The following is a 72,089-nucleotide window of genomic DNA, read 5'->3' on the forward strand; positions in this document are numbered from 1 at the left end:
TTTCTTGTCCTTCTGGGATTATTTGAAATTGCCTCTATTGTTCATGATGAATACAGCTTGGGAACAGCAAGAACTGCCCTCCTCTTGGAAAGAAGTTTTGCTCAAGCTGATACCTAAGCATGCATTGTGCGAAGAATTCTCTCATTGGCGCCCTATAAAACTTATGCCTGTGGTATATAAATTAATGGCAAAAATGCTAGCTAACCGACTCATGTGCTTTCTGCACGAAGGCTTGCATCAATCTCAAAATGGCTTCATTCAGAGGTCAATTACTATAACCTTGCGAATGTATCATTGGTATGGAATACAATATACATCGACAGGACTTGGTCATGCATTGCGAAAGATGACGAATATGCAAAGATAAATGACAGGAGGTCTTGGGATGAGGTTGACATTGAAAAGGCCTTTGATACTGTTCTTTGGGTTATATTGCGGATACTGTGTTGGGATTTGGGTCTAGGATATCCGTGTCGTGCTTTTCTTGTATGCACACAGCACTTCTGCGGGCTTGCTGGATGGATCTCTTACAGAATCTTGGCCTTTGGGACGGTCGGTGAGGCAGGGCTACCCTTTGAGTGCTCTGCTTTATGCGATCGCTACTCACCCCTTGCTTATGTATTTGGATTCCTTGACTTCCAGTGGCACACTGCATGGCCTGACTTTACCTTCAAGACGACAATTTGCTGGCCAGGCCTCTGCGGATGACTCTTTGTTTATGCCTCGTAATCACTATGATGATGTACAACAAATTATGCATACTCTTCACTTGTTTGGAATGGCAACAGGTCTCAAAGTTAACTTTTGTAAATCCAAGCTATTGCCTCTGAAGGAGTGTGATTGTCATAAGATATTGTGGCCTGAGGAGATTGTTCTTCCACATGTTCTGGTTCGCCATTTGGGTTATGCGTTTTGTTGGAATGTATCGGCTATGTAGAAACTCGATTGGGTGCTCCAACGTCTACATTCCAAGTTGAATTATTGAAAACTGTCCACGTGGCCACTTCATGTACGTCTCAGGATTGTCCAATGCATCCTTGTGGCTTATGTGGAGTTTTACTTGCCTTTGTTATCCTGGCCTCGGTTACCCTTGCAGTCCCTCATGTCCCATATTTTAGAGCATTTTTGGTGGACCTCGTCTACCAAGAAGGGTCTTCCGCTTCTCTCTATGGACAAGCTGTATTCTCCCAAGCAGCTTGGAGGGTTAAATATTTTGGACTTGCGACGTCATCTTTTGGCTCGGAAAGCTATGATGTTGCCAGTTTTGGTGGAGTAACAACAACCTTGGGCTCTCATGGTCACACATTTGTGTACGCACATTGTCACCCTAGCTTTTGGTCATTGGCAACCGGCTTATTATTGGTATGTTGTTTTTGGGAAACTTGAAGGACACATTCCTGGATGTCCCTTTACTTCTTCTCTGATTGTTGATTGGAAAGTTGTCACTTCGCATTTGGCTTGGAATGGTCGACCATCCGCTGTGGGTAACTCTCTTCGTTTGGAGAGTCTGCATAGGAGCAGAGCCTTCGCTTCGACTTTGGTTCAACGGTCTCCTCGCCAAGCATATTTTCTTGCCCAAAAAGGAATTTGTCAGGTGCATCAGGTGCTTGATGACTCGGGTTATGTTCTTTCGTTCGCTGATGGAGTGTCCCGCTTTCGGTTGGGTCCTCACTATTCTTCTCTCCGACGGGAAATTCAAAGGATGCTTGCTGATCACTCACCCATTCCTCCTTTGGATGTGGAATCTTGCTTCTGTAATTGGAATCTGGCTACTGCTAGATTGGACTGCATCTCAGCTGGCAGTGTATATGCTATCCTTCAGTCTGATATATGGATTGTGCATCATGGTAATCAGCTGTGGTTGCTCTCCGAGTCATCCTTGTGGTGGCGACACACAATGTCTCGTATTTGGCAGAGTCATCTACCTTTGAAGGAACAGGTTTTCTTGTGGTGCTGCTTCGTGGGAGCTTGTAGCGCAGATAGTGTGTCGTGCTCTCTACAATGGGTGCTTCTCAATGCAATGTGCGTTACAATCTCACTCAAAACAGACTGAAAACAAGAAACAATAGACAACAACTGAGCTCACAGAGACACAACAGCAACGGTAGACCACAACAAATGACTCGACTATCTCAAAGAACTGATACAGACTCTGGCGTGGCAGCACACTCAGCTCCAGCCCAGGACTCTCACGTATAATGGGGTGTCGAGGCTCAGATGTGCAGGGATGGTGAAGACGTGCAGTGTATAAAAACTCGCTCCTAGACGACGACACTGGACCATATATCTAGCAGATGATCCACCAACGGCTCATAAATGCCAGCCACCTAAGCCAATCTCCAAACTCAATGGTGGTGGTGACCTGGCCACGATCCACTAGACCACCGTCCGTATCCTGCCACGTGTCACTGCCAAGCCCAGAGACTATCTCAAAGAACTGATACAGACTCTGGCATGGCAGCACACTCAGCTCTAGCCCAAGACTCTCAGGTACAATGGGGTGTCGAGGCTCAGATGTGCAAGGATGGTGAAGACGTGCTCTGTGTATAGACTCACTCTAGACGACTACATAAAGATCATATATCTAGCAGATGATCCACCAACGGCTCATAAATGCCAGCCACCTAAACCAATATACCTAGATGAATCCAGGATAAGCCCAGATTCACCCTTGAAGGAAAGTGCAAGGTATAGACCCATGGTAGTCACCCACAAGACAATATAACCATCAGCTCCATCATGCATAGTATTGACTAAATACCACAACATCCCCACTAACGTCGTCAGTGCCCAATTGTGGGTGTAGAACTACGTACTAATATACTGGTGGTGGTGACCTGGCCACGATCCACTAGACCACCGTCTGTATCTTGCCACTTGTCACTGCCCAGCCCAGAGAATCCATCCAGTGTGGACCAGACCAAACCAACTGTACTAACAGTGTGTGTCCTGTGAAAGTGACACTGTAGCCTGCTACAGCGCTCTACCTGTTGGCAATGTGTCACATGCTCGGCATATTGTGCCTTCCCATTGCCCCAGATGCCTTGAAGCTGAGGAGACCATGCCACACTTCATTTGGCAAGTGTCGACTGCTCTTCGGTTGCGTTTTCCTTCCGGATCTTTTCCGGACGCTTTTGGCTTTTTGGGGTGCTTCAGTCATCGCATTCTCAGTTTGCGGTGTTCTTCACCTGCGTCAGATTTTGGACTATGTGGGCCATCTGGCACCATAGGAACTCCTTCCGGCTCTTTTCACAGACACTTTTGGCTTTTTGGGGTGCTTCAGTCATCGCATTCTCAGTTTGCGGTGTTCTTCACCTGGGTCAGATTTTGGACTATGTGGGCCATCTGTCACCATAGGAACTCCTTAATGTTCCAAGGCACTTATGTTGACCCCTTCCCCTATTTCAAATCATCTCTTGGTCAAGCACTACATTTTGCTCCTGACATTGGAGACATCACTCTTGACGCCTATAGGATTTACTTTGATTGTTTCTAGCTTTCGGAGCCTCATAGTGCTCCGCTCTTTGTATCCCTTTCTTTTCGTGGGTTTTCCTCGCTTTGAGGTTTCCCACTTGTAAAGTAATCAAAGCAGATTTACAAAAAAAAAAGATTGTGTGTGTGTGTGTGAGGTGTGATACATGAATTGCCTCTGCATGTGATTTGCCTTTGCGCGCCCTCAGCCCTGCACGATTTCCAGCCCTTGCGTGCCTCTAGTCCAGCGCAACCTACCCGTACAGAAAGCTCCGAGCGCTTTGCGCAGCAATTGGCACTAGGCTCAGCAGTCTGCCCCTGCACACTCCGTACTCTGTTCAGTTTGCATTTGGTTTTAGTGTGTGTGTGTGTGTGTGTGTGTGTGTGGGGAACAATCGAGTCGAACTTCGAAGGCGAGAAAGGTCGTGAGAAGCCATGGCCGCTGTTGCTGCTGCTGCTTCCTCTTGCGGCTCCGCGCTTGCTGCTTCAGCATTTTCTTCCTCTTCCTCACGCCGATTTTGTGTCGGGCGATCGCTGAGGGTGCCTTCTTACTCAGGCTGCTGAACCTTCTCTCGCTGCCCAGCAGATCATCAAGCTATACAAAATCGTGAACCAGAAGTCGGCCTTTGTTCAGCGCTGTGTGTGTGTGTGTCTGCGAGTGTGTGTGTGTCTGTGAGCATCTGTGCCTATGTCTGGGTGTTAGTAAGTGTAAATACAAAACAGAGTCCAGCAGCAGATTTACCAAAAAAAAAAAAGTTAGGAAGTGTCATTTGTAAATACAAGACAGAGTCCAGCAGCAGCAGCCGGGTTTTCTTCGCAATGGATCCTTCCTCTTCGTAGGCGTACAGTAGAAGAGACTGCTCTTCAGATTTCAAAAGGCAACATACAGATAGTGTGCATGTAAATGATACGGCGGATTCTGCGGATTCTGACTCTCAGTATGTATTTGATGCTCTTCATGAGGAATTTGGTGAGAGCAGATCGAATTGGAACAAGCCTGTGCCCACCTTGAAATATAAAATGAAGCTACCCAGTATAGTTTCCCCCTCAGAAAATTAACGCAGTCGGCGGTCATAATTTTCGTTCCAGGACGTTTGCCCTCTGCGAATGATGTTGCGCAATGGATTAACTCGATTTTATCAGATGTTTTATTGAGGGAGTCTTTTTTGCTTCTCGTGGATTTTACGAGGTACATCTGACAGATCACATGTATAAGCAAAAATTGCTTGAGGCTTCGCCATTGTTTTATGGCAGGCAGATGGTTCATGTTTTGCCTTGGTCGCCTAGCAAGGACTATCAGGATTTGATTCGTCACTCTTGTCCAATATGGGTCGAAGTAGTGAATTTTCCTGACTATATGAGAGAGGAGCTGGCTGGTTTGGCCGCCTCATTGGGTAAAGTAATCTGTCCTCCTCGTCCCACAGGAAATAGAAACAGGTTTTGCATTTTGTGGGACACTGATAAACCCACTCCGCCATCTATTGCAATTGACGTTGAAGATGTTGAAATGGGGGAAACCTATTTTGATTTGAAATGGGGAGTTTTTGCAGGCACGTGTTTTACATGCCATAAATTTCGACATCTTGCTTCGGAGTGTCCACAGGTGGTTCATAAGCCACCCCCAAATGCTATCCCTCAATCGGACATTGTTCCTGCTTGTTTAGTAACAGAAAAAGCTAAACCTTCGGGATCTGTCGTATCTGATGCTAATTTAAAGTCTGCTCCTCAGCTAGTTGCACAGTCTTCAAAAGCTAAAGACAAGGGGAAAGCTTCGATCTCGCAGGCGCTAAAAAGGCTGATCTTAATGGTTGGCAACAGCCAAAAACAGTTTTCTCACCGAAGACAAAGCCTCTCCAATCTATAAATTGGAGTGCGACAGCTCCTATGCCGGGACAGATTTCAATGGATACGTCTCCAGCTTCTAGACTTTGGATTGATGTTAGGGTTGCCTTTGCTGGATGTAGATGACATGGATGTTCTTCATGTTCATGCTCAGCCTGACGAGCATGAAGATATGGTTGTTGCTTGATCTTTTATGCAAGGATCTGTACATATGTATATACTCAATGTCTTCTTCACTTAAGTGTGTCTCTTTTAACATACAAGGCCTCTCGCATGTAAATAAATGCAGGCTTTTTTGGGATTACGTCAATACAATGCATCCTCATGTTGTCTGTTTGCAAGAGCACAATCAACATTGTTAGGCTGGTCAGTCTGGATTCTTTGCGGCCTACCATATCTTTTATGCAGGCTCTACAAATTTCTCAGGAGTGGTTATGCTAGTCCACCATGAACCATGTCGCATACAATGATCCTGATGTTAGATGGATGGTTGTCCAATGTATCATAAATGCGGAAATATACGAGTTTGCTAGTGTGTATGCTTCGCAATCCTCTAGAACGCAAGCTCTCTTGTGGAGTTCTTTGAGAACTTATCCCTGGCTCTCAAATGCTTTCATTTGTGGTGATTTCAATAACTCGCCATCTTCTCGAGATAATACTTCTCAGAATTCGCATATGCTTCAGTTTGAGAAACAGAGATGGTCATCTTTACTAGAGGTTTTGCATGCTGAGGAGTTATGGATTTGTACAAATCCGATCAGTTCGGGATTTACAAATACGCATAATGCTTCTGCTCGCTATCGAGCGAGACTAGATTGGTGGTATCTTCACAATGCAAATCAGTGAAACTCTTTTGTATGTAAAATATGGATAGATCATTCCATATGTTTATCAGATCATGCTCCATTATGGTTGGAGATGTTGCTTGATATGTCTCGAACTGAGGGTGCTTTGCCGTCTCGCCGTTTATTACATGTAAATAGCAGTTACCTATCGCATGAGGTTTTCCGTCAAATGGTTGTCACGGCTATACATCCTCTTTTCATGCATGTGCATGCTGACATTGAATTTGCATGGCATTCTTTTGTGGTACATATGCAATCTGTTATTCAAGGTATGCTTTGGAATATGGTATCTTGGGGATCAAAGACGAGCATTGGCTTGGGCAAAACAACATCGACAATGTATTATGGAGTCGGATTCTGATGGTTTGTCGGTTCAGTCGGTTCAAGAATTGTTATGTGAGGCAAACCATGTAATTTCATGCAATCAAATGCGTAAAGTTCACAAATGGCAAGTACGATCTAGAGAAAAGCAAATAGCGGACAAAGGTTGTTCATCCAAACAATTTTTTAAAAGCTTGCAAGCTTCGCGACAGAGACTCCATTTCTCGCATCAAAATTTCAGATGGCTCATGAACTTCTTCGAAACTGCAACTGTCCCATGCAGAGTTACCCGGAACGCGGAACGGGAACGGCGACGGGGACCCTCGCGGAACGGGGGAACGGCCAGGGGTCCGGAACGGGAACGGCGCGGAACGGGAGGCATAAAAAACACCCAAATAATGCTTGAGAAGGGAATGGGTGTGAGGGGGTGCATTTTAATTGTTGAGTCCTTGCACACTAAAAAAACACCTAATGTTCATTGCAAATTTGCAAAAAACTGCCTATTTCTTCCCATTTTTGAGAGTTGGCCGTTCCGGACCGTTCCGGGCCGTTCCGGAGCCGTTCCGGTATCAGGTGGTCACCCGGAACGGCAAAACGTTCCGGGGCCTTCCAGCTTGGCAGAGAGGGAGGGAACGGCGTTCCGGCCTTCTAGGGCCTGCGGAACGAGTTCCCCGGTAACTATGGTCCCAGGAATGCGTTCAGCATTATGCTAGATTGTTTGCTGCTCCTGCCCCTTTATCTGCTTCAGAATCTTGTGGTAGACTGCAATTTCTAGAAGTTGTTTCCCCGATTATGGATTCTGATGAAGCGAATGCATTGGAACAACCCTTCTCAGATGAAGAGCTGTATCATGCTTTGAAAGCACTAGGGAAGGGGAAAGCTCCAGGATGGGATGGCCTTACTGTTGAAATTTTTTCATGCTTTTTGGGATGAAGTTTGAACTGAAAGATGCTTTATTGCTCATGATAAACAGTGCATGGTTGGAACAGCAGCTTCCATCTTTAAGGAAAACAAGGTTTGTTGAAATTGCTCCCGAAAAAGCATTTGGCTGAAATCTTTGATGATTGGAGACCAATCACTCTTATGCCAGTCGTATACAAACTTGTTGCCAAGATGCTGGTGCACAGAGTAAGGGAGATTCTTCATCGTGGCCTTCATCCTCATCAACATGGGTTCATTCCGAGATGTCATATTATTGATAATATTGCGAATGCTATGATACCCATTGAATATGCAAAATATTCCTCTCAAGATGTACTTGTATTGCAGGTAGACATAGCCAAAGCCTTTGATTCGGTTTGCTAGGATTTTATTTCTCAGATTATGTCTAAATTGGGTTTTGGTCCTAAATGGATTAATGTCATTTACTGGCTGTATTCTGAGGCTACGACTCGTGCTATCATTGCGGACGGGCTCTTTGACCCTTGGGAACTGGTTCGTTCTGTTAGACAGGGTTGTCCGTTGAGTGCTTTGCTTTATGCAATTTCCACTCACCCATTGCTTTTATATGTGGACAAGATGGTTGACGCTGGTTTGTTACATGGAGTGCAAATTCCAGGGAGTCCTTTTCTTCCTCAGGCATATGCGGACGACTCTTTTTTTATGCCTAAAAATGATCGTGCAGATCTTCAAGCTTTGATGATGATTTTGTCAGATTTTGGGTTGGCAGCTGGTTTGCATATCAACTTCAACTGCCTCTTAATTCTTGCGACTGGCACTCTATTTTATGGCATGGACAACTATTGTCACCACATGATGTGATACGTCACCTTGGTTATCCAATTGGTTGGTTCATTACAACGACACAACAAATGGAATGGTAGCTTGCACAAAAACTGAGATATTGGGAATTGTCCACTTGGCCTCTTCATGTACGACTGCGAATAGTACAATCCATTGTGATGGCACATGTTCAATTCTATTTGTCGTTGCTGTCTTGGATGCATAAAGACATTTCAGCCTTTATGTCGCACGCAATGGAATTGTTATGGAAGACACATCCCAAACGCAAAGCTTTACGCTTGTTGAGAATGCAGTCTACTTGTACACCAAGATCGCATGGTGGGCTTAATATATTGAACATACATTTCCATCTTTTGGCATGCAAAGCCACACTGCTGGCTGATTTTTTCGTGCAAGTACAACCTTGGTCACGCATGCTAGCTACTATGTGCAGTTCTATGAGCACAAAGGCATATGGTAATTGGATCACTGATCAATGGGAAGTTGTATTGGGTCGCTTTGAAGGTACCATACCTGGCTGCCCTCACTCTACAAGATTGATACTAGATTGGAAACATGTACTTTCTCAGATTAAGTGGTCCGGGAGATCCTCTTTGAACGGTAACTCATTGCGGAAAGAAAGCCTTCACTGGTCTGCAGTATTTCCTTTTCCCTTGGCAATTACTCAACCGGTCAAGGCTTACAACTTGATGAAAATGGGTATCAGACGTATTGAGGATGTTGTGGATGAAAATGGTTGTGTTATCTTTTCCCCGTGCTTGTCAGACACTTAATTTGGGCATGCACCATCGGCCAATTTGGAGGGACATATGTGCTTTGCTTGCTCCTCTCATACCTATGCCAATACTCCATGAGGAGGATAGGCTTAAAGATTAGGAACTCATTGGTAATTCCTCAGGTTCCAAACCTGTTTCTATGCAGAATTGGACTTCAAGGCAAATTTACAGAGCTATTGTGCGTCCTCCGTGGATACAGTCTCATGGCAACTTGCTTTGGCACATGCATAAGTCAATGCGGTGGTGGAAAATGGTTCTTTCCATCAATTGGAAAAGCAAGTTCCCATTAAAACAAAGAGTGTTTCTATGGAGATTCATGCTTGGCATATTACCGGTGGGTAAGATTTTGGCTTCTCGTCGCATTGCCTCTTCATCTTGCCGACGATGCTCGAATCGAATGGAATCATCTTTGGTTTTGCCCCGACTCTCGGGATTTTTTGCTTGTGCTCAAGGCGATTGCGTTCAAGGTTTTCTTCTGCTGCATTTGGGAAACTTTTCTGGGTTTTCGGAAAACTCACACTGCAATTGCGTCCGCATGCGATTTTCATACATTGGGTCAGATTTTGGGCCTTCTCCTCGATCTGGTCCAAAAGAAATGTTACTCTTTTTGAATCTCGACAGTTTCAACTCTACGCTCACTTTAGAGGCTCTCTACGGCAATCCTTGTTTGACTGCTGTAGACTATAAGACATAGACATCACGACTTTGACACTTTTCTATGATTGTTTCTAGTTTGGAAGTTTGCTCCTATATGGAGTGACTTCTGCATTTTCGGTTGTATAGATCTTTATGGTGGGTTTTCCTCGCGTTGAGGCTTCCCACATGTAAATTAATCCAATAGATTTACAAAAAAATGTGTGTGTGTGTGTGTGTATGTGTTTGAGTGAAAGTGTGATTTCTGGTGCGGATGGATTTGGGTAATCAGTGTATCTACAAGCGCCGGAAAGCTTCGGAGAATCCGGCTATGGATGCTTTATCTCTGATCAAAGATTGTCTTCATGAGGATTTCGAAAATGCACATCGAGCATGGGAAGGGCCTGCTCCTGTCATGGAAGTGCGTATTCCAGGCCAGGAGCTCATGGATCTTGTTGCTCAATATGCCCTTAATGCGGCGATTCTCTTCTTCCCGGGCAACATGCCTCCTGCTCAGGATGTAGGCGACAGGGTACAGATGGGGAGATAGTTGCAAGATATACTATCAAAGAAGGTTACTTCATGCAAAAATCCATGTTGTATGTGACACGGGGATTGAGGCAAAAGGCATTGACGGAGTACCACATTCCTCCATTTGTTCAGCATAGACGGTACCTTGGAAGGGGTAAGAAAAGTATATCTATTGGCCTCCTTTCACGGACATGGAGGAATTTGTGCATACTTGTTTGCTGTGTCAAAAGGTAAAGTTTGACAAGCACAAATCGCCAAGGCATTATCCCTCCATTGGCCTATACAAAGCACTCAACTACCGGGGCACAGCCTCACCAAGGAATTTCGCTACAGAGACGTGCCTTGCAGTTCCATTCCTCGAGTGCACATCACAACGTACCCACGAGGGTATCCGCTTTCCCCGAGGCTTCCAACCAAGGAGGAGAACGGTCATCTCATATGGGTCCAATGACGGGTCGATAAGTGAGCATAATGGCATGTGGACAATAATCGACAGATTCAGCAATCAAGCTCACTTCGTACCAGAAACTCTTAAGAGAGTGAAAGCTAAAGGCTAAACTGTTTGTCTCGCATAATTTCAGACTACATGGCATGCCTACTTCTTCAATCCCAGATAGAGACCCAAGATTTACGAGTTTGTTTAGGAAAGCAATGTGGGAGAATATAGGCACTCGGCTTAAATTCTCGTCCTCTTCCATCCACGCAAGATAGCCAATTCCGTGGTTTGGGACTTGTTTAAGTCTTATATCTCTGACCACAAGAATTACTGGGAAAAGTAGTTGCCTCTGCTGGAGTTTCCTTACAACAACATTGTTCACACCTCAATGAGGAAGGCACCGTTTGAGATTGTCGAGGGCGCAAGGTTCAATCGATACTGTGCACCAAGAACAAGATTTTTGAAGCAATTAGTACACTCAAGAACAGTAGATTACTTTTGCCAAAGTAAAGGAGGCTTTACAGACGCCTTAGAACATTTTAGAGAAATGAATAGTGCAAACGTGGAATGGTATTCCCCGACTGCCATTCCATGGTAGTTTCATTAGATTTTCAACACAATGGAAGTGCTTGATGCTCACTTGGTATTCAACAACTAATGAATATACATCTTGCCTGGGGACAAGAAAAAAACAGCAGAAACAAACACAAGACATGAAAACTTACCTAGCAATAGGAATATCCGAGCCATCCACATCTTTCAATACCCATCTGCAAACCTTGTCGGACGGTAAAACATTCAATTCCAATGTCTTTTCCAAGATTATGTCAAGACTCCCTTCATCAATCTACATCAAATATCATTGCAAATAAGCCTCAATCAGCAGCAGTATTTTTATCTCCTTAATGCGTTAACTCTTCCAGTGTCCATAGACTTTCTCTTTTCAAAAGAACCATGGATGCTTCTTCCTAATCAATCAAACCATAAATTATAAGAAAGAACATAACGATTCTCACAAAAGTCAGCAACCATTGGTTTACTAAAATGCTATATGAATGCCTCTGTGACTGAGTACACATGAAGAATAAGTTATCCAAGTACATGATAGGTTAAAAGGGTGTGACAGGTGACATAAACTAGCCAGTACAACCATACCGTCTGAAAATGCCACAATCTAAAATCGAAGATTAGTTATTTTCAGTATATAGGCCATTCGAATGCCAAGCTTCTTTGGACTTACCACAGAAAATGTTAGAGAATATTTTCCAGCCTTTGTATAGAACCTTCCAAAGTTGGCTTTATCAATACTGAAACAGTAAAACCCGTGAATGTTATTGATGCTTTGCTCAGTACCAACCGTAACTTTGTCCATATCAAAGTCTTCCGGACTCAATTTGCCTGATGTATGAAAATCCAAGACATTCAGCTGTTTTAATTGCATCTTCATTTGCATGGCCTTTTTCACGATGTTTTTCTGATCGATTGGATTTAAATTTTTTCCATCTTGTGCTAGTTTCAAAAAACTGTTGGGTCTGATAACTGCATAGATATTTTCAAAGGGTCTGACTCCTGCTTTCACAACTGGAGCAACGCCCTGCAACAAGAGAATATCACTATTTGAATAAAACAGTTTTTGATCTGTCTGCTTCGAAATTTTAAGTTCTTGTGCTCTAGACTGGCCACACGCAGCCAACAAAAGACAGGAGTCAATCACTCAATAAATGAATCCCTAAAACGAACGAGAGTATATCCATATAAATCAGCACAAAACTGCACGGCAAATGTGACATAAACATTTGCCACATTCAATCACTGGCATACAGAGCAATCCTTTACTTTAGAGTGGATTCCTTGGTTCTATTGACAAGGAAGCACCAAGGTGTAGACTGCCTCAATGGATTATCTCATGAATTATAGCCCAATACAAAAAGTGCCACGACTACCCTACGATCACAAACAAAAAACCAGCTGAATGTGCTTAGACGATTCATTTCCTGCCATAGATGGTGCATTGGAAATGCTCTAATCAGGAACAGGACGTTCCTACTCTCACTCAAATTCCCAATAAAATGCATTTATATACAATAAAATAAGAAGAGCACTATAATGGGTACTACTTTGCCCTTATTCTTCCATGTCATTAAAATTTTCAAGAGAAAACAATATACACCGCACTGTGATGCTCACTGTCTTAGTTTCAATCTTCCCATATTGTTGAAATTTTCAAGACAAAATCTGCACTTGGTGTGCTCAAAAAAACTGACAGTCCTTGCATTTTGTCCATGTATTCCTTGGACTGAGTGAGTACTTTCTTTAAATATCAAATATTACATCAATGTAAAAAAACTGCATTTTTACCCCATTCAGACCGAGGCTTTCAAGAATCTTTTTGTCGAGGATCTCGATGTCACCAGGCTCATGAAGTCGTCTGTTGTCACAGATGCGCATCCAGTCTCTTTCATGAAGAATTTCACACTGCAGCAAGAAAAGAAAAACATTTTTTTCTTAACAGGCTACTTCAAGAAAGCAACGTACATCATACTGGCAGGACTCTCGACATCACCAAAAGGTTAGAGATAAGCTACATTTTAACAAGAAAATTACATCATAGCAAACACGTCAAAGGGCATCTCTGCACCCTTTGAGTGTCAAGTACTTGAAAACTATTGATTGTGGTTTTTACTCTATTTTGAGATTCCCCACTAGCGGAAAACATTATTACCGAAAAGAAGTGTGTCTATATGTATCGACCATGCCTTTGTGGTGTAACACACAACACACAAACAAATAAAAGGTAGCTTGACTCAGTTAACATAGACTAAACCATCGTTTACGCCTAGACCTACAACTTGTCTTTTAACAGGTGACTTTGGAAAACGTGATTTGCCTGTCATAGGTACGCCCAAAAGAACAATCTTATTAAAGCACCTTGTCAGACGTAAGAAAATCAATTGGCACAGCCTTGGATTTCCTTAACTCAAACCCCACTCCTTCATCCTCGATCAATACCCTACTACCCTCAGCTTTGGCAATCTCCATGGGCCTGAATAAAGGAAACAACAATAAAAATCCATGATATTGAAAGATAGAGCCTCAGAAGTAATACTTGAATTACAGCCGTAATATATTATCAGAGGTATTAATACTCATTGCTCTAAGAATTCTATGCTGTGATGCCCCTAAAGAATTTACAGAATAAGTAGGCATCCAAGAGTGTATGCGCACCTACAAATCACCTTTGTGTTTCCTGCAAAAGAATTAACTTCATCAGAATGGGCACGAGCAAGAATTCACTGCAACAGGCAGCCATGCACTGTCCCCCCAAGTCATTTATGCATCAAAAAGGGACAGACTTCACCCACAGAAATTGCATCATCAAAGACTTATTTCCAACTCGCAGTCATCGATCAGAGTATTACCTTTGTCTTCTGATAACCCTTCTGACAAGAAATACTCTAAAGTTGCATAGAAATCTTTAGCCTTATATCCCGGAACTCCTTTGAAAAACTTCATTCTCATACCCTGCTTCCACATGACTCCCTTCCTGGTCATACGGGTATATATCCTAAACACTGTAAGAAGCAAAAAAATAGGAAAATAAGACCAAAGCTTAAGATCCATTCCATTAAATTTGCATAATTTTGTTAGTTGACTTAAGATGACAATTATTTTCCTATTGAATGTATGAAAACTAGAGAGGAAAATTTTATAGGTTCATGAGTCCGAATCGTATGCACTTGGCAAGTCATCCACGTGGCACGTGTCATCCACGTGCAACAATTTGATATCCCAGCTGCAAACATACAAATCATAATCGGGCCCAGTCTTGAAGAATCTCCTACATGGGAAAGTGCCCAAAGTAGGCCTATTGTCAAATGATATTCAGATATTACAAAACAAAAAGAGAGATTCTAGGGTTTTCGGTCGTACTAGAGGACTGGCCACCCAGCTGGCCATCAATACAGCATGTCATATGTTTGCTTTTCTGCGGGTTTTTTAACACGCTTTGTACTCATGCTACTTCCTTTACATGATTTCTTTCAGAAATTAAGACCTAGAACACATTGATACAGAAGAAACTAGGAAAATACCAAAATGACCTGACTTACAGTCCTGTACATAAAGCTTGAAATTTTATTGGATGTTCTAATGTTAAAGATCTATAGCGAATATAACATCTGCTCGGCTTCATCTCATGTGTGATCCACTGCATCTTAGAGAATGGTATAGATAATAAGGGCTCTTATGCATCCAGGACACATCTTTTGTACTCTGTTTTTCAGGGCTTGGGCAAACCCGCTCACAAGCTTGGCACTTCAGCAAGAATGCAGATCTAGCATCCAGCTCTTTCAAGTCCGACTTTTACCAAACAAGATACAGACCTATTTGAAAAGATATCTAAATATTACAGTTGAGTGTTTCTGGTCATTGTAGAAAGCCCTAGGCTCATCTTGAAAGGTTTCAAATTAATTACTCTCTTTGCTTTGGAATTTCAACTTACAATGTTGACACCAAAACATGTAATCATCAGGTTTGAATTTTTGTGATACACCTTCCATTTCTAATGTGGGTTGATAAGTATAGGAACAAACCATCTTGGGAGAACCCAACTTCCTCTGTTCTCTCCATACTGATCAGGCATTGTTCGTTGTCCAATTCCACCTCTTCATCGTAGATACCATGCATCTCTTGTATCCATTCTTCATATTCCTTCTCTACCTCTTGGAGCTTTAGGTGCCTTGTCCCTCTATATATTTCGATTGTCGCATCTGCAGGTTTCGAGGGCCAATAAGACAGTTCAACGTACAAAATTTAAATGAGTGACGAGATCATAGAAATGGCCTCCTTTACCTCCTGGCATGTTACCACGGGTTCCCAAATTTCTGAGCAAGCTTGTGAAAACATGCCCACTAAGCAAATCCATCTGTTTGTAGAACCAAAATATTGTCAGACCCATAGACACAATCAGCAATCTGAAAAAAATATGAGAGAGAAAAAGAAGGCGCTATTAATGTCTTGTAGACGCCAAAGTGTGTCCTTCGGGTATCCAGAAAAAAGGACAAAAATTTCTGTAGATAAATTGCGCTATTAATGTCTTGTAAACGCCAAAGTGTGTGTCGTTTGGGTATCCAGAAAAAAGGACAAAAATTGCTGTAGATAAACCTACTCCAGCATAAAACACACTGACATGCGAAAGTGGTAGAATGTGTACAAAGAATGAAGGAAATGGAGCTCTAACTCTAATGGATGTGAAGCTATCTGGGTAGGAGAGTACAATCATGATATGCAAAAGACAAACCACCTCCATCTGATACCAAATTGGGGGTGTAGTAAAGCATGCATAAATGGGTAGAGTGAAGAGTCCCCATACCAAATCTGGGAAAAGAAATGAGAGAGAAAGAAAGAAAGCGCTATTAACGTCATGTGGACGCCAAAGTGTCTGTCTTTTGGGTATCCAGAAAAAAGGCAAAAAATTGTTGAAGATAAACCTACTCCAGAATAAAACACACTGACATGTGAAAGTGGTAGAATGTGTATAAAGAATGAAGGAAATGGAGCTCCAACTTTACTGGATGTGGAGCCATATGGGTAGGAGAGTACAATCATGAAATGCAAAAGACTAACCGCCTTCATCTGGTACCAAATTGGGGGGGTAGTAAAGCATGCATAGGTGGGTAGAGAGTGAAGAGTCCCCATAGCATAGCAGCAGGGTCTGAGAAAGCCATTCTATCTCCCTATGTCTGTTTTGCTCATGTCATAGTTGAATCTCTCACATGGCCCTATGATGTACTCTCTGGTGGGCCTGGTATCCTAGTGCGCTTGGGAATCTACAAGCTTGGACAATGTGCCTGCAATAGGGTGACCCCTCTCTGAATGTTGGTGGGTAGGATTGGAGCATCTCTTTGAAAGAAGTACATATAATTGTCACCTCCACCAGTGGGTGTGGGTGACGCAAGAAGTATCACAAACGGAAGCTCGCACTAACAATTAATAGGCTGAAAATAACTTGAATCTGATCAAGAGAGAAAAAGGCAGAAGATCGACATAGTATTGAGAACCAGAAGATGGGCTGGTCTCCCCCCCCCCTCTCTTATAGAGAATCTTTAATAACGTAGATAATCTTTTACAAGCACGAGAACCTGAGAAAACTTTAAGAATTAGCATCTTATCTTGAGATTCCGGATGGTATGTACAAGCATCCAAAGTGGAGTAGTTCTTGAACTTTAAAGAAATACTTCCATGTAATCTTTGCGGACTTAAGTGGCTGCTTCTAGTGGTGAATGATCTACTCCGGTTGGAGTATCTCTTTTGTTTCCTCAACCTCAGATGGTTCCTTAGCAATAAGGTGACTTGGAGGTGGTCCCACATATGGTTGAAGTAAACTAACATGGAAATTATGGATCCTCCAATTAGGCAGTAGCTCTAATTGGAACGTGACATCATTCACTTGGTCAATTATCTTAAATAGCCCATAATAACGGATGGAAAGTTTAACCACCTTCCCCTGATGAGTCAAATGTTTCTTCAATCTCGCCTTCTCAAACTTGAGCAACACCAACTATCCGATTGTCAAGTCTAAATTCCTTCTTATGTTTTTCTTGGAAGCGTAAAATTGCTCTCTTGACTTGCCCATAGGCAGTGTTCAATTCTCATACGACCTCATCTACCACAAATATCTTATCTCAAGCATCATTACGAGCAAAGCCTTACCATAGAGTTTCCCCATAGAGGAATGTATGGTATCGTTATATGCATACTCGACAAGAGGCAATTACTTTTCCCAATCACACAATATGTCCATAGGATTTGAACATATCCAACACTATAGAGTTGGCAATATCACTCTTCCCATCCGTTTGGGGATGATATGCAGACGAAAAAATCAATTTCGTGGTTATCAAACAAAGCACGCCAAATGTGAGGATCTCGATCGCTCACAATAGACTTGGGCATCCCATGATGCTTGAGAATCTATGCTAGAAAGATCCTAGCCATATAATCTGCCTTGACCATTTTCTTGATTGGAATAAAGTGAGCTTTCTTAGTAAATCTGTCCACAATGGTCCAAATTACATCCGTCTTACGGAGATCCATATCACAATCCATGGCAACTCTCTCCCAAGGCTTATCACGCACGGGCAAGAGTTGGAGTAACCCAAGCATCTTGTGTCGATTGTACTTCACCTTTTGGCAGCATTCCCTAACATATTGATCCATGTCTGCTATAAGGTTTGGGCACAAAGAAATATCATTCCATTGCTAAGGTCGTAAATAAAATACCCTAGTGCATATAAGGCAAAGCATGTGCTTCACTCATGATTTTCTTCCGCAATGGTGGCATGGTGCCGCAACAGAAATGGCTTGGTGGTGGTAGAGGTAGACATCTCGAATGGAATGAGGATACACATTCTCACCTAATCCCAACTTCTCTTCTATTTGGAGAAAGCTACATAGCCATGGCGAGAAGTGATTCCAGTTCTTGTTGATATATAGAACTGATTGCATTCACCCTCGACTATTGAGACAATGCGTGGGAAGCCACGTTTTTACATCCAGCCGTATGGAGGATTTAGAAATGAAACATGGACAGGAAGTTTCCCTATCTCATCTCTTTCATATCTTAGGACTATGATGATCTGTCTTGATCAAAAAGTCTACTCCTAGAAGATGATGCTTCCACGTAGACAAGGCGTGAATCACACCCATAGGTTCCTTCTCGTAGATTTAGGCATGCAATTCTCCATCTTTAAGCCATCTACTGACGCACAGTTGGCTACCGGAGACAGTGGTACAGTTGTCCGCTTGTTGTTTCCCTTGATGTCACCATTCAAGTGTACCCTGGAAAGGCTACCTTTCGCATCATGAAGCTGAAGCATTGCGACGCTGTCTTGGGAATGCCTCGGCATGATCAAAACGATAATACCATTCAGATCAGAAACAAAACGATCGCCTTGAATGCAGATGGCAAGGAAGTCGTCCTTCAAGTCTGACTTACGGAAACCAACCCCAATGATATTTCTTTTTGCTTTGTATTTCGACACTTTCTGGAACACTGTTTGATAACAATGTTTGCAAATTGTGCCAGGCAGGGCTCAGTGGATCACTATGCTGGTTCAGGGTTGTCTTGTGGGCTTCCTGAACATCTATGCGCCCAATGTGGCGAGTGCACGAGCAGAGTTTTGGTCACAGATTGTCGAGTCTCTGCCGCAGGCAGAGCAATGGTGCATAGGGGGTGACTTCAACATGTTGGAGAACCCCTCTGACAGGATTGATGGTAGCCATGCTATTGTGCATGGAGTTGAGATGGCAGCTTGGAAGAGGTTTTGTATGACTCTGAGGGTTTCGGATGTGTGGCAGCATTCTAGCTTTGTGAGACCCCCAGACAGCCTCGCCTTTTCTCATTCGGACCGTAGAGCGCGAGGAGTGAATCTATCGCGGATAGATCGCTTCTACACTAGTGACCACTTTTATGACTTGGTTGGGACAGTCGGCATTCTGGCAGGGACTTCCTTTTCGGACCATGCACCAATGATCCTCACAGTGACTGACAGGCAAAGGAGGGGGAGCACGATGTTACGCATCCCTGAGAGGGTCTTGCTGGGCTCTACGCTCATAGAGTGAGTGGAGGCTCTTTGGACAGAGAGCTTTGACATGCAGGATTCTCCTGCTGACAGAGTGGCCTCAGCTTAGTGGATTCTTCCTTCAGGAGTCTGTGGCTCGCCTGGCAGTAGCAAGAGAGGAGGAGCAACGTCTCCGACGGGGCGTTGCTTCCTTGCAGAGGATGCAGGAGCAGCATCCAGACAATCCTTCGTTGAAAGAGCAGTTACAGCAGGCTGGCCAGGAGCTTGTTAGCAGAGTGGAGAGGCGTCATGAGTTTGCTTTCCATCGACAGGCATCTCAGTGGACCCAGGTGGGGGACAGAGTGACAGACGCTTTCTTTGAGGCAGTGGGACCTCGACATACGCATGCCAAGGTCAATCAGTTGAGGAGGCCGGACATGTCAGTTGCTTCAGAGCCACAGGACATGCGTGCACTTACTACTGAGTTTTATCGTGATTTACTGTCTGCAGAGCCTCAACTAGAGCGTCAGGATGCATGCAAAGAGCAAGTGTGGGCACAGATACCTTGTCTTGTGACTGAGGAGATGCGTCAAAGGCTTGAGCTGCCTCTTCAGCTAGAGGAGCTGCACACGGCTCTTAGTGCACTCCCCCGTGGTAGCTGTCCAAGTGAGGATGGCTTGACTCCGAGTTTGTCTTGGAGTACTGGACTTGCTTGGCCCAGATCTCTGCAGTGCTTTTCAGTACATCTTGCACTCAGGAGAGATGCCTGACAGCATGTGTGAGGGCCTGATCTACCTCATTCCCAAGGAGGGTGGCTGCTTGGATGAGATCCGACAGTGGCGCCCCATCATCATCCTCAACTCAGCCTACAAAATTCTTGCCAAGGCTCTGAGTTTGAGGATTCAACCACTTCTAGAGAGCACTATACATGGGACTCAGACAGGTTTTGTCAAGGAGCGTAGTATCCTTGACAACATCTTTACTTTTTGGGAGGCTTCTGCCCTAGCGCGGCTCCGTGGTGAGGATCTGGTGATTCTTCCTCTCGATTTTGAGAAGGCCTACATGGGGGGAACGAAATGGGGGGAACGAGGCGGAACACGGGGCGGAACGGGCAAAAGTAGGCATTTGGCGGAAAAAAAGTGGGCTTTTGGGGGCAGATTTGGGGCTGTTCGGGGAACATATTTGGTGCGGTTTGAGGGCAGGTTAGGGAGCAGATTTGGGGGTAGTTTTGGGGTTGTTTAGGAGTTTTATTTGGGACTAAGCTGAATGGAGGTAATTCAAGCCTTACTTTAGGTTGACCGTTCCGGCCCCGTTCTCGTTCCGCCCCCCCCCTCCTCCTCCCCGTTCCCATCCCGATTCGGACCCTCCCGTTCCCGTTCCCGCTCTGGGTAACTATGCTACGACAAAGTTGACTGGGACATTCTGGAGGGCACTCTACGCAGGATGGGCTTCTTAGATGCTTGGATCAGAGGGGTGTCAGCTTTGTACAGACGGGTACGCAGTAAGGTACTTTTGTCAGGAGGTAGGGGTGATCGCTTCATGCTCACACGTTCGGTCAGACAAGGCTGCCCTCTTGCCCCCTTCCTCTTTCTGTTATATGCTGAGGCGATGATAGGGTTTTTGGTGTCGCAGCAGGTTGGTTTACATGGCTTAGCACTTCCTATTCGGGCAGATGAGCTTCTGGATGCTGAGTTTGCAGACGACTTAGCCTTGTACTTGGATGGCCAAGAGGCCAACCTTCACAGGTGTGAGCAGATGCTTGAGACTTTCTGTTGTGCATTTGGCGCATTGATCAACTAGAGAAAGACAGTGGCACGATTGGATGCCAGGTGAGGGTTTCAGGTGTATTCCCCCAGGGACTGCAGTTCGGTACTTGGGCTGTCAAGTTGGTTTGGACTCGTCTCCCGAGCAGCAGATTGCTCCCCTCCTCCTGTCTATCAGGAGGAAGCTGTTACATCGGAGCTATGCACGACTTTCTCTGGCAGGCAGAGTTGTAGTGGCCAACCAGGTGATGTTGACTACTATGTGGTACACCACTTCTTGATGGATCTTCTCGAGTTCTTGTATGAGCCAGGTTAAGAGGCTGATCAGGAACTTCCTTTGGTCACGTCGTGACACTCAAATAGCCCGGGCCAAAGTGGCTTGGCAGGTCATCACTCTTCCTTGTTCTCAGGGAGGGCTTGGGATCATAGACCCAGGTGAGGAGCCCTGGCAGGAGTTCTTGCTTCAGCGGCTTCGTGCTAGGGTACCTCAAGCTGGAGGCCCCTAGCGACCTTTGACCAGATGGATTTTCACAGAGATGAGCAGAGTTGGCTTGAGCAGGAGACTAGAGGACCTTTTTGCTGTGAGTTTGCTCCGATCTTGGGAGCATCTACGGCAAGGCCTGGAGCAGCGTCAACCTACTTGCACAGAGGAGCGCCTAAGACAGCTCCTTTTTTGGAACCCCATGGTTAGCACTCAGAGAGGCCACTTGGTTGGTAGTCGGCCTCATGTTTCGTGGGGTCCCATGGCAGAGGGTCCAGCATGCTCTTTAGGTGACTGGTTACAGTTTTCAGGCTTGTCAGAGGAGCTTCAAGGCTTTCAGCTACTACAGGGCATGAGAGGGGTACAGAGCATGTGTCAAGACATCTCAAAGGCAGTACCAGCTGAGTGTCTCACACCCCTCGAGTCAGCAGTGCCCAGATGGATGGGAGCCTTCACGTGACTGGACGTTCTCATCTCAGTTCTAGCTTGCTGAGAGACTGTACCCTCCCTGTTTTTTGAGATACAGGGTGAGGGACGCTTACACCGAATCGCAATAGAGACCCCGCAGGTGGCAAAGTGCTATTTTCAGAGAATCCGGGTGGTGGGCATCTGTGGGAGGACTTGTGTCATCGATCTTGAGCCAACAGCTCTTGAGACTGGACGGGATCCTGGAGAGTGGCTTTGGAGGGACCCTTTCTCCTCTGCAGACCACCCAGGTGTCCCTTTCTTTCAGTACACTGTTCAACTGGGACGTCACATACTGGCAGCACAAAGAGAGGCTCGCCCTACTGCAGCACCTCATTGGCAGGGGGAGGGTCTCACAGATGAGTGCTTGGCAGCTTTTTGGGAGAGGTTGTGAGACTCCAGACAGCCGAGATGAGTCACTTTGTTCTAGTGGCTGGTCGCACACAGAGCTACAGTAGTTGGGAGCTGGCTTGTACATAGCGGTCTCTCGGCCGCATGTGCAGCTTGTGACCATCTTGTGGAGAGTCGGCATCACTGCCTTTGGCACAACAGGTGTGGCTTCGTGTTCTTCGCTTGATGCTAGCTATTTCCACGGCTTGAAAGTACACTTGGGGGGCAGCTGCTTGGTCCACTCTCACGGGCCCGCCACTTCAGTTTGAGCTATCTTCCACCAACGGGATGATAATGATGCAGGGGGGGGGGGGGGGGGCAACCTACACTCCAGCCTGCCACGGAGCTTACTCCACAGGAGTGGTGCAGTGAGAGAGAGGAGTGTTGGGAGCTCATCAGTGGCCTGACACTCTGGTTCCACAGGAGTGGTGCAATGAGAGAGAGGAGTGCTGGGAGCTCATCAGTGGCCTGACACTCTGGTTCAACTGGACAGCCCCCTGCTTCCGCATCTTCGAGGCTCGCCCTGTACCACCAGCAGAGATTGTTCGGGATCTTTGGCTAGAGCTGATCCATACTCTCAGAGGAGAGCTTGAGAGACTCCAGGGCAGCTCAGACCGCATGCGGGAGCATAGAGAGGTTTTCCTTGGACTCTGGTGTCCTGGGCCTTTCTTCACCATGGTCCAGGGTGTACTCCGATGGCATTACCGTCTCCCTCTGTGGCTTTTCCCTCCTCTCATCTCTTGATTTTGCCTCATTGTACATATGTTGTTTTTTCATTGGTAGTCTCCCCATCATGACTGTTGTAGCCCTCTCTTGTAGAGGTGGTTGTAGCCCCATGGGATGATTCATTAACTAATAGAAGGATCTTTTTCTCAGAAAAAAAAAAAATGTTTGCAAACTGTTAAAATAGATTATACCTACCATTGAATGGCTGCCCTTCGAAAGATAAGGTTTGGACTCTGTTGGTACAATTTCTCCCCCCAGCTCAACAAGGCAATCACAAGTATCTTCTCATCGCAACAGATTACGCAACAAATCAGGGGGAGGTAGTGCCATGCTGTCTTGGGCTGTTGGCCCCATCTCTCGTCATGCGAGCCTACTCATTGCGACAATTGATCTCATTGTGCGAGCCTACTCATTGCAACAAGCCTCCTTGCTCCTATCTTGGTAGCAATAGGGACAAATTCCTCCAGAGTTGCTTCAGGTCGGAGAGTCTCTAGTACTCCTGTTGAGATGGCTTGGGGAGAGCATTCACCCACTTCTTGACCATGAAATTTCTTGCTTGTTGGGGAAGCTTGGCAACCAGAGACGTCGTTCTTGTCATGAGTTCTGCGAATGTCTCATTAGGTTGGAGCACCAGATTTGCCAACTCATCCATGACTTTCTCTCAAAAATCATCTGGTCTAAGAGCTTCACAGGACTGTTGCCTTAGAGTTGTCCGAGTTGCAAAGTGGTTCTCTACAAACTGATTGTTAACTCATCCAAGGTTGACGAGAAGAGCACGAAGTAAGCATCTCCTCTATTGCATAGAGATACAGATTTGTGGGTGGCTTTAAAGCAAGATCCTCTCTCTCTCTCTCTCTCTCTCTCTCTCTCTCTCTCTCTCTCTCTCTCTCTCTCTCTCTCTCTCTCTCTCTCTCTCTCTCTCTCTCTCTCTCTCTCTCTCTCTCTCTCTCTCTCTCTCAGCCCTAGCGCGCGCCTCCCCTAAGCTTGCGCCGTCTCCTCTCCCCAGGTGCAGGGCAGTGCCCGAGGGGGAGGGTTAGTCCCCTAGCCCTGTCCCCTCCTCCTCAGTCCATGGTCGCGTGCCACTAACAAAGTGAAGGAAGTTGAAGCCAAGGTTACCCAAGCTCACACAGTTGCACTGACCAAGGTGGAAACCTGTGTGAAGGTAGAGTTTCGCGAACGACACCTTCAAGAAGAAAACACACTCGAGGTCCGCATCGGGGGCCTACCCCAAGCATGGGACACGTGTGAAGAAGACTTCTCCGAGCGGATCAACTTCCTCAACGAAACTCTCAAGCCGATCCATGTGGACTACAACATGGTCGAAAGCATCACCAACAAGCTCAACCACAAAAATACACCAAGCGGACATGCCATCCTCGAGTTTGAGAACAAAGGACGACTCCGGCTACTCCAACAATCGCGCCTCCTCAAAGGCACTAGGTTTTGGATTGCCGAGGAGCTCACCACGACACAACTAAAACACAAAGGTAGTGAACTCAAGAAAGTGCACGCGGCAAGAGCCCAGGGGAAGTGGGCAGTATACCGCGGAGGAAAGGCCCTCATACAGGAGTTTCAGTCTCCCAAGCCTCCTACCACACTGCCGGATACCACCCCTAGCCCCATGGTTCCCATCTACTCTAATTTATTTTGTATTTTGTATTGCATCCTAAGGTTGTCCCACCTATCCAGTAGATCTTACCCTAGCCTTACCGACCCTTTTTTGGTCGCCCATGCTAATGTAACAACCATTACCCTATCCTTGATGAGAGGAGACATCCTTTGTACGCATGTTTTGGTCCCCTGGGTCATATTTGACCTCCACGGACAATAATGATCTCTCTCTCTCTCTCAGCCCTTCGGGAGGAACTCGACGAAACCAAAGAGGGAAGACGCCTTGTAGATGGGGAAATTCAGCCATCAATGATTGACGAGCTGAATAGTATACGAGCACAAGTCAAAGAAATAAAGGAGGAAGGAGAAATGAAGACCTCATGGGTGGAGGTTCTCTCCAAAACACAAAAGAAAATGGACGAGGCTGAAAAATGGATTGAAGTTGTCAAGAAGGGAAAGGGCAAAGAAATTCCGACTACACCCGACATCAACAACAAAACACTAGAAGAGGAACAACGAAGAAGGGTACGCGCTCTACACGTGAGAGTGACCGGCCTAAAAGATTCAGATAAGGTGGACCAAGAGGTGAAGAGCCTCATGTCCATGATGGGGGTGGAGAAGCCCTCGCACACACAAGCTTGGAGAGTGGGCAAGAAGAGTGAAGGTAATGGGGAGAGTTCAAAAGGACGGGCTCTCATTTTGCGCTTTCCCTCCATGGAAGAAAAGAAAGACTTTTTAAAGAAGAGGCCAACCCTCAAGAAAACAGGTATCTTTTTAGGAGATGATCTTACGCTCTCACAACTTGCACATATGAGAGAGGTCATGCCAGAGATTATAGCAGCAAGGGAGAAGGGGAAGTTAGCTTTCTACAGAAATGGACGAGTAGTGATTACAGAGCACCGCTCTACATGACGGTGCGAGACCTATGGGACCACTCTCAGGATGGCAGTTTGGAACTGTAATGGTTCGTATAGACTTGATGTGGGGGCCTTTGAGGATAGCTTCAGAGACAGAGACATTGTTTTCTACTCAGAGACTCATCAGGCTCCAGGACAGTTGATGCCGCACATATCAGGATACAGATGGGAGACAGCTTGTAGGACATGCACCAGAACTGCACATGGGACTAGAGGATCAGGAGGTGTAGCAGTTCTTTTCAGAGAGGAGCTCCAACCACTATTGCACATAGTTCGGAGAGATGATCAGGCCAGATACTTGTGGGTGAGGCTGAGGGCAGAGACTGGATGTTTCTTGTACATCGCCATATGCTATTTTCCTCCGAGCACTTTAGTATATGCTTCACCCAGAGGACAGTCTCCTTACTCTGTACTTGATGATGATATCTGGGAGTTCTCCAGATATGGAGACATCATACTCCTGGGGGATTTCAATGCCCGTACAGGCAGCTCACAGACAGTCTTCTATGACACATCAGAGGAGATGCTTAGAGAGCTAGAGCCAGAGGAGTTGGGACTTGAGAGATGCTCACACGACAGAGAGCATACAGAGTATGGGAGATACCTGAGAGAGATGACGACTACTCATAGTTTAGCCATACTGAATGGCTTAACGACTTTCCCATTGTCTACAGGTTTTACTTGTTTTCCACATAGACATGGGTCCAGCACTGTAGACTATGTTCTGACACATCCGAGCTTTACCTCTCACATTCAGGATTTCACAGTGGGGCCCAGGCCAGTTGGGATAGCAGTAGATCATGCACTTTTAACATTATGAGTCTCCTTTGAGTACAATACATCTCGGGCCTCACGGGATGGTGGACATACACGCTATACTTTTACACCAGAGACTGACTCAGTCTATGTAGAGGAGATACGTAGGCTTTTATGCACATCAGAGCCAGTATACACAGTGGAGGAGATCACATCTATGCTGACAGTGACATTACATGGGGCAGCGACAGAGGCATATCCACACACTCAGCCTGGGCAGAGACGTCGTTCTGGGCACATGCCTCAGAACAACTGGTATGATGAGGGGTGTCGACAGAGGAGAGCTCAGATACAGCGGGACCTTACATTGGGAGTGATCACCTATAGACAGTCTCGCATTGCTACACGACGACTAGTGCGGCGGAAGAAGCGAGCTTTCTTGGTCCAGATCGAGCAAGATTTATATCAGCTCTTCCTTAGTAGAGATTCAGGAGAGGCTTGGCGTCTATTCCATGAGAAGTCTCCCCCACCAGTGATTACTTCTACAGAGATATGGGGGCAGTATGCAACATCTTTATAGACTGTACCTCGACAACCACCATTACAAGACCCACCACAACCATGTCTGGCTACGAGCACCTTCTTTACCACTGAGATGGTAAAGGAGGCCATTGAGAGGATGAAGACCAGACGGGCACAGGATCATGAGGGTTTGGTAGCAGAGCACATTATACATGCTGGGAATTTGTTGGCAGAGATGCTTGCACGGATATTCAACCGTGTCATGTGTGAGGGTCTCCCTGAGTCTTGGAGATTATCTACTATTGTACCTATCTTCAAGACAGGTGACCCCACAGTGCCGGGGAATTACCGTACTATCATGGTAGGACACACATTGGCACGGTTATATGCATCCATCCCCGAGCATAGGCTGAGCAGTTGGGCAGAGATTATGGGCATACGAGCACCTGGGCAGGCTGGTTTCAGAAGGGGTTTCTCCACACTAGATCATGTCTTTACACTCAGAGCTATCATTGAGGAGGGTCGAGCACATGGTAGACGGATATACTGCAGCTTTGTGGATTTTCGCAAAGCCTTTGACACAGTACCGAGGGCCAGATTGATGCACCGGCTTATGGAATTGGGGGTACCCACAGAGCTGATGTGGGGGATCATGGCATTGTACAGTTCAGTGATGGGTCATGTACGCACATCAGAGGGGATATCCGACATAGTTCACTCCACCATCGGAGTGAAACAGGGATGCCCACTGTCCTCTACTTTATTTGGTATGTATGTTGATGGGGTCTCTGATTATATTGACAGAGGAGGTGATAGAGGTGCTCAGCTTGCAGGGACATGGATCCCTCTTTTATTGTATGCTGACGATATCGTGTTGATATCAGAATCGCCAAAGGGTATGCAGAGACATTTGGACGCATTGCATAGTTTTGCAGAGGATAGTGGATTGTCTGTCAACCTTGGTAAAACCAAGGTCATGGTATTTAATACCACGCCACAGTGGGTTAGGAGATCAGCACCTACTTTCACATATGGACAGGACAGTATGGAGTACACTGATGCATACACATATCTTGGGGTGGTCTTTAGTGGACCGAGGTTCACACTGAAAGTAGCAGCAGACACTAGATTGACTTGTGCCTATGCAGCCCTAGGTGGTTTAGAGAGGATTTGCTCGCAAGTTCAGTTCCAGGAACCTCGAACAAAGCTCTGGCTTTTCGATACTTTGGTCGCTTCAGTTATGCACTACGCGGTTCAGGTTTGGGGACCGTCTATTGACAGTGCTGTCTATTGACAGTGCTGGATGGACTAATATGGAGAGACCCCTGATATCTATGATTTCTAGGCTGAATAGAGCCAAGGCCTTAGTTCCACATGACATCATACGAGCGGAGCTGGCTGCCCCACCTATGGAGGTTGAGGCACTTACCAGATCAGTATCATTTGTACACAGCTTATGGGACACCACTAGGGATAGATATGCTAGACTTGCTCTCGAGTCATCCAGACAGCTGGCATTACAGGGAGATACATCATGTTGGTATGCACAGATGAACTCATGGTTTCAGAGGCATGGTTTCAGCATGGACAGGCTGCCCCCTTTCCAGTATTCTCTTGATGCACCATCCTTGGCTCTTACACGGATGGAGACTACTAGACTCATTCGGCAGGATCTTATCCAGCTTGATAGCAAGAGGACATGGATAGAACCATCACGGGAGTTGAGTACGAAGAGGGTTTTCTATAGAGAACATCTTCTTCAACTCACGACAGACGGATTTGTCACACGGCCGAGTTACATGGACACACATCTATCTCATAGGTTACGATGTGCTATTGGCCAGATTCGCACATCTTCACACCAGCTTGGGATTGAGACAGGTAGATTCAGAGGCATACCAGCAGACAGTAGGATATGTCAGTTATGCCATGCAGAGCCAGAGACAGAGTTTCACTACATATGTCGCTGCACAGTCTACTATGAGATTCGGGGACGCTTTCATTGTCTATTCAGAGATGGTTTTGACTCGTTAGACAGAGTCATGAGATATCAGGATCAAAGATGTCTCGGATTATTCCTACTTGAGATTCAGAGACATAGAGACGCTAACATGCTAACGTGGCACCTCTACGGACAACCCACAAGACACGCTAACATGCTAACGTGGCACCTCTACGGATTTCCGCGTGTTACGCTGATGACATGGCAGTTGTACCGCAAAACGCGCTGGCAGCTTTTGGACCAATTGCTTTTGAGTTTGAAGCTTCTCATGTAACTGCTTTTTATAGGCCAAGGGCCTTCAAATTTGTGCCATAGGCTCATTCTCTAGCCTGCTTCCGGGTGAAGGTGCAGAGCGTGGAGTACCGACATTGTATTGAGTTCAAGCAATATAAAGAAATACCCAAAGGGGCGCCAAGTTTTGGGGCCAGTGCTCTCTTGGGGTGAAACACCGCCACTTCCTGTCTTGTGTGTCATGCATCTCTTTCATTTCAATCTTATTGAAGTGCTTAAAGTTGTTCAATCTGTTCTTTTCCGTTGGCAGGTGGTGCCTGTCCTCGTGACACTCATCAATCGATTCCAATTGAGGACTCCCAAAGATGACATGACTATGCACAAAGAGTCTATCAGGTACCTCAACAGCCACTAATTCCAAAGCCTATGGATATTCATGTACAAAGAGTCTATCAGGTACCTCAACAGCCACTAATTCCAAACCCTATGGATCAACGTCCAATCACATCCACTTTCTTTACAATCGCAATGGTGGAGAGGACTATCTACCTCATACAGCGTGGCCGCTGCGCAAATCCCGTAGACATGCGTAAACATATATAATTCCCCCATTCTTCACATACTCATCAAGCCTCAAGGCCCATTCTCCCTTGCTTGAGCCTTGCTCTCAACTCTCAAGCCAAGCTCATTTTCCCTAGCTTGCTCTCAACTCTCAAGCCATAGTGTGGCGCCGCGGCATGCCTCAAGGCTCAAGCTCTCAACCTCTCTCTCTCTTGGGCTAACTTCTAAGTTCTAACCCTCAAGGCTCAAGGCTCAAGGCTCAAGCTCTCACGAAATCAAGCGGCAAGCCTCTCTCTCTCAAGCCCTCTCTCTCTCTCTCAAAGTTCAAGATCAAGCTCTCTCTTTCACGGATAATCCATCATCCATGGCCTCTTCTTGTCGTACAACCCCCTCCGTTCATGCGGGCAACACTCAAAAGGCGAAGGAATGGTCGTGGTGGGATGAAGTGACCTCGGAGGGCACCTTGTCGGCGGCGGGATGTTCTCGTGCATGGGCATGCAAGCTATGCTCTTACATGCGGAAAGGGGGGCATGACAAAGTGAGGGCACACTTTCTTCAAGTGCCGGGACATGAGGTGAGATTTTGTGCCAACGTAACCATCGAGAAGAGGAAGGAGCTTGAGGAAAAGGATCGGCAATTCAACCATAAAGCCAAGCCCGCACGCAAAGGTGTTGATCCAAAGATCCTCATTTTCCCTTCTTCCTCTCTACCTGGTGTAGGTGTTGGTGCATCTTCACAAGGTCCAACTCGTCGCCAAAGACCCTTGCCACCTCTTGGGACCCAAAGAAGAAGAAAGAGGTGGATACGGCCGTGGCCCGATTCTTCTATCACGATCATATCCCATTTGACACAACGATGTATGTTCACTGTTTTATGATTTATCAATCTTCTCTCTTATTTCTTCCGTTATCGTCGTTTCCACCTTTTTGATACTAACCTCTTCTATGTTTGATCGAAATAGGTCGGAGTATTGGAAAGTCATGGCGCAACGGATAGGAGAGTATGGCACCGGCTATGTGCCGCCATCTTCAGAGGCTCTCCGAACCACTTTGCTCGATCAAGAGAAGGCTATCGTGGAGCAAGCAACCCTCAACATTCAACGTCTTTGGGAAAAACATGGCGTTTCCCTCATTGCCGACGGGTGGAGCGATACAAGGAAGAGATCTATCCATGGTCTCGTCGCATACTCGAGTGGAGAGATGTACTTTGTGCACTCTCATGATGCCACTGAGAGTGGCAAGTCCGCCGATGTCCTCTCTGCAGAGTGGACAGTGGCCATAGAAACCATTCGTGAGCAACACGTGGTGGCCTTTGTCACAGATGGGGAGGCATCAAACAGGGCAGCAGCAGCTATCATAGAGGGCCACTATCCGCATGTGACAGTGTGCTTTTGCATGGCACACTGCTTGAACAACCTTCTAAAAGACATCGGCAAGCTAGACTGGATTGCTCCAGTCATTGCTGATGCAGTGAAGATGGTTACTTTCATCAACAATCACAACTTGGTTCGGAGTGAGTACCTCAAGAGGTCGGGTGGCAAAGTGCTTCTAAAGTATTCAGATAACCGCTTCGCATTCAACTTTCTTCTTGTGCGCAGGCTGTCTGAATGTCAAAATGCGGTCTGACAGGTCTTCATCAATGATGAGTTCACCACCTCCCCCTATGCAAAGACAATTGCAAGGATTTTGTGCAAGGATAAGGCAGAGGATCTTGAGTTCTGGAAGGAGCTCAAGAGTCTAGACGCACAGGTAAAACCGGTGGTTCATTTGCTTCGAGTTCTGGATGGCATGGATCCTTGCATTGGCAAGATTTATGAGGCAATGGACCGCATCATTGAGCAGCTTGCACAGCTTGAGCCAAACGCAGAGCGATATGAGGAGATCCATGCGCTTTGCAGCTCGAGGTGGAATTCATATGCCTCTCCTTTACACGGGGCAGCGTACGTGGTGGATCCAGAGTTCCAAGGTGCAGGGCAAGAGACAGATAGGGAAGTCATGAACCAATTTACAGAGATCTTAAACAAGATGGTTCTAGATAGAGATGGGCGACGCATTGTCAGAGATCAGCTGAGACAGTACAGAGAGATGCGGGGTCATTTGGCAGTCCAGATGCTCAGATTGATCGCAGGAAGATAGGTTCAGTGCTTTGGTGGGAGGACTATGGCTATGATGGCCTTGAGCTTCAGAGATTGGCGATCCGTATTCTCAGCCAGTCAATTAGTACCTCATGCTTGGAGTAATTGTGGAGTACCTTTAGCCACATTGCTTCCAAGAAGAGGAATCGGCTTGGAGTGGAGAAGGCCCGTCTCTGCAACATCCAACTCTCTCAGCATCTCCTTTGAAGTATCATAAAATACTGTCTGATGATGGGCAGTCCTAGCATTGAAATCCCCTAGAATGATGATGTCACCATCTCTAGAGAACTCCCATTTGTCATCATCCAGAATAGAGAAGGGGGACTGTCCTCTAGGTGGTGCATAAACTGACGTACTCGGGGGAAAGTAGCAAATAGCAATGTAAAGATACCTGCCTGTCTCTGCTCTCAATCTCACCCACATGTAACTAGCTTGCTCATCCCTGCGGGCTATATGTATCAATGACTACAACGCCTCCCTGAATAACACGGCTACTCCTCTTGAACCCCGCCCTCTGTGCTCTGATCGTGTCTCCTGTCTACAGGCTGTCTCCCATCTATATCCACTAATGTGAGGCATAGATTGCCCCGGGGCCTGATGTGACGATGTCTCTTCCCGTAAAACTATCCTCAAAAGCACCCACATCAGGGAGAGAGAACAAGAAGGCCTTGTGTCTGTTATCAATGGATTAGCTAAGGGTTGAATATCTTGCCTTGTGGTTAACACTTTTTGGCCAAGAAAGCAACGCCAGTATCATACATAGTTGAGCAAAACCAGCCATGGGCAGCTAAGCCTGGTACCTGGTATTTGGAAAATTTGGGAGCAAGACCTCCCAACATTGTTTATGTTCGAGACTGATTGCAAACTGGCTTAGGGTTACAAAGCATTTGATTTGGCATGGTAGGGACGTGTAGAAAAATAATTCACTAAGCCTTGAGAACATTCATTGTAGTGTAGTATTTACGGAAACATTGCAACAATGCTCTCCTCGCCAGGTATATTTCTTCTCCCAAAGGGAATCAGAATCATTGAGGAAGTGTTGATGCTGAAAAAAACATCCTATCATTTCCCATGGCTATTGAACATTTTGATCTGAGCATGCCCTATCAGCACCTCAAGAAATACTGGTTCCCATACGAACAACCTACTTGGCTTTCAAATGAGAATAGACTACAGGACTAGCAGTAGCAATTTTGTGTATGTTCTATGGTGATAATCACACCTTGGCAAGCATATCAAAAACAAGAACTGCCATCTTAGTTTGCCATTGCACTGCATTACCGAGTTTGCAACAAACAGGCTGATGGTGGCGTTAAGTGGTCTTAGTCACATGGCATGATAAGCTCCCTTCTGAAGAGCATCTTTTCTATGGCAATGGGTACTTGGTGTTCTGCCTCCCAGCAGCCCTCTTCACGCCCAAAGACTTGATTGAGGGCAGGGGGGGGATTGTAACTTCTAACATTAGACAAATAAAAAAGCACCAGTATCAGTTAGCCTCTAATTCCTTTTTGGATTCAGAAATACTATTTGGTACATTTCTGGAAGCAGTCCAATTCCTTTTTGGATTCAGAAATACTATTCGGCACATTTCTGGAAGCAGTCTCATGGTCTTTAAGAACATTGTATGATCTCTAGTTCAAATAAGCATGGGAAAAATATCCTCTACAACTGATCCACATCAACAAGATTGATTTGATACATCATCTCTGTTGACTGCACGACCATGACAGATTCTTCCATAAGCACAGTCAGCTCCCTGGTAGCTTGACTACACAGAAATGCATGGGTCCCAAAAAGTGGTCAGAGTGCAATTTATGGATCTTATTAACAGATTCAAGTTAAAACAAGATACTGTTCAACACAACACATGCCAGATCACAACATTGTAGAGAGTATTACGGCAGCCAGCAGTGAGAGGATAAAAAAAATTCACAATTTCCACATAAACATGATCAACCAGTGCTTCCTAGATATAAACCACATTCTCTTACCAAAATGATAACATGAATCATGCAAATTTAATGAGGTCCTTGCAGTGATATATACATGCCACAAGTGCTAGTCTACTAGATTTGACTAAATGTTTGTTATGAAGAAGATACTCATTTGGGGAGCTACTCATAAAGCACACTTTCTGCTCGGATTGGCCCAAAAAAGTAACCACTTAAACAATCAGATGCTGTACCCACATTAATGACTATGAACCATGAAATCTCCGTCAAGTGTTCATCATTTGAGGACTACTCACCTTTGATGTCGTGGGAACAAATCCAGCATCCGTATCTGCAACAACCATTAGCAATTATAAGGCATATTGACTGCACAATAAGCTATAAGCGTTTAGCTTCCCCTTTACGCAAATTCAACATGATGTTAGGTCCTCACCAACAAAAGCTTTCACCCTCTCAAAACATATTTTTGGAACACTCCCCTTGTCTCCTCTCTTGCGCTTTGGCTCCATAAAAGGAAGCCTTCTCTGTTGAAAAACACTCAATCAGGCTATCAGCCATCTTCATGCCACTTACACACATCTTCTTTTTGTGAAACTAATTTGGACAAGAATTATGTAGAGGACATAACCACCCAAAATGGGTGTAACCACGCAATGTGTGTCTACACGGGTTTTGGGGGGGGGGGGGGGGGGGAGAAGAGAGAGAGAGAGAGAGAGAGTATTAACATCATTGAATTCAGGCTATGAGACAGATTTATGTACATAGGTGTGTCCTCTAGGTATTCAAGAACATGATAGAAGGTACAAAATAGAAGTGTTGCTGGAACAGCCCCTAAGCTGTCAGGAAAACATGTAAACACGTGTAGGGAGGAGCCTGATGATGAAGGGATGAGGCTCTAGATCTAGTGGTTTTGAAAACTACATCCTCGGGTAGTACATTCATAAAATGCATGCATAAAGCCAGCCCCATCCTGTACCAAACTCTATCCTGTTCCAAACTGGTCAGGGACATAGGATATGATGCATGGCTGGGTAGCAGATGAAATGAAATGATATATTAACGTCTTCAAAAGGCCAAAATGACCTATGAGACCATCAGATACAAAGTGGTGAATCTAATACAACGTCTGAAGTACAAGTACAAAAAGTACTGAATGTAGAAACTGAAAACTGAAAATGAAGTGTGAAATGTGAAATGTGAAAATGTAGAATGCCTCCGATCCTCTGCTGGAATCTCCGTCGATGGAGTGTGCTCTTGTGTCTCGGTCATGGTTGTCTCGATCTCCCGAGCTCAATCGCCCTGTCAATGAGGGTGCCTTTGGTATGAATGTGGGTACAACCCTGTGCTGGTGGCTGGTCTCTTGGCTCCCTCGATCCAAAGAAGTCTGTGATCTGTCTCTGTGACTGTCGCACTCCATGTCTCCTCAGCAGACTATCTCTATGTTGGTGTAGCTCAAGTAGATATAAGCCAAGGCATCTCTGATCCTGATACCTCATGACTATATCTAGGGGTCCAAAACCCTCCCTAAATAAGCAATGGAAGCGCTCTCGTATCTCATAATACACAGTGCAGTGGCATATGTAGTGTAGCTCTGTCTCTGGCTCTCTATCGCATAGTTGGCATATCCTAGACTCCGGTGGTATCCCTCTGAATCTACCCGTCTCAATCTCCAGCTGGTGTGAAGATGTGCGAATCTGACCAATAGCACATCGCAGACCATGAGACAATTGAGTGTCCATGTAGCCCGGACGAATCACAAACCCATCTCCCGAAAGTTGGAGAAGATGCTCTTTGTAGAAAGCCATCTTCGTGCCCAACTCCTGCATCAGCTCTACCCATGTCCTCCTGGTGTCCAACTGTATAAGATCCTGACGAATGAGTCTAGTTATGTCCGTCCGTGTTACTGGCAGGGAGGGTGCATCCAGGGAATACTGAAAGGACGCAATCTATCCATGTTGAAACCATGCCTCTGAAACCATGAGGTCATCTGCCCATACCAACATGATGCGTCTCCCTGCATCGCTAATTGTCTAGAGGACTCAAGAGCCAATCTAGTATATCTGCCTCTATGTGTATCCCATAGATTGTGCATAAAGGACACTGATCTGGTAAGAGCCTCAATCTCTATAGGAGGGGCGGCTATCTCCGCTCGAATAATAGCATGTGGTACGGAGGCCTTGGCTCTAATCATCCGGGATATCATAAGTACCAAGGGTCTCTCCATGCTCCTCCAACTGTCATGATTCACAGATGGTCCCCAAACCTGAACCCCATAAAGCATAGCTGAAGCAACCAAAGTATCAAAGAGCCATAGCTTTGTTCGTGGTTCTTGAAACTGAACTTGCGAACACATCCTCTCTAGCCCTCCCGATGCCGCATAGGCTCGGGACAGTCTAGTCTCTGCTGCTCTCCTCAGAGTAAACCTTGGTCCTGTGAATACCTCCCCCAGGTATGTATATTCATCTGTGTACTCCACAGTATCCTGACCATATACGAGTATAGGTGCCGATCTCTTGACCCACTGTGGTGTGGTGTTAAACACCATAACCTTGGTTTTACCAAGGATCACAGACAATCCACTATCCTCGGCAAAGCTCTGCAATGCATACAACTCTCTCTGCATGCCCTCTGATGACTCTGATATCAACACAATATCAACACAAGATAGAAAGCCAACAAACGATAGATACAAGGTTTTTCACACACACACACACACATAGAAATGAAATGATATATTAACGTCTACAAAAGGCCAAAATGACCTATGAGACCAAACTGATTACAATGATGAGTCTAGTACCAAGTCTGGGTACAAACAAAGAAAACTACAAACTAAAAACTGAGATAGGAGTGCTGCCGACTCCTATGGGTGGCTGGTAAGCTGAGCAATGCTATCATGCCACAAAGGTACAAAGTGGGGATAAGTGTCACCATGATACAATATAGCAGTAGCATGAAGCCTATCCTCATCAACACTCTGGGTGTCGTGCTAGAATCCTGTGGATCCTCTGCCGCAATCTCCTCCGGTGCTACCTGGCTCCCCTCCTCAGTCGCGGTCGTCTCAATCTCCCCAACTCTATAGCTCGGTCAATGAGAGTACCGCTAGTGTGTATATGGGTGGGAATCGAGCTCTGTGATGGTGGTGTCCCCTCTGCCTCTGTGGTACTCGTACTGAAGAAATCTGAGATGCGTCTCTGGGACTGTCTCTGTCTATGCCCTCTCAATAGAGAGTCTCTATGCCTCTGTATCTCAAGTGGAAATAATCCGAGACATCTCTGATCCTGATATCTCATGACTCTATCTAACGAGTCAAAACCCTCTCTGAATAAACAGTGAAAGCGTCCCCATATCTCATAGTAGACTGTGCAATGACATATGCAATGAAACTCTGTCTCTAGCTCTGCATGGCATAACTGACATATCCTATTGTCTGCTGGTATGCCTCTGAATCTACCTGTCTCAATCCCAAGCTGGTGTGAAGATGTGCGAATCTGGCCTAAGGCACATCGTAACCCATGAGATAGATTTGTGTCCATGTAGCTGGACCGTGTGACAAATCCAACAGTCGTGAGATGGAGAAGATGCTGCCTATAGAAAGCCCTCTTCGTACCCAACTCGCGTGATGGCTCTATCCATGTCCTCTTGGTATCAAGCTGGAAAAGATCCTGCCAAATGAGTCTAGTAATCTCCATACGTGTAAGAGCCAAAGATGGTGCATCAAGAGAATACTGGAAAGGGGGCACCCTGTCCATGCTGAAACCATTCCTTTGAAACCGTGAGCTCATCTGTGCATACCAACATGATGTATCTCCCTGTAATGCCAGTTGTAGGGATGACTCAAGAGCAAGTCTAGCATATCTATCCCTAGTGGTGTCCCATAAGCTGTGTACAAATTATACTAATCTGGTAAGTGCCTCAACCTCCATAGGTGGGGCAGCCAGCTCCGCTCGTATGATGTCATGTGGAACTAAGGCCTTGGCTCTATTCAGCCTAGAAATCATAGATATCATGGGCCTCTCCATATTACTCCATCCAGCACTATCAACAGACGGTCCCCAAACATGAACCCCGTAGTGCATAACTGAAGCCACCAGAGTGTCGAAGGGCTAGAGCTTTGTTCGAGGTTCCTGGAACTGAACCTGCGAACAAATCCTCTCTAAACCGCCTAGGGCTGCATAGGCACGAGTCAATCTAGTGTGTGCTGCCACTTTCAGTGTGAACCTCGGTCCACTAAAGACCACCCCAAGATATGTATATGCATCAGTGTACTCCATACTGTCCTGACCATATGTGAAGTAGGGGCTGATCTCCTGACCAACTGTGGCGTGTCATTAAATACCATGACCTTGGTTTTACCAAGGTTGACAGACAATCCACTATCCCCTGCAAAACTATGCAATGCCTCCAAATGTCTCTGCATACCCTCTGGTGAGTCTGATATCAACATGATATCGCCAGCATACAATAAAAGAGGGATCCATGTCCCTGCAAGGTGAGCACCTCTATCTCCTCCTCTATCAATATAATTAGAGACCTCATCAACATACATACCAAATAAAGTAGAGGACAATGGGCATCCCTATTTCACTCCGATAGTGGAGTGAACTATGTCAGATATCCCCTCTGGAGTGCGTACATGACCCATCACTAAACTGTACAATGCCATAAACCCCCATATCAGCTCTGTGGGTACCCGCAATTCCATAAGTCGGTGCATCAATCTGGCCCTCGGTACTGTGTCAAAAGCTTTATGGAAGTCCACATAGCTATCCGTCTACCATGTGCTCGACCCTCCTCAATAATAGGTCTGAGTGTAAAGACATGATCCAGTGTGGAGAAACCCCTCCTGAAACCAGCCTGTCCAGGTGCCCGTATGCCCATAGTCTCTGCCCAACTGCTCAACCTATGCTCAAGGATGGATGCATACAACCGTGCCAATGTGTGTCCTACCATGATAGTACGGTAATTCCCCGGCCCTGTGGGGTCCCCTGTCTTGAAGATAGGTACAATAGTAGACAATCTCCAAGACTCAGAAAAGCCCTCACACATGACACGGTTGAACAACCGTGCAAGCATCTCTGCCAAAGTCCCCAGCATGTATAATGTGCTCCGCTACCAAACCCTCATAATCCTGTGCCCGTCTCGTCTTCATCCTGTCAATGGCCGCCTTTACTATCTCAGTGGTAAACAAGGTGCTCGTAGCCGGACATGGCTCTGGTGGATCTGGTAGTGGTGCCTGCATATAAGTCCTGCTCCATCTGGACCAAGAAAGCTTGCTTGTTCCGTCGTACTAGTCGTCGTGTAGCAATACGAGACTTTCTATAGGTTATCACTCCCAAAGCAAGCTCCCACTGGATCTGAGCTCTCCTCTGTCGACACTCCTCATCATACCAGTTGTTCTAAGGCATGTGCCCAAAACAACGTCTCTGAGTAGGCTGAGTGTGTGGATATGCCTCTGTCGCTGCCCCATGTAAGGTCACTATCAGCATAGATGTGATCTCCTCCAATCTGTATACTGTCTCTGATGTGCATAAAAGTCTACGTGTCTCTTGTGCATAGACTGAATCAGTCTCTGGTGTAAAAGTATAGCGTGGATGTCTACCACCCAGTGAGGCCTGAGATGGATTGTACTCAAAGGAGACTGATAATGTCAAAAGTCTACGTGTCTCTTGTGCATAGATTGAATCAGTCTCTAGTGTAAAAGTATAGCGTGGATGTCTACCACCCAGTGAGGCCTGAGATGGATTGTACTCAAAGGAGACTGATAATGTCAAAAGTGTATGATCCACGGTTATCCCAACAGGCCTGGGCCCCACTGTAAAATCCTGAATGTGAGAGATAAAGCTCGGATGTGTCAGAACATAGTCTACAGTACTGGCCCCATGTCTGTGTGGAAAACAAGTAAAACCTGTAGATGATGGGAAAGTCGGTAGCCATTTAGTATGGCTAAATTGTGAGTAGTCGTCATCTCCCTGAGGTATCTCCCACAGAGTTACCGGGGAAGGCCCCCTAGCCCCCGTTCCGGCGTTCCGGGGGGCAGTTCCCTTCCCGAACGTTCCGAAACGTCCCGGAACCTCTGACGTTCCAGGTGGCCAGTGAAAACCGGAATGGCCGTTCCGGAACGCCCCCAGAATGTTCCGGAATGCCTCTGGAACGGCCAACGAATACAAACAAATTTGGCAAAAATTGGAAAAATTGAAGTAAATGTTTGGGCTTCTTTTTGAAGTGTGCAAGGCCTCAAGGACTCACAAAATGCACCCCCCTCCCCCTTTCTCTCCACAAGCTAATCCTCAAGGGTCAAGCTCTCTCCCTCTCACACTCTCAAGATCTCTCCCTCTCAAGACTGACTCTCTCAAGCCTCAAGGCTTCAAGCCTTCAAGCTCTCTTCCTCTCCCTCCCACTCTCTCAAATCTCTCCCTCTCCCTCTCACTCTCTCGAGTCTCTCCCTCTCACTCTCTCAAGCTCTCTCTCTCTCTCTCTCATCTTCATCTAGTCATAGCAAGGTTGAATGGTCTTCAAAACGAGTTTTTTGTGAGTAATATAGTCAAAGCACTCTAATACTCCTTGGATTTAAACACAAGGAGCTAAAGAATGCACTATTTCGGTGTTTTTTAACCTCCCGTTCCGCGCCGTTCCCGTTCCGGACCCCTAGCCGTTCCCCCGTTACGCGGGGATCCCGCCATTGGGTCATTATCATTATCTTATATTATCTGGTACGTAGTCGTCTAGTGGCAGTCTTACACAGAGCACTGCTTCACCATCCCTGCACATCTGAGCCTCGACACCCCATTTTGTACCTGTGAGTCCTGGGCTGGAGCTGAGTGTGATGCCACGCCAGAGTCTGTACATGCTTCTTTGAGTTAGTCGAGTCCACATGTTCTGGTCCACTGTTGTGTCTCTGTTGTTATCCATTGTTTCTGTGTTTCATTCTGTTGAGAGAGTTTCCATTTGTTTGAGTGAGATTGTCACGCACATTGCATTGAGGGGCACCCACACTATAGAGAGCACGACACATTATCCGCGCTACAGGTGCTCTCATTTTAGCCATCACGGTGGGACCTCAACTAAAGTCTCACTCTGTGGAGTAGCTGGGTTCTTCGCTTCGCCTGGTCTAGTCTCTCGCCTTGCTAGTCTGGTCCTCTCTCGCCCTGGGCCACCCAGTGCTCGTCCTGGTCTAGTCCTTCTCGTCCCTGGTCTAGTCCTTCCTCGTCCTGGTCCAGGCCAGGTGGTCTAGTCACTCGCCCTCGTCTAGCAGAGTCTAGACCAATGCTCAGCCAAGTGAAGGTTGCCTTGCCCAAGTGAAGGAATTCTTGCCCAAATCTTGGTGGGGTTGGCGGTTACTGCATGACACATACAAGGAGGTCTTTGGAGCGTCAAACTGCACTACTGAGTCCTCTGAAGTACTACCACAGACGGCGTCAACCCTTGGTGCCTAGTAGAAGCATATTAACCCCATCACCCATACCTACTCATACGGCTACCTCCATTCCTTCGACCGGTTCTACATCCTCCAGGTCACCTTCTCCGGTAAGGCTCTCCCCCATTTTGTTACAGCAAGCTAGTGAGCAACACACTCGGGAGCAACAGGCCATGGAGGAGCTCACAAGTGTTCTGGCAAAGGTGAACATCAAGTTCCCTACCTTTAAAGGTCCCTCCGCAGAACATGTAGACGACCATGCTCGGAGGTTTGTCTCTCTTTGCAGAGGTGGTGGCCTCAACAGAGAAGAGGCATACCTGGTGCTCTTCCCGTCCACCTTGGATGGTCTTGCAGATAAATGGTACAGTCAGTTTGCTGAAAACCACTTTACTACTTGGACCATGTTAAGACAGCAGTTCAGTAAAGCTTTCCGACCAGGGGATTATCAAGAGAAGATTCTAGATGAGTTGGCCAACCTGTTGCTCCAGCCCAAGGAGACATTTGCAGAGCTCATGACCAGAACAAACTCCCTGGTCGCCAAGCTGCCTCAACAACTAGGGAAATTCATGGTAAAGAAGTGGGGAGAGAAGGCTCTGCCTAAGACTTCTCAACAAAAGCTCAGAGAAAGTCTCCGTGCTGAAGCCAGTAGGGAGGACTTTGTTGCTACTGCTACTAGAATAGAGGGAGCAAGAAGAAAATTCACTGACTCTCCTCAGTTAGATACTGCCCCTGTACTCATGGACAGTCCATCAGACCCCTTGACTTCTTTAAGAAAGGAACTGTAAACCCTAAAGTTACAGCGTGCCCTTCACGAAGAGAGATCCTTCTCTCTCAGACAGGAGAAGCCTCCACATCAAGAGGCTTATGATCAACTTAAAAGAGAGGTAGAAGAGCTCAGGTCTCAGCAGGAGACTAAGGCTATGGTATGGTGTAGTTCACGCCGCTCCCCAGGACACCCTCCACAGGACTGTCCCCTTCGCTCTTATTGCCACTTCTGCGAAAAATCGGGTCATGAAGATAAGGATTGCTACTATATAAAGGCATTGCACAAAATACAGCAAAGTCTTGGTCCTACTCTCCAACAGGGGTTAGCACCAGCATCCAACATGGTTTCCCACTACAACCATCCCAACTACATGCCACCTTTGCTCAATACCCCTGCTGTCCAAGGTATGTCAAGTACTTTCCCGACTCAAAGTTTTTATAATGCTAATGCCACCTCAACTCCTCAGAGCTTCTACACTTCAGCCTCCAACTCCATGCAACAACCACCTCGTCCCCCGTTTCGTCCTTCCAATCGGCCCATACTCTGCTATAGATGTGGAGAATATGGGCATTATCAGAGCAAGTGTCCTTTACCTGAGGGGTCCCCTACTTGTCGTCATTGCCCTGATTCGAAGGATCACTGTTACATTGGCCGATCAGAGAACAGTCTACCCAGTGGGCATAGTCGACAAGGTGCCTCTGAAGGTACAAGATTTCACTTTCAACTTGGATTTTGTGGTAGTTAATCTTCCCCAGGAAGAGGGAGGTTATCCCTTGTTGATTGGTAGGCCATGGTTGCGACATACGAAAGCACTTCACGACTGGGGAACCGACGCCATGTGGATACATACTACTGGCTGTCCAATGCAACAAATTCGTCTCGAAGGAGGTATGGATCCGGTCGTTCAGCATAGCTCTTTGTCAGTAGAGTCCAACCCTGACTAGGAGCAGCCGGTCCCTCCGGATGGTCCGATGAAGACTTACTGCAATGGTTAGAAGCTACCTCTTCGATGCCATGCTATGTAGTCTCTCTTCAACCTTTGCCCACATATTCACCCTCTCCCCCTGATCCTACACCTGAAGCCAGTAATCCCAATCGGCCAAGTGAGCCAGAACCAAGTGGACCGGTCTCTGGTGCCCATCCTTCAGAGGGTCCCTTAATGGAAACCATCGGTCTGGTTGAGCCTAGAACCCACCATAGAAGGGGGAAAAAGTCTCTCTTGCAAGAGTTGGCCAACACCCCAGCTCCTTCCTTCGCCTCTACCCCATGTGACTCTCCACCCATGCCGGAGCACTTTGAAGTATCTGAGGATTTACCATTTGCAGAGCTTCCATCATGATGGTTGCAGGAAAAGTATGCTGATTTCAACATTGATCAGACGCCAGCTCATAATGTCCAGAAGCTAACAGAGGCGGCAAGGTCTTCTCTCCCTGACGCAGCCTCGCCCACTGCACGGCCTGACCCAGTCAGAGAGGTCAACCTAGGCGGCCCTGACAACCATCAACCCATCTTGTTAGCCACTTGGTTATGGGATCACCCCGCTCTACTCGACCTGGTAATCTCTTTCGTGCGCTCTTTCAAGGATGTGTTTGCCTGGTCTTACCATGATTTGGAAGGAATCCCAGCAGAGCTAGGAGTCCACACAATTCCTCTGGTTGAGGGGGCTAAGCCGGTCAGAGGACGGGCTTACAAACTGAATCCCAAGTATGCAGAAGCAATCAAAATCGAGTTGGAAAAAATGCAAGAAGCAGGTATTATTGTACCGGTAGAGCACTCAGAATGGTTGTCCCCTATGGTTATTTCCCCAAAGAAGCAGTCCAACAAAATTCGAGTTTGCGTCGACTATCGGGCTTTGAATAAGGTCACAATCCCTCATCGATTTCCCACACCTTTCACTGCGAGAGTTCTCGAAGATGTCGCTGGTCATGTACTGTATAGTTTTATGGACGGGTTCAGCGGCTACAATCAATTAGGAATACATCCTGACGACCAAATCAAAACAGCTTTTGTGACTCCCTGGGGTACTTTCATCTACACTAGAATGTCTTTTGGGCTTAAAAATGCACCACCTTCTTTTAATCGCATAGTATATCTCATCTTTTGTCCTCTGCTTACTGATCACCTTCGCATATTCATGGACGACTTTTCCACCTTCTCGGGTGCTCAATGTTCGACCCCAGTAGAAAATCTAAAGAAGCATCTTGCTCAGCTCTCTGCAGTCTTCCTCAGGTGCAGAGAGGCACGTTTGAAGCTCAATCCGAACAAGTGTCATTTTTTGGTCACAGAGGGCACACTGTTGGGCCATGTGGTCTCTGCTCAAGGTTTAGCACCTGACCCAGAGAAGATAGTGGCTATCTTGAAGTGGCCGAAGCATTTGCATACCTCAAAAAACGCCTCACTGAAGCGCCTATTCTAGTTGCCCCGGATTGGGCCCTACCTTTTCATGTGCATACAGATACCAGTCTGTTGGCTGTGGGTGCTGTGCTTACTCAGCCTAGCAAAGAGTTCAACTTGGATCGCCCTGTACATTATGCAAGTCGCTTGCTCACCAAAGCAGAGCACAACTATAGCACCACAGAGAGGGAAGGTTTGGCTATAGTGTATGCTCTACAAAAATTTCGTCACTATTTGCTAGGGGTCCACTTCACAATTATTACTGATCACCACGCCTTGCGCTATCTGCTTAATAAGCCACAGGTCGCAGGTCGAGTATGGCGATGGCTCCTCCTATTCCAAGAGTTTGATTCTGAAGTGGTACTCCGTCCTGGTAAGCATCATGTAATGGCTGACCACCTCTCTCGCATTCACACAGGTGAAGAAGCTACCGGGATTGCGGATGACTTTCCAGATAGAAGTCTTATTTAAAATCGATACAACCCCGGAATGGTACGGCGAGGTCCTACAATTTCTATCTACTGGGCTGTACCCAGAGAAAGTCTCTCCATTGCAGAAGAGGAGATTGATGTTGAAGTCCAAGCCTTTCACTCTTATTGGGGGCCAGCTCTACAAATCGGGACCAGATGGTGTTCTGAAGCGTTGTGTCTCGCATCATGAGGTGGAGCATATTCTGGAGGATGCGCACAATGGTCCCACTGGTGGCCATTACCCTGGTCACATCACGGCCCAGAAGATTCTGCAGAGTGGTCTATGGTGGCCCTTCCTTTTTAAGGATGCAATAGCATATTCTAAGGTTTGTGATGTGTGCCAGCGCTGTGGGCCGAAGCCAAGTAAGCAATCCAACCGTCCTCTGCAGGTCTCGATGGCGTGGCTACCTTTTGAGAGATGGGGCTTGGACTTTGTGGGTCCAATATATCCCCCGGCTCAACCAGGTAATCGCAAATATCTGCTAGTGGCTACTGACTAAGCAACAAAGTGGGCGGAGGTTCTAGCGACAGTAGATTGCACTGGCAATACAGTAGCCAAATTTTTACATGAAAATATTTTATGCAGATTTGGATGTCCCTTAGAGATCACCAGTGATAGGGGTAGTCATTTTGTTAATGACATGATCTCAACTTTACTGGCAAATTACAAGATTTTTCATCGCAAGTCGTGCTCTTATTACCCTAGGGCCAATGGGTAGGCCGAGAGCACCAACAAGGTTCTGATCGCACTCCTGAGGAAAGCATGTCATCTCCATCCAGCATCGTGGGCTCAAGCTGTGCACGGCACTCTTTGGGCATACCGCACATCTTTCAAAGCAACAACGAATCACACTCCTTTTCAACTCGCTTTCGGTTTGGAAGCCATAGCTCCATTTGAGTTCAACTCCGGATCCCCTAGGGTGGGCAATCTACGTGCAAGTTGGTGCATGGAAGCAGCTTCTATATCCCGTTTTACCTTATTGGATGAAAGCCGCCTTTTAGCTTCTCATGCTCTGCAAGCAGAGCAACTTCGTCGCAAAGCGTGGCATGATCGCCACCTCAGAAAGCCAAAAATAACGCAAGGCACATTGGTGCTACTCTATCAGGCAAAATATTTGAAAAAAGCAAAGAAGCTTGTTCCAGCTTGGCAAGGGCCGTTCGTGGTGGAAGAGATTCTGCCAGAGGGGGCTGTCCAGTTAGTCACCCTGACAGGAGTTCCTTTGCCACTGGTCAACGGATCTAGGATTAAGTGCTATCACTAGTCCTAATCATATACAAAGCTAATGAGGATAGCCATCTCACCACCATATGATTATCAACTCCCAGCTCGGTATTTCTCTAGGGCTTACCATCTTCATCTCTTCTCCAACCTTCATCATGGCAGTTCTTATCTTGGAAAAATCCCCTTGTTGCACTGATGCATCATTTATTGTTTTGACTCTTTCTCGGCTACATTCTGTTCTTGTAATTTTCGAATTCAAGTCTCATTTAATAGCCATTTTGATTATTGGATAGTGTTGAAGATTAAAGCAGCTCAACTGCATCCCCCTTTTTCGTCTCTAACTTAATTTTATTCTCTATCTCTCACAGCATTTATATCTAGCTCTTTCTCTCCTCCTTGTTCCTTCTATTTCTATCGCATTGTTCCCTTGCTCAATAAGTATCTTAGCATCTCTTAACCTGCCCCATGTTCTCTCCTCAGCTGTGTTTATTGGCTTAAATGAGTACCACATAACCTGCGGTAAGCATCGGCCCAGATTCTTAATTCCCCTCGCTTTTTGCCTTATCTCACCTCATCCTAACCATTCAATTCTCCCGCCCTTTTTCCACCTATTGAACCCCTAGACCTCCCCTCTCCAGCCTCTCCCGCCCTTTGTCCACCTATTGAACCCCTAGACCTCCCCTCTCCAGCCTCGCCCTTACCCTTACCTATCCAGCCTTCGACCTCGTCCCCTACCTATCGACCCCTTGCCTCAGCCCTGCAATATTCGCCCTAGCCTACCCAGCACATAAAATTCGCCCCTACCCTTTTTTTTTTTTGACTCGCCCCAGTTGGTAAAATTCGCCCCTACCCTCTAGTCAATTCGCCCCTACCTATTCTCAATTCGCCCACTCTCAAAATTCGCCCCTACCTCTCAGCACACCTCTCGCCCCTACCCTCCCACTCTCGCCCACCCTCTCCCACCAACCCCTCTCGGCCCTACCCGATACCCCTCGCCCCTATCCTCCCACTCTCGCCCCTACCCTCTCCCAGCACCCCCTCTCGCCCCTACCCTATACCCTCGCCCCTACTCTCTCCAGCAACCCCTCTCGCCCCTACCCTATACCCTCGCCCCTACCATCCCACTCTCGCCCCTACCCTCTCCCAGCAACCCCTCTCGCCCCTGCCCCATTTTTGTTCTCGCCCCTACCCTCTACCCACCCAATTTTGCCCCTGCCCTAAAAACAATTTCACCCCACCCAATTTCGCCACTGCCCTATTTTTGTTCGAATTTGCCCCTACCCTAAATTACTCGCCCCAGCCTAAATCGTTTTGCAGATTTTCCAACTTGGTCTGCATCTGACTGAGTGCTTTTCCATCACTTGTCTACTCAACTGCTCCGTTTGTCATCCATCCGACCTCACCATGGCAGGAGGTAGCAAGCAGGAGAAACAGCCAGAAGGAAGTAGCAAGAAAAAGGTAGAGTTGAAGAGGAGCAAACCTCTGGTTGCACAATCACAGAGCGAAGTAGAGGAAGATTCTGCACGCAGCAGCAACCATGAAATAGATGACTTTACCTCCAGTGACCCAAGTAATGAGAGCTACAAAGCAGCCTCAGCAGCATCTGATGATTCAGATGTAAATTCTGAGTCAGGTGCTTCCAGTGATCAGGAGGAACATTCAAAAGTGGGTCAGAAAAAAGAAAAGCAGCAAATCATCACTCATGAAATCCAGCGGCCTGCTTCTTCAAAAAATCGCACAGCATTCTCATTAAATTTTCATATGCAGCAACCTCGACCATCTCTCAGTGAGGTGCTTTCGACTGCTCAGCTACGGACTCTGGGCCTCACAGCATTGGCTGATGCAAATTTACCTAATACAGTTCCAGCAGAACTGATACATCAATTGTTGAAAGACTTTCCAAAGGTCCGGGGCCACAAGCTAAAAGCTACAAGGCTTGGCCAAGCCATGGGTATGACCACCTTCCCAGCTGTGAACTCTACTACTCGCACTTTCTCCTTGTTGTCCAAGGATGCGACAATTCAGGCATGTCAAGAGCTATTGAGCTCGGATCACCCAAATTATGAGCGAAACGGACGGCTTCTCGCAATCTTCAGGTATTACTTTCTGGCTCGGGATGCCAACGAAGACAAGGTAAAAACAGATCTTCTCACTACATTCTCCCACTGCGACGGGCTATACTGTTTAATCCACACTATCCCATGTGGATTCCACCAAATTCTCTTCACCTCTTTGCAGTCTAGGGCTAAAAGATTTTGGGCCCAAGTGCAGTCTGTGCAGTTAAGTTTTAAATGTTTTGCGGCACCTCTCTTGGCATGGGTCATAAACATACCTATTAACATAAATGAAGTGGATGAGGAACAGGGAACCTCGAAAGGGAAAACGAAAACCGTGAGCATGCAGGATGACCCCACAGTCACCAAAAAAAAGAAGATCAAGGCGAAAGTGATGAAGGATACAGTGAAGTCTCTACTCTCCTTGCCAGTTTCTGAGAGCCAGCAGACTAGGGTACATCTTCAACGTCATACGTCTACTTCTACACCTGGTTCTGCTCTGCTGACACCAGTCTCTACTGCCGCTCCTCAGGACAGGATGGTCACTTCACCCATACAGGATACTCTTCCTTTTTCTCCAATCTTCACTCATACACCGGTCAACATATCTCTCGCTCCACCTACAACAACAATCTCCGAGGCACCTACTATACCAACTGTACCTACTTCTAGCTCGCCGGCTGTCCCACATGTGCACCCTCCAGCATCACATCCATCTGAGGGATCTTCAGGTAGGACCGATTCCACTTCTCTGTTTCAGCTTTCGGAGAAGTTACTTCAAGACTTCGGAGCTGCTATTGCCACCAAAGAGCTAGGCGCGGAGCAGCTAGCTACAACCCACCAGCATCACTCCGCCACATACGCAGCTATGGAGGGATCTCTGCGAGTTGCCGAGAGTGCCATCGCAGATCGAGATGCAACGATTTTTGCACTACAGCAGGCATTCAAGATAAAGTCGAGGATTATTCATGACCTAAAAGCACAGGTGCAGGGATTTCAAGAAATGCTTATGTATGATAACAGGCCTACCCAGGCTCCTGTGGGATATGGATGGACTGGGCCAGGGATACAGGTCCAGAATCCAACAGGCTTTGCATCGCCAGCAGGTCCCTCTCAGCCCTCTCAGCAGTTCATGGGACACTACCCAGCAGGTCCCTCTCAGCAGTTTATGGGACACTACCCACAGTCCCAGTTCCAGTACTTCACTCAGCAGGGGTCTCAGGTCCAGATGCCACACATGCAGAGCCAGATTGTTCCTTGTTGTGACGGTGTTGCGGGTGCACACCGCCATGGGTGTGTTACTAGGCGTCCGGAGTTCACTTCAGGGCAGGTGCTTCCATCCGCTGTGCAGCAGATGGCTGCTACAACCACAGGAAACCAGGTTATGCAGAGCACAGTACAGCAACGGCATAGTTACACAATCGATCTGATGGCTCCTCCCGATCCGGATACTTCAGGAGCAGCAGTGGCGACGACACTTTCCCTTGGGTGACAGGACTGTGCTCTTACCTCACCTTTCATTGTACATATAGTTACTTTTGCAGTTTCATTCAGTTTTGACTCACCGAGACGGTGACCAGTCTTGTGGCGAGCAACCTGCAGCAGGCTACAGTGTCACTTTCACAAGACACAGTTACAATTAGTACAATTGGTCTGGTCTGTTCACACTGGACGGACACTCTGGGCAGTGACACGTGGCAGGGATACAGATGGTGGCCTAGTCGACATGTGGCCGTGTCACACTTAGCTGGCTGACATTTATGGGCCGTTGGTGGCTCTTTATGATTGTCTCCATGAGTAGTAGCCGTTGGATCATTATCATTATCTTATATTATCTGGTACGTAGTCGTCTAGTGGGAGTCTTACACAGAGCACTGCTTCACCATCCCTGCACATCTGAGCCTCGACACCCCATTTTGTACCTGTGAGTCCTGGGCTGGAGCTGAGTGTGCTGCCACGCCAGAGTCTGCACATGGTTCTTTAAGTTAGTTGAGTCCACATGTTCTGGTCCACTGTTGTGTCTCTGTTGTTATCCATTGTTTCTGTGTTTCATTCTGTTGAGAGAGTTTCCATTTGTTTGAGTGAGATTGTCACGCACATTGCACTGAGGGGCACCCACACTGTAGAGAGCACGACACATTATCCGCGCTACAACGCCTCCTGATCCTCTAGTCCCATGCTCAGATCTGGTGCATGTCCGACAAACTGTCTCCCATGTGTATCCTGATATATGCGGCATCAACTGTCTGGGAGCCTGATGAGTCTTTGAGTAGAAAACAATGTCTCTGTCTCTGAAGTTGTCCTTAGAGGCCCCCAGATCAAGTCTATACGAACCATTACAGTTCCAAAGCGCCATCCTGAGAGTGGTCCCATAGGTCTCTGTAATCACTACTCGCCCATATCTGTAAAAGGCTAACTTTCCCTTCTCCCTTGCTGCTATAATCTCCGTCATGACCTCTCTCATATGTGCAAGTTGTGAGAGGGTAAGGTCATCACCTAAAAAGATACCTGTTTTCTTCAGGGTTTGCCTCTTCTTTAAAAAGTCTTTCTTTTCTTCCATGGAGGGAAAGCGCAAAATGAGAGCCCGTTCTTTTGAACTCTCCCCATTACCTTCATTCTTCTTGCCCACTCTCCAAGCTTGTGTGTGCGAGGGCTTCTCCACCCCCATCATTGACATGAGGCTCTTCACCTCTCTGTCCACTTATTTGAATCTTTTAGGCCGGTCACTCTCATGTGTAGAACGCATACCCTTCTTCGTTCTTCTTCTTCATTGTTCCTGTTCAAGTGTCTTGTTGATGATGTCGGTGTCGGGTGTAGCAGGAATGTCCTTGCCCTTCCCCTACCTAACAACTTCAATCCACTTTTCAGCCTCTGCCACCTTCTTTTGCGTTTTGGAGAGAACCTCCACCGATGAGGTCTTCTTTTCTCCTTCCTCCTTTATCTCTTTAACTTGCACTCATAATATTCAGCTCATCTATCATTGAGGCTGAATTTCTCCATCTCCAAGGCGTCCTCTCTCTTTAGTTTCGGCAAGTTCCTTCCGAAGGTCTGAGATGTTACCTTTTAGAGCTTGAATTTCAGCCCGGAACTCGCTCTAGTTCCCTAGCCTTTTCCTCCCTCTTTTTCCATTCAAGAAGTGAGCTCTTCTCTTTCTTCCACTCTTCCATGTGAACTTTGCATTCTTTCAACTCTCTTTCAATGGCTGTCATCCTCTTGCTTGTGACCATGAAGTGCGAGAGAGAGAGAGAGAGAGAGAGAGAGAGAGAGAGAGAGAGAGAGAGAGAGAGAGAGAGAGATCTCTTTACATCTATTAGAGGCCAAAGTCAGGCTATGAGACAAATCATATATTGAGTGTGTGCTCTGCATCTATCGGGAAAGGAAAAAAGTACAAAGTAGCAAAATGTTGTCCTGTAGTAGGGGGAGGAGGCACGAAACAAGATACATGGTATATGAAAGGGGGGCAGAAGGGGGGTGGGGGGGGGGGGGGGGGGGGGGGGGGGGGGGGGGTGGGTTTAGTGAAGTTCTATCTCTAGGGGGGGAGGATGCACATCTATATGCTCAAGAAAATACAACCATTACTTAAGTCCATAAAGCTGAAAAGCTCATCTTATGTCAATTTGGGGTGTAGGATCCCGTACATGAGTGGACTGTGGGTGTGGTGCAAGGACTGCGCATTTGATCTCCTACCTGGTGGTGGCGAGTCTACATCCCCTGGATCTATATGCAATGGAGTCTTGGAGCTCTATATCCTTGTGCTCATGGGCGTGTCCTAGCTCTGACCATCTCACCCCGTTGTAGGGTGACCCCCCCCCCTGTGCATGTATCACAAGTAGCGGTAGGTTAGTGGTCCTCTCGAAAAAACCTATAAGCTATAACTATTTGCCACCCTCTGGGGCTGCTATAGGTGTCAGTAGTATCTCTATGTCTATGTATCTCCACTAGAAAACGGACAAGCTAGCACTGATCTCTATACTCCATGATCTATCGTAGGGTGGGTTATCGTCTAATAAAATTTCTCTCTAATATTCTCATATGCTCCACACTTGTGGACAAAGTGCTCCTCGTTCTCAAAGACCCTATCAATGCAAAGCTAGCGAAACCTCTCAGCTCGAGGGGTATGAGCAACACTTCCAAGTTTCTATCTCTAGCCTGTGTGTGATACCCAAAGCTGAACAATCATCAATCACCACTCATGAGCAATGTGGCATGTATCTGTCGATGTCGCGTGGTCTTTGGGTGAACCACTTGTCTAGCATGGTGTAGCGCGGATAATGTGTCGTGCTCTCAACAGTGTGGGTGCCCCTCAGTGCAATGTGCGCGACAATCTCACTCAAACAAATGGAAACTCTCTCAAACAGAATGACACACAGGAACAATGGATAACAACAGTGGACCAGAACATGTGGACTCGACTAGCTCAGAGAACCATGTACAGACTCTGGCGTGGCAGCACACTCAGCTCCAGCCCAAGACTACCAGGTACAAATGGGGTGTCGAGGCTCAGATGTGCAGGGATGGTGAAGCGGTGCTCTGTGTAAGACTCGCTACCTAGACGATGAACCAACCATCCATATAAGATAAAGATAATGACCCAACGGCTACTACTCATAGATACAATCATAAAGAGCCACCAACGGCTCATAAATGTCGGCCAGCTAAGTGTGACCTGGCCACATGTCCACTAGGCCACCATCCGTATCCCTGCCACGTGTCACTGCCCGGAGTGTCCGTCCAGTGTGAATAGACCAGACCAACTGTACTAGCTGTAACTATGTCCTGTGAAAGTGACACTGTAGCCTGCTACAGGTTGCCCGCCACAAGACTGGTCACCGTTGTTAGGGAATAAAGGCTAAGTGCCTTGTACTTATTAACTTATAAGTTAAAAGACTTATAAGTGAGGGGGCCCAAGTGTGAATGGCCCCCTAGTCACTTACTCATATACTCAAAGGTCAAGCCCAAATTGGGACTAGCGTTACTTTTCCCAATCTACGAGCGTTCTCTCTCTCTCTCACGTTCTTCTCTGCGTGAGCTTCTTCAGTGCCTCTCTCCTCTTCTCCTTCACTCTCATTGCATAGGACAGCAAGTGGGCTCTCTCTCCTGCTCCCCCACACATGGTATCAGAGCTTTAGGGTTTCCAAGAGAGCCATTCTCGCAACACAGATCAGAATTCTGTTCTTGCTCGCTACGGGAAGGTTATTCAACCGTTTTCGATCAACTCTGTCGCGAAGGGATCCTCTCACCGTGTAGAATCGACCTCCGGTGACAGTTTCCCCAAAATTAGGGTTTCAAAAACTGGCGAAGGGCAGCCTATTTCTGCTGAAATTGACCAATTTCGGGGTCAATTTAATGCAATTTCATTAGGGCAAGTCTCACAGGTCAATCTTACAGGTGTTTCCACCAACGAGGTTCTGAAAATTCAGCAAAACAGGTGTTTACAGGTCTGATTTTTGCCCTAAAACAGGGAATTTCAGCAAGCAAATGATGTATACACCTTGTGGAAACCTTTGGTAAGGATTTGGCAGTGAATGTACGCCATTTTGGGGTGATTTCGCGTGAAATTTGGTCGCTGTTTTTCTGTAACAGCAAGCTGTTTTTTGCCCGATCGCGGTGGAAAGGTGCCTGAGGAGGTGTGGTCTGGCAAGCCACCCTCATATGCACATTTAAGAGTGTTTGGTTGTGAGGCCTATGTTCACATCCGGAGTGAACTGCGCACCAAACTAGAACCAAAGTCTCATAAATGCATTTTCCTAGGATATGGTGAGGATGGTGAAATGGGGTATAGATTATGGGATCCCGCATTACGGAAAATCATACGCAGCAATGATGTCATCTTCAATGAGGATTGCATGCACAAACAGCCCACACAGGTCGAGGAAGTGCGCCGGGTTGTTTTTTGTGAAGATGTTACATATGGACAGCCAAGAAGGCCCAATGTTCAGCAGCCTTTACATGCTGAAAATGGTGCTGAAAATCAGCCATTAGCTGCTGAAAATCAGCCCCAACAAGTTGCCATTGATGCACCACAGGTAGGGGAACAGGTTGATGCTCCTAGACCGCCCGTTGTTGCGATGCAACCGGCTGAACAGCCTGCTGTTTTTGATGGTTTACAGGCTGAAAATCCACCTGTTATGGATCATTGGGTGCGTAGGTCTACTCGGGTGACAAGGCCCCCCGATAGATATGAACCGTCTTTGGACTATGTCATGCTTACTGATTGTGGTGAGCCGTCTTGCTATAAAGAGGCTATGCAACGGGAAGACAGTAAGAAATGGTTCAAAGCAATGGTTTCGGAAATGCAATCTTTGGAGAAAAACCATACATGGGACTTGGTTGATTTGCCTAAAGGGCATAAGGCTCTGCCATGTAAATGGGTTTACAAGACCAAGGTCACATCTGATGCTTCTTCTAAGTACAAAGCACGTTTGGTTGCTAAAGGGTACAAGCAAAAGCATGGTGTTGATTTTGATGAGATTTTTTCTCCTGTTGTAAAGCTTGCCACATTACGTCTTGTTTTAGGCCTGGTTGCTTCTGAAGATATGGAGTTAAAGCAAATGGATGTCAAAACAGCGTTTTTGCATGGCGATTTGCTTGAGATGATCTATATGATGCAGCCAGAAGGTTTTGTGTCAAAGGGGCAAGAGAAGAAAGTATGTAGACTCTTGAAGAGCTTGTATGGTTTGAAACAGTCTCCCCGTGCATGGTATCACAAGTTTGATACATTCATGAGGTCTCAAGGATACAAAAGAAGTAATTCTGATCACTGTTTGTATATCAAAACGGCAAGTGATGGATCTCTTCTATTGCTGATTTTGTATGTTGACGACATGCTTATTGCGGGTAAATCTGTCACGGAGTTGGATGCATTACAGCAAAGCTTAAAGAATCGCTTTGACATGAAGGATCTTGGTGATGCTAATCATATTTTGGGCATGTGTATCTCTCGAGATAGACCTAACCGGCGTCTGTATCTATCTCAACGAGACTATGTTAATAAGGTGCTACATCGTTTTCATATGGATGGGGGAAAGGCACTTGGTACTCCGCTGCCTCCATATGTAAAACTGACTGCACATGACTGCCCAAACACAGATGATATGCGGGCTGAAATGGCCAAGATTCCCTATGCATCAGCCGTTGGCAGTTTGATGTATGCTATGGTTGCTACACGTCCGGACATTGCATTTGCGGTGGGAGTGGTAAGCAGGTACATGAGCAATCCTGGCAAAAAGCATTGGGAAGCAGTGAAGTGTATCTTGAGATACTTGAAAGGCACTAAAGACTTGTGCATTTGTTTTGGGAAGAGTGAGACATCTGTGCATGGCTTTACAGATGCAGATTTTGCTGGACATCCAGATTGCAGGAAGTCTACCTCTGGATATGTGTTTACAGTCACAGGAGGTGCAGTTTCTTGGATTTCTAGACTGCAAAAATGTGTTGCTTTGTCTACCACTGAGGCTGAGTATGAGGCTGCCACTGAGGCATGCAAAGAAGCTTTGTGGCTCATGCGTTTGGTAGAAGAGCTTGGCATTAAGTCACCGGTTCCTGTGCTACACTGTGATAGTCAGAGTGCTATTATGCTTGCACGGAATCCTGTTTTTCATGCCAAGACAAAGCACATAGAGGTGAAGTATCATTTTATCAAGAGTGTGCTCGATGACAAGAGCATTACACTTGTCAAGGTGCACACAGATGACAATCCTGCAGATCTTTTTACCAAGAGTCTTCCAGCAGAGCGGTTTGCATATTGCCGACATATGATGGGTGTTGGATGAGTAAGTGCATGATCAGCTGATGTATCATAGTTAGTTGATTCTTTGATCTCCCAAGGTACATTGCCTTTAGGTGGGAGGTTGTTAGGGAATAAAGGCCTAAATGCCTTGTACTTATTAACTTATAAGTTAAAAGACTTATAAGTGAGGGGGCCCAAGTGTGAATGGCCCCCTAGTCACTTACTCATATACTCAAAGGTCAAGCCCAAATTGGGACTAGCGTGACTTTTCCCAATCTACGAGCGTTCTCTCTCTCTCTCACGTTCTTCTCTGCGTGAGCTTCTTCAGCGCCTCTCTCCTCTTCTCCTTCACTCTCATTGCATAGGACAGCAAGTGGGCTCTCTCTCCTGCTCCCCCACAACCGTCTCGGTGAGCCAAAACTGAATGAAACTGCAAAAGTCACTATATGTACAATGAAAGGTGGGACAAGAGCACAGTCCTGTCACCCAAGGGAAAGTGTCGTCGCCATTGCTGCTCCAAAAGTATCCGGATCGGGAGGACCCATCAGATCGATTGTGTAACTATTCGGTTGCTGTACTGTGCTCTGCATAACCTGGCTTCCTCTGGTTGTAGCAGCCATCTGCTGCACAGCGGATGGAGGAACCTCCCCAAAAGTGAACTCCGGACGTCTAGTAACACAACCATGGCGGTGTGCACCAGCAACACCGTCACAGCAAGGAACACTCTAGCTCTGCATGTGTGGCATCTGGACGTGAGACCCCTGCTGAGTAAAGTACTGGAACTGGGGCTCTGGATAGTGTCCCATGAACTGCTGAGAGGTACGACTTGCGATGAAAACTAAGAGCACGACTTGCGATGAAAAATCTTGTAATTGGCCAGCAAAGTTGAGCAAAGTTGAGATCAGGTCATTGACAAAATGACTGCCCCTATCACTGGTGATCTCTAAGGGACATCCAAATCTGCATAAAATATTTTCATATAAAAATTTGGCTACTGTATTGCCAGTGCAATCTACTGTCGCCACTACCTCTGCCCACTTTGTTGTATAGTCTGTAGCCACTAGCAGATATTTGCGACTACCTGGTTGAGCCGGGGGATACATTGGACCCACAAAGTGCAAGCCCCATCTCTCAAAAGGTAGCCACGCCATCGAGACCTGCAGAGGAAGGTTGGATTGCTTAACTGGCTTCGGCCCACAACGATGGCACACATCACAAACCTTAGAATATGCTATTGCATCCTTAAAAACGTAGGGCCACCATAGACCACTCTGCCGAATCTTCTGGGCGGTGATGTGACCAGGGTAATGGCCACGAGTGGGACCATTGTGGGCATCCTCCAGAATATGCTCCACCTCATGAGGCGAGACACAACGCTTCAGAACACCATCTGGTCCCGATTTGTAGAGCTGGCCCCCAATCAGAGTGAAAGGCCTGGACATCAACAGCAATCTCCTCTTCTGCAGTGGAGATGCCTTCTCTGGGTACAGCCCAGTAGATAGAAAATGTAAGACCTTGTCGTACCATTCCGGTGTTGTATCGATTTTAAAAAGATTGCTATCTGGAAAGTCATCCGCAATCCCAGTAGCTTCTTCACCTGTGTGAATGCGAGAGAAGTGGTCAGCGATTACATGATGCTTACCAGGACGGAGTACCACTTCAAAGTCAAACTCTTGGAATAGGAGGAGCCATCGCCATACTCGACCCGCTACCTGTGGCTTATTAAGCACATATCGAAAGGCATGGTGATCAGTAATAATTGTGAAGTGGACCCCTAGCAAATAGTGACGAAATTTTTGTAGAGCATACACTATAGCCAAACCTTCCCTCTCTGTGGTGCTATAGTTGCGCTCCGCATTGGTGAGCAAGCGACTTGCATAATGTACCAGACGATCCAAGTTGAACTCTTTGCTAGGTTGAGTCAGCACAGCACCCACAGCCAGCAGACTGGCATCTGTATGCACATGAATAGAAGGGCCCAATCCGGGGCAACTAGAATAGGCGCTTCAGTGAGGCGTTTTCTAAGGTATGCAAATACTTCGGCCTCCGGTGTTGACCACAGGAAGGGAACAGCAGCACTGCTGAGCCAGGTCAATGGTTGAGCCACCTGTGCATACATACGTATAAACCTGTGATGATAGCCGGTGTGGCCCACAAAGCTCTAAACACCTTTGGGATTTATGGGAGGAGGTAACTTCAAGATGGCCACTATCTTCTCTAGGTCATGTGCTAAACCTTGAGCAGACACCACATGGCCCAACAGTGTAACCTCTGTGACCAAAAAATGACACTTGTTCGGATTGAGCTTCAAACGTGCCTCTCTGCACCTGAGGAAGACTGCAGAGAGCTGAGAAAGATGCTCCTTTAGATTTTCTACTGGGGTCGAACATTGAGAACCCGAGAAGGTGGAAAAGTAGTCCATGAATATGCGAAGGTGATCAGTAAGCAGAGGACAAAAGATGAGATATACTATGCGATTGAGAGAAGGCGGTGCATTTTTAAGCCCAAAAGACATTCTAGTGTAGATGAAAATACCCCAGGGAGTCATAAAAGCTGTTTTGATTTGGTCGTCAGGATGTATTCCTAATTGATTGTAGCCGCTGAACCCGTCCATAAAACTATACAGTACATGGCCACCGACATCTTCGAGAACTCTCGCAGTGAAAGGTGTGGGAAATCAATCAGGGATTGTGACCTTATTCAGAGCCCGGTAGTCGACGCAAACTCGAATTTTGTTGGACTGCTTCTTTGGGGAAATAACCATAGGGGACAACCATTCTGAGTGCTCTACCGGTACAATAATACCTGCTTCTTGCATTTTTTCCAACTCGATTTTGACTGCTTCTGCATACTTGGGATTCAGTTTGTAAGCCCGTCCTCTGACCGGCTTAGCCCCCTCAACCAGAGGAATTGTGTGGACTCCTAGCTCTGCTGGGATTCCTTCCAAATCATGGTAAGACCAGGCAAACACATCCTTGAAAGAGCGCACGAAAGAGATTACCAGGTCGAGTAGAGCGGGGTGATCCCATAACCAAGTGGCTAACAAGATGGGCTGATGGTTGTCAGGGCCGCCTAGGTTGACCTCTCTGACTGGGTCAGGCCGTGCAGTGGGCGAGGCTGCGTCAGGGAGAGAAGACCTTGCCGCCTCTATTAGCTTCTGGACATTATGAGCTGGCGTCTGATCAATGTTGAAATCAGCATACTTTTCCTGCAACCATCATGATGGAAGCTCTGCAAATGGTAAATCCTCAGATACTTCAAAGTGCTCCGGCATGGGTGGAGAGTCACATGGGGTAGAGGCGAAGGAAGGAGCTGGGGTGTTGGCCAACTCTTGCAAGGGAGACTTTTTCCCCCTTCTATGGTGGGTTCTAGGCTCAACCAGACCGATGGTTTCCATTAAGGGATCCTCTGAAGGATGGGCACCAGAGACCGGTCCACTTGGTTCTGGCTCACTTGGCCGATTGGGATTACTGGCTTCAGGTGTAGGATCAGGGGGAGAGGGTGAATATGTGGGCAAAGGTTGAAGAGAGACTACATAGCATGGCCTCGAAGAGGTAGCTTCTAACCATTGCAGTAAGTCTTCATCGGACCATCCGGAGGGACCGGCTGCTCCTAGTCAGGGTTGGACTCTACTGACAAAGAGCTATGCTGAACGACCGGATCCATACCTCCTTCGAGACGAATTTGTTGCATTGGACAGCCAGTAGTATGTATCCACATGGCGTCGGTGCCCCAGTCGTGAAGTGCTTTCGTATGTCGCAACCATGGCCTACCAATCAACAAGGGATAACCTCCCTCTACCTGGGGAAGATTAACTACCACAAAATCCAAGTTGAAAGTGAAATCTTGTACCTTCAGAGGCACCTTGTCGACTATGCCCACTGGGTAGATTGTTCTCTGATCGGCCAATGTAACAGTGATCCTTCGAATCAGGGCAATGACCACAAGTAGGGGACCCCTCAGGTAAAGGACATTTGCTCTGATAATGCCCATGAATATCTGAAAAGTCGTCCATGAATATGCGAAGGTGATCAGTAAGCAGAGGACAAAAGATGAGATATACTATGCGATTGAGAGAAGGCGGTGCATTTTTAAGCCCAAAAGACATTCTAGTGTAGATGAAAATACCCCAGGGAGTCACAAAAGCTGTTTTGATTTGGTCGTCAGGATGTATTCCTAATTGATTGTAGCCGCTGAACCCGTCCATAAAACTATACAGTACATGGCCAGCGACATCTTCGAGGACTCTCTCAATGAAAGGTGTCGGAAATCCATCCGGGATTGTGACCTTATTCAGAGCCCGGTAGTCGACGCAAACTCGAATTTTGTTGGACTGCTTCTTTGGGGCAATCACCATAGGGGACAACCATTCTGAGTGCTCTACTGGTACAATAATACCTGCTTCTTGCATTTTTTCCAACTCGACTTTTACTGCTTCTGCATACTTGGGATTCAGTTTGTAAGCCCGTCCTCTGACGGGCTTAGCCCCCTCAGCCAGAGTAATTGTGTGGACTCCTGGCTCTGCTGGGATTCCTTCCAAATCGTGGTAAGACCAGGCAAACACATTCTTGAAAGAGAGCACGAAAGAGATTACCAGGTCGAGTAGAGCGGGGTGATCCCATAACCAAGTGGCTAACAAGATGGGCTAATGGTTGTCAGGGCCGCCTAGGTTGACCTCTCAGACTGGGTCAGGCCGTGCAGTGGGCGAGGCTGCGTCAGGAAGACAAAATCGTGCCGCCTCTGTTAACTTCTGGACATTATGAGCTGGCGTCTAATCAATGTTGAAATCAGCATACTCTTTTTGCAACCATCCTGATGGAAGCTCTGCAAATGGTAAATCCTCACATACCTCAAAGTGCTCCGGCATGGGTGGAGAGTCAGATGGAGTAGAGGCTAAGGAAGGAGCTGGGGTGTTGGCCAAGTCTTGCAAGGGACACTTTTTCCCCCTTCTATGGTGGGTTATAGGCTCACCGAAGCCAAAGGTTTCCATCAAGGGACCCTCTGAAGGATGGGCACCAGAGATCGGTCCACTTGGTTCTGGCGGACTTGGCTGACTGGGATTACTGGCTTCAGCTGTAGCTTCAGGTTTAGGATCAGGGGGAGAGGGTGAATCTGTTGGCAAAGGGTGAAGAGAGACTACATAGCATGGCATTGAAGAGGTAGCTTCTAACCACTGCAGTAAGTCTTCATCGGACCCATCATGAGGGACCGGCTACTCCAAGTCAGGGTTGGACTCTATTGACAAAGAGCTATGCTGAACGACCGGATCCATACCTCCTTCGAGACGAATTTGTTGCATAGCAGAGCCAGGAGTATGTATCCACATGGCGTCGTTTCCCCAGTCGTGAAGTGCTTTCGTATGTCGCAACCATGGCCTACCAATCAGCAAGGGATAACCTCCCTCTACCTGGGGAAGATTAACTACCACAAAATCCAAGTTGAAAGTGAAATCTTGTACATTCAGAGGCACCTTGTCGACTATGCCCACTGGGTAGACTGTTCTCTGATTGGCCAATGTAACAGTGAAAGGAGCAGGTCGGGTAGGCTTTAGACCTAAGGCCATCATAGTGAATTCGGGCATCAAATTAATTCCAGACCCACCATCAACAATGACGCCGGATAGCACGTGCCCAAGAATAGATACAGTGACACGAGGACTTTTATAATCGGTGAGGGGAGCAGATGGATAGGAAATCAAATAAGACTTTGAGGGCTGTACAGGGAGGTGCCCGCCACTAGGCCCAGCCCCCGGATACAGAGACTGAATGACTGACAGGGTGTCACTTCTAAGTGTTGCGTCTTGCTTTAGCATGTCGTATAGTGACACCTGCTGAAAAGTATTTTTCAAGATGGCTTTTGCTATGGGCTTGGCGCCTTCAAACTGGGCTCCCTTTGGGACCTTAATCTGTTCCAAGTCAGCCACTGCTTCCAAGAAGGCTCCATCAATGTCAGATAACAGGGAAGTTGGTTTGCTGTGAGCAATTTTGAAGGACTCGTCCTTTGGGTCAAATAGACCAACTTGAGGAAGTGGGGACTGGCGAGGTGGACCTGTGGACAGACTCACACCAAGAGCTGCTCTTTGTGCCCGAGTAAGGACACCAGCAGGCTCCTCCACTTGCAGTGGCTTAACCACATGAGTAGCAGGTGATGGTTGAGGCACGGTGTTCACAGTAATCAAGTTTCTCTTCGGGAAGGTGAATTCTTGTTGGGTCTGAGTCGAGCTTGTAGACGTGGATGCCCTTTGCGTGGGACAATCCTTACTGTAGTGTTCCTTCGAATCAGGGCAATGACGACAAGGAGGGGACCCCTCAGGTAAAGGACACTTGCTCTGATAATGCCCATATTCTCCGCATCTGTAGCAGAGTATGGGCCGATTGGAAGGACGAAACGGGGAACGAGGTGGTTGCTGCACAGAGTTGGAGGCTGAAGTGTAGAAGCTTTGAGGGGTTGAGGTGGTATTAGCATTATAAAAACTTTGAGTCGGGAGAGTACTTGACCTACCTTGGATAGGGGGGGTATTGAGCAAAGGTTGCATGTAGTTGGGATGGTTGTAGTGGGAAACCATGTTGGATGCTGGTGCTAACCCCTGTTGGAGAGTAGGACCAAGACTTTGCTGTATTTTGTGCAATCCCTTTATATAGTAGCAATCCTTATCTTCATGGTCGCAAAAGTGGCAATAAGAGCGAAGGGGACAGTTCTGTGGAGGGTGTCCTGGAGAGCGGCATGAACTGCACCATACCATAGCCTTAGTCTCCTACTGAGCCTCTTGATGTGGAGGCTTCTCCTGTCTGAGAGAGAAGGATCTCTCTTCGTGAAGGGCCCGCTGTAACTTTAGGGCTTCCAGTTCCCTTCTTAAAGAAGTCAAGGAATCTGATGGACTGTCCACGAGTACAGGGGCAATATCTAACTGAGCAGAGTCAGTGAACTGCCTTCTTGCTTCCTCTATTCTAGTAGCAGTAGCAACAAAGGCTGGAGCAACAGGTTGGCCAACTCATCTAGAATCTTCTCTTGATAATCCCCTGGTCGGAAAGCTTCACAGAACTGCTGTCTTAACATGGTCCAAGTAGTAAAGTGGTTTTCAGCAAACTGACTGTACCATTTATCTGCAAGACCATCCAAGGTGGACGGGAAGAGCACCAAGTATGCGTCTTCTCTGTTGAGGCCACGACCTCTGCAAAGAGAGACAAACCTCTGAGCATGGTTGTCTCCATCTTCTGCGGAGAGACCTTTAAAGGTAGGGAACTTGATGTTTGCCAGAACACTTGTGAGCTCCTCCATGGCCTCTTGCTCCTGAGTATGTTGCTCACTAGCTTGCTGTAACAAAATGGGTGAGAGCCTTACCGGAGAAGGTGACCTGGAGGATGTAGACCCGGTCGAAGGAATGGAGGTAGCCGTATGAGTAGGTATGGGTGATGGGGTTAATATGCTTCTACTGAGCACCAAGGGTTGACGTTTCTCAGGAGGAGTACTAAAGCAGAGAATTGATATTTGATAATGTCAGAATATACTCATCGCCCAAATCTTGATGGTTATTTGCGGTGGGGAGTATTCAATAATTGAAAAGTGGTGTTTTGTAACTCAAGGCCCACACCTTCATGGTTATTTTCCGGAGTATTGAATGATTGTACAGTGGTGTTTTACTCATGGCCCGAACCTTGTTGGTTTTTTACAGGAGGAGTATTAAAAAGGAAATTGGAAATAGTCTTAGCAGCATTTACTCTCGGAACCTCCAAGCGAGCAGGCTGCAATCTGTGAGCGTTTGGTTGTAAAAGGCCTCTACATCCCATGGCCTACACCTTTTTAGGTTATTTGCGGGAAGAGTGATGAGAGAGTTGTTCCTCAAGATCCGGATTTTGCAGATTTTGCTACAATCTGGGCCGGCTTTCAAGCATGGCATTCAAGGCCACCTTATTCTATCAAAGATAATACACTATCATCAACAGGTCTGTTCTTTTCCCGATCGAGGGGCCCAAACCCTACCGGAAGAAAAAGAAGATAAAGTCCTCACCAACTTGCAGATCCTCGCAAAGTGGCCTTTAAAAACTTATGGAACCTTGACCGATGGGGCCTTAACTTAAAGCACGCACACACACATTAAAACTTGCGTTGAAACCAAATGACATGGCCTGTAGTACTGATTTTCGCAATAGGTGCTAACCTGGCAGGCTACGGACGACTCCACGTTTTGCGCTGACAGGTACTAACATGGCACACTATACGGACAACCCATGGGGAGCCTTCTTTTGGGACTAGATGCATTTGGACTTAATGCTTTTCATGTTAACTGCTTTGGGATGGCCAAGGACCTTTAAATATGAACTCAAGGTGAGCCACTCTCTGACATGCTACCCACGAGAGATTCAGAGCAGTGCCGCCAGTCTTGTACCGTGTCGAAGCAATATAAAGATATACCGAAAGGTGCACCATAGTTTGGAGCCAGTGCACTCTTGGGGTGGAGCTCTGCCACTCCGTGTCTCGTGCAAAGTGTCTCTTTCAGTTCCATTGTTTTGAAGCATCTAAAGTCGGTTTAGTCTATTCTTTTCTGTTGGCACGTAGCGTCGTCGCGTTACACTAAAGTATCAAATAACCACCCCTTTGTTAGGAGCTCTTGGAGATGTGCCTTGTGGCACTCTCTTTAGCATGGCTAGGGTTGCACATCCTTATGTCAACCTAGCTCCTATTGTTCATCCCATAGTACAGCACGTAGTAACTGCAAAAATGTAACCCCTTGATAGACATATGAGGCGTGGACCTCTACATCAACCCCTCCTAATGTGAAAGTGGCATGGCTCTTGCCATGTTTTGAGGTGTAGAAGACCATGACCTTTGTTTTCCCAAGGTTCATTGTAAGACCCCTCGTGTGCAGAACTGTCACAAAGTGATGACATGCCTGCAACCCAACTGACCCAATTGACAAAGGGTTGTACGGACTGTCTCCGAAAACACACCACGTTTTGCGCCGCAAAGTGTGGGCTGATAATGTGCCAACGTTGTCTTGCTTTCCAGTTATTGACTAAACAAGTTGACTTTTTGGGATCATGTTTCTAGCCTCTGTACTCTGAGCGCCAGATTTCACAGCTTTGGCTTGAGTGCGTGTAAATAGGAGGCCTGGCCTTAGGATCTCTCTAGCAGATTCAATGTATGGTTGCCTTAGGAGCTCTTTGGAATATTCAATGTATGGTTGCACATCTACGAAACAACTCCCCGACGATTGTCGCTCTCAAGATTATTAATATAAAAAGAAGTACCAGTAAGGCAATGGGGCGCCGCACGTAGGGGTCAGTGCATCTGAGTAGAGCAAATTACGCTCTCTTGTGTCTCAACTACAATTTTTTTCAAGTTTAATTCCAATGATTGTTTGTTGTCGATTCATCGATTTGCCAGTGGCTTGCTGATTACCAAAACTGTCACAAGTGTGATGATGTGGCATGTCCTTTAAGTGGACCAGGACCACTAACCGGACCACTAAAAGGAAAAGGCCAAACAAACCCAAGGCATATCAAAATAATAACACGTGGATGACGTGGTAGCCCTGCCATAAAATGTGCCACGATTTGCGAGCTTCAACGTGGCAAGTCTATACGAAAGTGTACGTGGTGAGATGCGCCAACTTTTGGGTCCACCTTGCGAACCATCTTTTTATCCAATGAAAAGAAACTTTTGGGACGCAGATAAGGGGCCTCTCTAACCTATTTAAGAAGGCCTTGTGGGTGGATCTAGGAGATCAACTTGGTAGCAATCACGAAGGAACCCCCCTCATAGTCGTACTCTGTGATAATCAATCAAGAAACCAATACACAAAGGAGCACGAGGCTCTGGGGCCAATGCATATGGAAGCGGAACTTCGTCGCTTTGTCTCAACTCTCTCTCTCTCTCTCTCTCTCTCTCTCTCTCTCTCTCTCTCTCTCTCTCTCTCTCTCTCTCTCTCTCTCTCTCTCTCTCTCTCTCTCTCTCTCTCTCTCTCTCTCTCATGCCACACGAGATCATTAGAGCGGAGTTAGCAGCCCCCCCCCCCCCCCCCCTATAGAGATAGAGGTGCTTACCAGAAAAGTCTCCCTTTTTTTTCCTGAGAAAAATATCCTTCTATTAGTTAATGAAACTGCCCATAGGGCTACAACCACCTCTACAAGAGAGGGCTACAACAATCATGATGGGGAGACTCTCCCAATGAAAAAATAGTATATGTACAATAAGGCTAAATCAAGATATGGGAGGAAGGAAAAGCCACACAGGTGGTAGGTAGTGCCATCTAAGCACACCGTGGACCATGGTGAAAAAAGGCCCAGGATGCCAGAGTCGAAAGGAAGCCTTTCTGCACTCCCGCATGCGATCAGAGCTGCCCTGGAGTCTCTAGAACTGTCCTCTGAGAGTATGGATCAACTCTAGACAAAGACCCCGAACAGTCTCTGCTAGTGGTACAAGGCGAGCCTCGAAGATGCGGAAGCAGCGGGTCCGCCTGATGAACAAGAGTGTCAGGCCACTGATGAGCTCCCAACACTCCTCTCTCTCACTGCACCAATCCTGTAGAGTAAGCTTTGTAGCAGGCTGGAGTGTAGGTCGACCCCCCTGCATCATTATCATCCTACTGGTGGAGGATAGCTCAAATTGAAGTGCCGGGCCCGTGAGAGTGGACCAAGCAGTTGCCCCACCAAGTCTATTGCCGAGCTGTGGAAAGAGTTGGCTCAGCTGAAGAACACGAAGCCACACCTGCTGTGCCAAAGGACAGTCCCAAACACAATGACGCTGACTCTCCACAAGATGGTCACAAGCTGTACATGCAGCCAAAAAGACCACTATGTACAAGCCAGCTCCCAATTGCTATAGCTCGGTGTGCAACCAGCCACTGGAACAAAGTGACTCGCCTCGGCTGTCTGAAGCCCCACAACCTCTCCCAAAAAGCTGCCAAGAACTCAGCTGTGAGACCCTCCTCCTGCCAATGAGTTGCTGCCAACAGGACGAGCCTCTCTGTGCTGCCAGTATGTGACGTCCCAATCGAACAGTGTACTGAAAGAAAGGGACACCTGGATGGTCGATTGAGGAGAAAGGTCCCTCCAAAGCCACTCTCCAGGATCCCATTGTACTCGTGCCAGTGGACAGCTCTCCCAAGCCCACAGTCTCCAGTGCCAGTCTCAAGAGCTGCTGGGTCAGGATCTATGACATAAGTCCTCCCATAGATGCCCACCACTCAGATCCTCTGAAAACAACACTCTGCCACCTATGGGGCCTCTACTGCAACTCGATGTAAGCATCCCTCACCGTGTAGCTCAAAAAATAGGTAGGGTATAGTCTCTGAGCAAGCCCGAACTGAGATCAGAATCTCCAACCGAAGGCCCCCATCCATCTGGGCACTGCTGACTCGAGAGGTGTAAGCCACTCAGCTGGTACTGCCTCTGAGATGTCCTGACACATGCTTTGCAACCCTCTCATGCCCTGTAGTAGCTGAATGCCCTGAAGCTACTCTCACAAGCCTGAAAACTGTAGCCAATCACCTAAAGTGCGTGCTGGACCCTCTACCATGGGACCCCAGGAAATATGAGGCCGACTACCAACCAACTGGCCTCTCTGAGTACTAACCATGGGGTTCCAAACAAGGGGTTGTCTCAGGCGCTCCTTCGTGCAAGTAGGCTGACGCTGCTCCAGGCCTCTCCACAGTTGCTCCCAAGATCGAAGAAGACACACAACGAAATCCATCTGGTCGAGGGTCGCCAAGGGGCTCCAACCTGAGGCATCCTAGCACCAAGGGGCTGAAGCAAGAACTCCTTCCAGGGCTCCTCTCCTGGAAGAAGTCCTCTGACGATAAACTTACTAAAAAGGGCTCTGCTCTGCTGTGCTGGGTCTATGATCCCCAATCCTCCCTGAGAACAAGAAAGAATGATGACCTGCCATGCCACTTTGGCCCGGGCTACCTGAGTGTTGCGCCCTGACCAAAGGAAGTTCCTGATCAGCCTCTCTACCTGGTTGATACAAAAACTCGAAAAGATACAACATAGTAGCCAACAACAGCCGTTTGGCCACTACAACTCTACCTGCCAGAGAAAGTCGTGCAGAGCTCCAACGTTCTCCTGATGGAAAAAAGGAGGGAGAAGGGGAGCAATCTGTTGCTCGGGAGACAAGTCCAAACCAACCTGACAGCCTAAGTACCGAGCTGCAGTCCCTGGGGGAATCCACCTGAAACCCTCACCTGGCATTCAATCAGGCGTAGGAGGACTACCAACCGACAAAGCCACTGTCTTTCTCCAGTTGATCAATGCGCCTGATGCACAATAAAAAGTCTCAAGAGCTTGCTCACACCTGTGAAGGTTGGCCTCCTGGCCTCCAAGTACAAGGCTGAGTCGTCTACAAACTCAGTGTCCAGTAGCTCATCTCCTCGAATAGGGAGCGCTACGCTACGTAAACCAACCTGCTATGAAACAAAAAACCTGCTCATCGCCTCAACATAGAACACAAAGAGAAAAGGGGCAAGGGGGCAGCCCTGTCTAACCGAACGTGTGAGCATGAAACGATCACCTCTACCTCTTGACAAAAGAACATGACTGTGTGCTCGTCTGTAGAAAGCTGACACACCTCTGATCCAAGCATCTGAGAAGCCCATCTTGCGTAGAGTGCCCTCCGAAAAGTCCCAGTCAACTTTGTCATAGGCCTTCTCAAAATCGAGAAGTAGTCTCACCAAATCCTCACCACGGAGCCTCGCGAGGGTAGAAGCCTCTCAAAAAGTAAAGATGTTGTCAAGGATACTACGCTCCTTGACATAACCTGTTTGTGTCCCATGTATAATTCTCTCTAGAAGTGGCTTAATCCTCAAGCTTAGAGCCTTGGCAAGAATTTTGTAGGCTGAGTTGAGGATGGTGATTGGGCGCCACTGTCAAATCTCATCCAAGGAGCCACCCTCCTTGGGAATGAGGTAAATTAGGCTCTCACTCATGCTGTCAGGCATCTCTCCTATGTGCAGGATGAACTGAAAAGCATTGTAGAGATCTGAGCCAAGCAAGTCCCAATACTCCAAGAAAAAGCTGGGAGTCAAGCCATCCTCACCCGGACAGCTACCACGGGGGAGTGCTCTAAGAGCCATGTGTAGCTCCTCTAGCTGAAGTGGTAGCTCAACCCTCTGGCACATCTCCTCAGTCACAAGACAAGGAATCTGTGCCCACACATGCTCTTTGCATGCATCCTGACGCTCTGACTGAGGCTCCGAAAAATATAGATCACGGTAGAAGTCGCTAGCAACTGCACGCATGTCCTCTGGCTCTGAAGCGATGGACCCGTCGGGCTTACTCTACTGGATGACCTTGGCATGCGTATGCCGGGATCCCACTCTCTCAAAGAAAGCTCCTGTCACTCTGTCACCCACCTGGGTCCACAAAGATGCCTGTCGATGGAAAGCAAACTCATGGCGTGTCTCCTCTGTGCTGACGAGCTCCTGGCAAGCCTGCTATAACTGCTCCTTCAACCAAGGACTATCTGGATGCTGCTCCTTCATCCTCTACAAGGAAGCAACGCCCCGTCGGAGACGCTACTCTCTCGCTGCAGCCAGTCGAGCCGAAGACTCCTGAAGAAAGAATCGACTAAGCTGAGCAAGTCCTAAGGCCACTCTGTCAGCAGAACAATCCTGCATGTCTAAGCTCTCTGTTCAAAGAGCCTCCACTCACTCTCTGAGCGTAGAGTCCAGTAAGACCCTCTCAGTGTTGGGGTATAAAGCCCAATGTGGTTACCCAGGTAAGTGGGCGGGCCGCCAGGTATGTACACATATTCTTTTGTTAAAATCTAATAAGAACTCACTATGCTATATACATTACAGTAGAGCGAGTTCACCATATCGTCATGCTCTTCTTCTTGCACTCTCTCTCGCGTCGCACTTCCGCTCGTACTCCTTTAACTGGTATCAGAGCTCAGATCAAGGCTTGGGGCAACATTGCACGTAGCCAGAGTCACGTGCTCAGATTGGAGTGAGATTCCATAGGCGAAGACACGGCCCCAATTGCTATCGGCGAGCCCGAAGAGCTCGGTGTTCTCATAATTTCATTCTGAGGTCATCTCGGCCACCGTTCGGCTTCGACAAAGCTCTGCGCAAGCCATTTTCGACTACGTGGTCTCGGCGGGTGCAGATCCGACTCTGCAAATTTGGGGTTTCCGCCTACGACTGCAGGTGTTGAGGATATCTACACTTCCAAAGTGTTGATTTGTGGCTGTCTACACAACAAAGGACGGCTCACAGTTCTTGGAGGCCATTTTCAGCAGTGAAAAAACTATATAATGCCCCCCTCCTCCCCCATTCTTCACACACTCATCAAGCCTCAAGGCCCATTCTCCCTTGCTTGAGCCTTGCTCTCAACTCTCAAGCCAAGCTCATTCTCCCTAGCTTGCTCTCAACTCTCAAGCCATAGTGTGGCGCCGCGGCATGCCTCAAGGCTCAAGCTCTCAACCTCTCTCTCTCTTGGGCTAACTTCTAAGTTTGAACCCTCAACTTTCAAGGCTCAAGGCTCAAGCTCTCACGGAATCAAGCGGCAAGCCTCTCTCTCTCAAGCCCTCTCTCTCTCTCAAAGTTCAAGATCAAGCTCTCTCTTTCACGGATAATCCATCATCCATGGCCTCTTCTTCTCGTACAACCTCCTCCGTTCATGCGGGCAACACTCAAAAGGCGAAGGAATGGTCCGGGTGGGATGAAGCGACCTCGGAGGGCACCTTGTCGGCGGCGGGAGGTTCTCGTGCATGGGGATGCAAGCTATGCTCTTACACGCGGAAAGGAGGGCATGACAGAGTGAGGGCACACTTTCTTCGAGTGCCGGGACATGAGGTGAAATTTTGTGCCAACGTAACCATCGAGAAGAGAAAGGAGCTCGAGGAAAAGGATCGGCAATTCAACCATAAAGCCAAGCCGGCACGCAAAGGTATTGATCCAAAGACCCTCATTTTCCCTTCTTCCTCTCTACCCGGTGTAGGTGTTGGTGCATCTTCAAAAGGTCCAATTCGTCGCCAAAAGACCCTTGCCACCTCTTGGGACCCAAAGAAGAAGGAAGAGGTGGATGCGGCCGTGGCCCGATTCTTCTATCACGACCATATCCGATTTGTCGCAGCGAGGTATGTTCATTGTTTTATGATTCATCAATCTTCTCTCTCATTTCTTCCGTTATCGTCGTTTCCACTTTTTTGATACTAACCTCTTCTATGTTTGATCGAAATAGGTCGGAGTATTGGAAAGTCATGGTGCAACGGATAGGAGAGTATGGCACCGGCTATGTGCCGCCATCTTCAGAGGCTCTCCGAACCACCTTGCTCGATCAAGAGAAGGCTATCGATATGCAAGCAACCCTCAACATTCAGCGTCTGAATGTCAAAATGCGGTCCGACAGGTCTTCATCAGTGATGAGTTCACCACCTCCCCCTATGCAAAGACAGTTGCAAGGATTTTGTGCAAGGATAAGGCAGAGGATCTTGAGTTCTGGAAGGAGCTCAAGAGTCTAGATGCACAGGTAAAACCGGTGGTTCATTTGCTTCGAGTTCTGGATGGCATGGATCCTTGCATTGGCAAGATTTATGAGGCAATGGACCGCATCATTGAGCAGCTTGCACAGCTTGAGCCGAACGCAGAGCAATATGAGGAGATCCATGTGCTTTGCAGCTCGAGGTGGAATTCATATGCCTCTCCTTTACACGGGGCAGCGTACATGGTGGATCCAGAGTTCCAAGGTGCAGGGCAAGAGACAGATAGGGAAGTCATGAACCAATTTACAGAGATCTTAAACAAGATGGTTCTAGACAGAGATGGGCGACGCATTGTCAGAGATCAGCTGAGACAGTACAGAGAGATGCGGGGGTCATTTGGCAGTCCAGATGCTCAGATTGATCGCAGGAAAAATAGGTTCAGTGCTTTGGTGGGAGGACTATGGCTATGATGGCCCTGAGCTTCAGAGATTGGCGATCCGTATTCTCAGCCAGTCAGTTAGTACCTCATGCTTGGAGCAATTGTGGAGTACCTTTAGCCACATTGCTTCCAAGAAGAGGAATCGGCTTGGAGTGGAGAAGGCTAATGATCTTGTCTTCGTCAGCGCAAATTTGAAAATGCTTTGCAAGAGTACAGACAAACAGACAGATCCTTTTACACAGTGGGAGATGGAGCAAGAGGCTTCTCAGGCGGGTGGAGATGCACATCCACCAACACCAGGTACTTCATCTGTGGCTGAGATCGAGCCGGACCTAGACCTCGATGATGAGGAATGGGAGGATGTGCATGATTTACAGCCGGCTACTACGGATTGGGAGGCCTCTCAGGCTAGTGGCTCTTGAGTCTTGAGTCTTTGCCATTTATCCACCTTTTTGTATGGCTGCTTGAGCCTTGCCCTCTTTGCCATTTGTAGCTACTAGCATCTTTA

At 47.0% G+C, this 72,089-nt stretch overlaps 2 protein-coding genes and 1 pseudogene across 2 annotated transcripts; 2 read left to right on the plus strand and 1 right to left on the minus strand.

Annotated features, from left to right (window-relative positions):
• Positions 1-8,659: 8,659 nt before the first annotated feature.
• On the plus strand, positions 8,660-9,692 carry LOC147416499 (uncharacterized; annotated as a pseudogene).
• A 213-nt stretch (positions 9,693-9,905) lies between these two features.
• On the plus strand, positions 9,906-10,181 carry LOC147416500 (uncharacterized). The gene has a single exon (XM_086508307.1). The coding sequence runs from the start codon at positions 9,906-9,908 to the stop codon at positions 10,179-10,181; it is 276 nt and encodes a 91-aa protein (XP_086364433.1).
• A 1,138-nt stretch (positions 10,182-11,319) lies between these two features.
• On the minus strand, positions 11,320-34,212 carry LOC147416501 (structural maintenance of chromosomes flexible hinge domain-containing protein GMI1-like). The gene is made up of 10 exons (XM_086508306.1): positions 34,104-34,212; positions 33,967-34,001; positions 15,450-15,522; positions 15,191-15,367; positions 14,018-14,170; positions 13,824-13,845; positions 13,527-13,641; positions 12,957-13,073; positions 11,839-12,192; positions 11,320-11,445 (listed from the first exon to the last, which is right to left on the minus strand). Exons 1-10 carry the CDS (start codon positions 34,177-34,179, stop codon positions 11,320-11,322), a joined length of 1,248 nt encoding a protein of 415 aa, XP_086364432.1. The 5' UTR covers positions 34,180-34,212.
• Positions 34,213-72,089: the final 37,877 nt, after the last annotated feature.

The sequence above is a fragment of the Adiantum capillus-veneris genome, unplaced genomic scaffold (assembly GCF_014529385.1).
Source record: "Adiantum capillus-veneris isolate H3 unplaced genomic scaffold, ASM1452938v2 Hic_scaffold_892, whole genome shotgun sequence".
NCBI classification, from domain to species: domain Eukaryota; kingdom Viridiplantae; phylum Streptophyta; class Polypodiopsida; order Polypodiales; family Pteridaceae; genus Adiantum; species Adiantum capillus-veneris.

Coding starts and splice junctions, on each gene's coding strand:
- LOC147416501 (XM_086508306.1), bottom strand. CDS start 34,179: ATGGAGCCAAAGCGCAAGAGAGGAGACAAGGGGAGTGTTCCAAAAATA. Junction 15,368..15,449: donor CCGTGGTAACATGCCAGGAG/GTAAAGGAGGCC, acceptor CGAAACCTGCAG/ATGCGACAATCGAAATATAT. Junction 11,446..11,838: donor ATTCTCTAACATTTTCTGTG/GTAAGTCCAAAG, acceptor TATTTGATGTAG/ATTGATGAAGGGAGTCTTGA.
- LOC147416500 (XM_086508307.1), top strand. CDS start 9,906: ATGGATTTGGGTAATCAGTGTATCTACAAGCGCCGGAAAGCTTCGGAG.